At 36.9% G+C, this 72089-nt stretch overlaps 1 protein-coding gene across 1 annotated transcript; it reads right to left on the reverse strand.

Annotated features, from left to right (window-relative positions):
• Window positions 1–7288: 7288 nt before the first annotated feature.
• On the reverse strand, window positions 7289–54113 carry LOC126820469 (short transient receptor potential channel 7-like). Its single transcript, XM_056101449.1, has 9 exons — window positions 53991–54113; window positions 53392–53476; window positions 39954–40105; window positions 37920–38068; window positions 35007–35205; window positions 33881–34072; window positions 27485–27619; window positions 8524–8596; window positions 7289–8086 (listed from the first exon to the last, which is right to left on the reverse strand). The coding sequence occupies exons 1-9, from the start codon at window positions 54054–54056 to the stop codon at window positions 7842–7844; spliced, it is 1296 nt and encodes a 431-aa protein (XP_055957424.1). The 5' UTR covers window positions 54057–54113; the 3' UTR covers window positions 7289–7841.
• Window positions 54114–72089: the final 17976 nt, after the last annotated feature.

Genomic DNA, 72089 nt, shown 5'->3' on the forward strand with positions numbered 1-72089 from the left:
AATATCATTAATTATACTTAGAAACTTAAATTTATCACCCAATAATACATTCTACAGTAGATATCGCTTGTGTGATATATTTCATAATCCTTAGGAGATATCGCTTTACATGAATTTGATTGGTCAGTTGAAAAGGAACTACTTTTTTTATTTTCAAAGAACAGTTGATTTCTTATTAAAAGTAACTTTTTTTTTTATTAAAAATGAACTATTGTTATCTACGGAGCCCCTTACGTGCACGATTCCACTCTTATATAATTTTTTCGGGCATGATTCCACACTTATATAATTATTTCGTTTAAACGAAATACTAATTCGTTATAACGAAATACTAATTCGTTATAACGAAATACTAATTCGTTATAACGAAATACTAATTCGTTATAACGAAATACTAATTCGTTATAACGAAATACTAATTCGTTATAACGAAATATTCGTTTAAACGAAATAATTAATTCGTTATAACGAAATATATAATTCTTTTAAACGAAATATTATTCGTTAATACGAAATATTATTTCGTTAATACGAAATATTAATTCGTTAATACGAAATATTATTTCGTTTAAACGAATTATTTATTTCGTTTAAACGAATTAGTTATTTCGTTTAAACGAATTAATTGTTTCGTTTAAACGAATTAATTGTTTCGTTATAACGAATTAATTATTTCGTTACAACGAAATTAATTATTTCGTTTAAACGAATGCCCTTGTTTTGAAATGAGTCTCGCTTAACCAGTCTACCGACTATTCTCCGTCTGATTGACAGACCGGGAATGAAATTAAATGGGGTTTAACGTCCTACTGTTCTGCTCCTATACTGGGCTAATGAAGACGGGCATACGCCATACAGTGTGCTATGATGGAAATTTTGCCCGGTCAGCGGCACTATCGCCTACTCTTATATCGAATTGCAAGTGCCAAGGGATCTTTTACGTGCATTCCAATGTATACACGGGACCTCGGTTTTTCGTCTCATCCGAAGGACTAGACAGCTGTCCTTGTCAGGCCCTCCGTTCTGCACCACTGACAAGGGGAAACCACGTCGGAAAATCCAGATGAACTTTCTCGGCCAATGCAGGGATCGAACACCCGACCTCCAGGCTAGCGAGCCAGCGTCTTAACCAACCAGCCACCGTGGCTCCAAATAAAATAAGATACTGTTTATAAACCAATACAAACACAAAACCCCAAAAAACTCTGTTCAACTGGAGTGTTTTATATTACTTAAATATTATCAGAATAATTTACTTTTGTACGTAAAATATTTTATATATCTTTAGAGAAAAAAATAGCCTAATACTTCTCTCAAAAATATGGAGAACGAATATTGCAAAAAAGGAGTATTAGGGCAAATGCACGACAAAGTAGCCTATTTATTCATCTGAAACATATCTAGAATAATTTGCTTTTATACGTAAAATATTTTATTAGTTTTGATAAAAAAAATGTCATGTCTGAAGGATTATGAAAAGGTTGAGATTTTACATGTCCCCAATGAGCCACCATATAGTAAACAGCGTTGCAATTATGACTCCCTTTTAACCCGTTGTGATAAGTCATAATTCTAACTCTCATTATGGTAACAGGTGGCACTATTTACAATACGGTGGCCCATTGAGGACACGTGAAATTGTGCCTTTTATTATAACCCAAAAACACATTTTTTCTTTCAAACATAGCTACAAAAGTAAATCAATCTCGACAATTTTGAAAGAAATTTAGCCTATTCGAGATCTTTATCATATACACATAAATTTTAAAGTTTTAAAAGACATCGAATAAAAATTGTGATCTCTAGAGGATCCACAAGCTATGTGTGCGACTTTCGTACGATTAGGAGCTATAATCCAAAATGTTATCGTGAGATAAGTGCAAAAATCGAACCCATCCGAGATCTTTGGGATATCATCATATAGTTTAGGTTTCAGCAAAGTCGGATAAGAAATTGTGACCCGTAGACACACGTATTTATACCACCCAATGTTGACAAATCAGTTTTAAGGTTATGTACCTTTGCAGTCCTGTCAAGTATCATTGGTATAAATTTATTGGTTCAAAATTCATAGACATGGAAATATTAAAATATAAGAAGGGAGGGGTGATGACAATTACCCTGGAACCACTCAACGGGAGTATAATATTAAACTTTGAGAGGATGTAAAATACCAATTTAAGATTCGTTTAGTTATGACACCAAGCTATAGAATGAGATCAATAAGGGCGATGAATCGTTCGCCCAATCCCCAAAGAGTCCTCCTCCTTCCAAACACAAAACCGGTGATTTGGAACTGAACTAAAGTTTAACGTCCTGCTGTTATGCGCCGCCTATGCTAATGAAGTCGGGCACACGCCATGGAGTGTGAATGTCAGGGGATTTTGTACGGACAGGGGCGCTATGGACTACTCCGGGTGCACGCCATTGGGTTTTCGTCCCATTAAGACTGTTCCTAGTCAGGCACTGAGAGGTGGAAAGCACGCCTGAAAAACCCGAGGAACTGTCTCTTCCAAATGCCGGAGCGAACCCGAGACCTCCTGGTTACCGAGCCAGTGACTTACTCACCGAGACACCGCGGCTCCCGATGATTTGGAAGCCTGGCCCGATATAGATTACTTCAATGATATCGAAAATACCCTAATTGTGTGCATAAAATATTTCATAATTTTGAAGGGAAGAGATAAGCTAAACTAGGCATTACCGAATTATATTTATTTAGTCACTTTCATGCATGACGTAATGAGTTCTTGTTTTATATTATTCTTTTAGAAAACAAATACGCCAAAACAATCGATAGTGCATTATTTGTGAAAATGCACGATAAAATAGTCTATTTATTTATCAAATAAAATATCCAAAATAATTTGCTTTTGTACGTATAATATTTTATTATTTTTGACAGAAAAATATCGTCATGTCTGTCGGATTGTTGAAGGGCGTGATTTTACATGTTCCCAATAAGCCACCATACATTGTAAACAGCTTTAGAATTATAGCGCCTTTACCGCGAAACATTTGTAAAATGTCAAAATGTTAACGAAGCTAAACTGACTACAATAGATTAAGAGTATAATGGAAATAAAACAGAATACATAATTCTAAATGCAATATTTAAAAAATAAGTCATATAAATTAGTATTTTTAAATGTGTAAATAGCCAATTTAACATGTGTTAGTAAGAAGTTACATGCATAGAAGTAAGCTTATTAGTATACGCATTACTAGCTTAGGAATTAGAATTATGAGGGAAATGCCGCTCCATACACCCCCCCCCCCCAAGTATCATCTTGACTAATTTTATGATTGAAAAAAAAGTCTGAATCGTTTCTGTCTCTCACATGTATACATATAAAATCTATTAGTGTTTTTTCCCTGCAGAGTAATTTGGTTCCTCGTCGTTGCTGTTGGATTTGGTGGCCTGGGTTATACCTCCATAGATTTGATTGTAGCAATATATCAACGTAATGTTCAAACAGTTTTTAGACAGAACTACAAAAACAAGATCGAATTTCCAGCGATTACAATATGCAATCATTGTCCTTATGATCAATCCAAATTAAATTCATCAGATGACTTTAAAGATCTCACGTGGGCACATACCGAATGGAAGGTTCTAATAGGTCAACCAGTGGGTAATATTTCACAGAGCTTTAGAGATTTGGATACCATCATGGAAAAAGCCGGTATAGGTATGACTGAATTATTCAAACAAGTTCGATGGAACGGGGAAGAGCAAGATGTTTTATCGACTTTTGACACCGTTTCCACTACAGGTCACGGAAACTGTTTTATTTTTAACGGAGCAAAAGCACGAGAACGGAATAAAAGTTACATTACTACTGCCAGTGGAATCGGAGCAGGGTTGGAGATTATTGCTGATGTACGACAAGATTCTCGTACTAGTGGATTTCATCAGTCAGCTAGATTAAAGGTAAGCTTTCTAGTAGACAAGTAGTTAATCAAGAAACACCGAATCAATTGATTACACAATTCGATAATAACTACATGTTAACGCCCAATTCAGCTTCTTCATAACAAATTTTATTAGAAAAGGCGACGTGGATCTCTTGACCGTAGATCGACCATCGACAATTTGTCTTGCCCGTCACTGGTCGACGGCAGATTCGTCTTGTGTCACTGGCCATCTCTCGACCACCGACACTTTCCCCAGCATGTCTTATGCAGATTTCCTTTGTACATCACCGGGCGACGCCCGATATCTGTTGATGACAACACTGCATCGTAAATCGTTCCCGCGACGAAAGCGCAATCCCAGAACCGATACCACATTGACGAGATATCTGTTGACGACACTGTATTCTCCAAGAAAAAAAATGGTTTAAAAAGTTTGTAACGGACGTTATAAATTCCGTCCAAAAAACCTGATTTTTTATTGCATTGACAGAGTGGCTCACCACCTGTATCTATATGTATGTTTATGTTACAAATGAAGAGGCATACTTGAGTGATATGATGTAAGTATTTCTGTTGATCTAGAGACGTTTGAGAAGAAACTATTCGCATTTTCAATCGTCCAGTCGGGATTCCGTCAAAGAATCACGTCCGTTATTTGCGTTTATGATGATTGATATTTCCCTTCCAGTTTTAAATCCATGGCTCTTCCGCGGTTATTAGCTCCCTTGTTCTACACACTGTTCGTATACCCCACGATTTTGCGGGTAATTAAGAATGGCCGACGCGGGGACCCGATAAGGAAATTCCGTCCTCAAACTTTTGTTGTCGTCACCTCCATTATGTCAAAATCGCGTCCGTTATAATATTACAAGAATTTGACAAAAACTGAGGATATTAGAGATGCCAAAGCCGCCCGTTTTGTGCCCAAAATCAAGAGCCGTTCCACACATTCGGGTAATCGAAATACATGAAAGAATCACGCAAATTTGATTGATAACAGTTGACCTTCGGTTTTACGTGTAACGGATGTGATGGTGGACGAAATTGATAATGTCAAACATCACTACCGTTACACAAAGAAGCTAAGATAACCTAAAGAAAATTAAGAGTCTTTATTTAATTACATAAAATTACATAGATTGCCTTCTTTTTTAAATGTCCTTAAACTAAGAATGGAAAAGATCGTTAAACAACGACATTGTACTCAGATACACCTCGCACTTTTAATTGGGTCAATAGTAACGTCTGTTACAAAAGGTCACATCCGTTACATAGTAGGGAGTCACGTCCGTTACAAATATTTTGTATAATATTGACAAAACAGTACAGAGCAGTAAAATTTAATAATAAAATAATCATTGATCAAATATTGTAAAATATCGGCTAAGAATAACAATGAAATCATGCCCAATAAAGAGTGTAGAAGAGTTATCAGTTTGGAAATTTCACACTGTTTTAAAACCAGATGTCCAGGAAAGATCCTTGCCAATATCTTGGGGTAACAGGGCGCAAAATTATCTTTACATTCAAAATTGTAGCTTTTGATATTATCACACTGCAAATCAACTGGGCCGGTATTTATTAGCAAATTTGGGGCAAATATTAATTGGACATGTAACGTCTGTTACAAGCTCGCATGTACAGTTTGGGTGGGGTTTATTCTTTATTTTTAATGAATAACCTGTCTATACAATGTACCTATTCGTGCATCAGCAACTGAACCGGTAACCGTTTTGTATATAACCATAATCTAGATTTGAGATATATGTTGGTTGATTTTGTTATTAAATTCATTATTTACCCAATATCTAGACTCTGTTGTTTCTTTGGTAAAACCTAGTACTGGAACGAACCCGAATATAATCGGAGCACCCGCCAAGAAGGGAAGCCTGGGCGGAACGCAACAGAGCAATCAAACTAATTATCTATACTTAGTCCAAGCATAAAATGTTCACGATCAAACTCAATGAAGGTTTTGAAGTAGCTGGTAGTGAAACTATACACTAAGTTTTATCACTTTCCATCAGTTAGTATCAAAGTTATCTTGTCCCAAAGCATCGACCAATGAAATTGTTTAGCTCTACTTAGCGGTAATGGGAAATGCTCATCTTCGAACTCTATCAAGGCATTCATTCACTTACCCCAAGTTTGAACATTCTAGCTCTGTGTTATTGTGTCCCAAAAAGTGTGACGGACAGACGGACGGACGGACGGACCCATTTTAAAAATCCCCTGCATGTACAATCATGACATTAAGATGTGTTTTGTGGCCCATATTAATTCCCCTAATTAAATATTGACCTATACGTCAACAAAAATTGGAATGTCAATGAGAGAAATTTAACGAAGGACAGAAATTATTAATAAAGAAATGCGACTATATTTAATGACATATAATTCCTGGTTGTCTCGTTTTTTTTAAAATGTAGTGTTAACATTTTTCCCATTCATAGAAATATGTATTTAGATATTTTATTAGATTAACAATTTTTATTAGGACCCTTCAGCAATTCATCCTTGAAGGAATACATCTTGAATTGCATCTGTCTGGGACCTGATTGTTTTCACTTCAAACTTGTCCTCAGACATCAACAAAGAAATCATTGAACGGAAGATGTCACCAAAGGGTGTCCTATTTAATAACACGATCCACCACTGAGTTATTAGTTATTTACAGGAATTCTAATCCCTCATAAGTAATCATATGGCTTAAAGGGCTTTGGTTGTCCCATCACTTAATAGTTATTCTGCCGGATAAATTTATACTACATAAACATTTATAGAAGATGTCTGCTGAAAATGAACACATAATAAAAGTCGTTCTATAAATTTTATATCTCATTCCAAATGGAAATATCGCTGACAAGGTCTTCCAGTGTTAAATATATTGAGGAAATAGTATTGACTATTTTGAATATATACGAAACCAACAAAATGCTTACAATGTTATATAAAATGAAAATAAAAAAAATAGCACAGTGACAACAATATACACAAAATATACATCTATTGTTTGAGGATGCATTCAGAAAATTATATATATAATATGAAAAGTTGAAGATAACTACTTTTAGGTATTAGATACACAAAAATATAAAAGTTTTTGAAAAAAAAGAACTACATTATTTCTCGATTACTAGCACTTTCGCTTATTTTATTAGGCTCTTCAGATAATCAACATTTTTGTAATACAGTCACAGTGATTATGACGTCAAGGCGTCATCATAGTAACACAGTTGTACAAAGAGGGAACATAACTTTAATATCAAATCAGACAACAATAACTAGGCCTATATGCAATGGGGGGGGGGGGGTTGATGGCCGAATGGTTAGCACGCGCGCACTGTATCATACGGTCTGTCATTCTGTCATTGAGTCAACTGGCGGGGTTTCGATTCCCCGGTTATACGTGACAAGGAGTAGGTCGCCTGTCCAACCTCGTGGGTTTTCTCCGGGTCCTATGGTTTCCTCCCAATGCTAAAGACCCCTACGCGCAAGCGAATTATTGAAATAAAATTGAACCATATGTGTTAGTCCCGAAATGACCTAGTTTGTGTCGAATTGACGTTAAACCCCATTTCTCTCTCTCTATACATTGGAAAAACTATAAGTATGCTAAAGACAAGGATGAACCTCTATCGACATCATATACTCAATCCACATAAAAGGATGATCCCCTTTAGTGGACATATAGATGTTTGTGGTGGTTGCAAATTTAGTGTTTTTCCGATGTACAAGCTAAAAAGCAATAATAATGATTTATTAGAAGCCAAAGAGACATATTCTATTGACAAATATCGGCCAGCTTTAAATGCAAAATTGTAGTATTTTGTGTATAATGTTGTCAATATATATATAAAAAATGTATAAGAACTGACAATCCCATTGAAAAAGGGCTAAAAAAAACTTTCACTATCCTTTCTTCAATTTTCCTTTTTATCTTTGACCGAAGCCTCGATGGCCTCCGGTGCCGCGATCCGACACACGACAGAGGCTTTAGTTGGTTCTTTTTTGCGGCCTTCGCAAGATCCATTACGCCCACTTAATTCACTGTGTAAACTTTCAATTTGCTTCTTCATGGTAATCAGGTTGTTCGCCAGGTTGGAAATGTCTTGTTTTATTTCTTTAAAGTCAATGGAAATGTCTTCTTGTATTTCTTCAAAGTCATCTGAAGTACAATGGACACTGATGTAGACCAAAGAATGAACCGGGTACTAAAGGTAATAGTAATATACATGTTTCTGGACAAGGACCCCCAAATGCTACTCATTTTTTTTCTTTTTCTGGTTCTTCTAGGGTGTGATGTTCTTGGAAAAAAGCCCGATGTTTCGCCAATTCAATTGCGACCGATATGGGAAATGACGTCACAATTCCATGTTGGCGGCGATGACTTTATGCCCATTGTTTGGTCCATATAATAATTTCTATGCATATAGTACTATCGTACTTGTTATAACACAATGCAATCTTAAAATCAGCGAATCGTCAAATGCTACAGATATATAAGTAGGTATCCTGAACGATGATTTCAGGTATAACAGTATCTTGAACGATGATTTCAGGTATAACAGTCAGTGAGAATAGATTCTATATAATTAGATTTACCTTTAGTCACTTCCGCTTCTCTTTGACTTTGAATGTCGAATATATATCTTTGAACAATTCTTCGCATAACTTTCTGAAATCGTAATATAAACAATCATTTTAGATTAAAAACATCAGAAAAGTTAATAAATGGTTACCAGGCGAAGAACATTACTGAGTAATTACTGATTAATTTACTAAGTAATATAATGAACCTTATTTTTAAGTAAAGTAATGAATTATAATCCCTCATAGTAAACAGAACATAGTTAAGCCAGCTGGTCAATAAGTAAGCAGTATTAAATTCTGAGAGTTAATTCTATATATACTACATGCTTTTAAATAAATCTTCATCGAAAGGGTCATTCCACAAAACCACCCACAAACAATATCGATTTCCATCATAAATGATTATAAGTACTATTGTTTTTGTGATATGGGCGAAGCAAGCACAAACATAACAATTATTGTGGCACCCACCACAGCACCAATAATATTCACAAGAGATTACATAGTATAAATACTTGAGCTAAAATAATGTATTTGTCTCTAAGTGTTAATTGTTTGAACAAATCACTTGCCATTGATTTAACTGATTACAATCGTATCATTTACTTGGTACAGACAAACCGTAGCTATGTGACCTCTTCAAAGTAGTACTAGAAAGAGTAAGTCTTCGTGAAACCCTTCACAACTACTAGTACTAGTTATATAGTACTGGTAAATTGATAAAACGCATTCTTGTATTCACATTCAATTTTACGTTTGCATCTCTTCAATCAGCATTCCGTCCAATGACTAATGTATAATAAACATTGCAGAGGCCCAAGTACCCCCGACGGGCTCCAGGTGGTTTACTGCTGTTGGCCATTATCAAGGTGGTTCTTAGACGGCGTTAACAAACCTCCACGGCTTCCTGCAGCAGTCAACATGTCAGACTCTTTATCAAAAACTTTGCTAATGTAGCACGACCTTGACGTACTTTAAACTGTTGTTTACATTGAATTGACCCGGTCGGTGGGGGGTCAATACATTTTTATATAATATGTAGTCATTGGAGAGTCTCCTTTTAAAAATAGTCCAGACATTTGCGAATTTCTATAGTTATGACAGTTATGACACCTGTTTGTATCTAATGGCAGTCAAGTGTTCACACATGGGATTGGTAGTTTCATTTACGATATATTTTAGAATTTTAGAGCAAACTCTGGATGAATGACTGCATCTAGGCTACTTATGACGTTCCGTGCGTTCCCTGGCGGTGGAACAAACCAGTCTAAGCTATTAATGTTCATTTTTCGTAGCGAAAGAGATTTGTCAGTACCCTTGAAATAGTTCTATACAGTATTATTTATTTTGTATACTACGATTGCATTTGCTTGTGAGTCATGTACATTTAGTTGTCACAATTTTATGTATAAACTGGTTAATTTTTATAATCATGTAAAGTCGATGTTCAATTAGGATTGCAGATAAAGACTTGTCCGAATATTGCATGGAGTGCGTATACCCTATTGGGAAAACAACAGAGACTCGTCTTTCTTTAATTTATTGAATTATATAATCCAAATAAATAATCGTGATTGGAAATAGGGAGATTTCATACTTCTTTTAAACTAGATTAAGAAATGGATTTATATCTTTAAATACTGAACCGATTTAGTTAATTTAATTTGAAAGCAAGCATTAGCTATTTAACATAACTTCCCCCTCGACGCCCAGGTATGCAAAAAGAAACCAGAAAACGTTAATATGCCACTTTAATCCCATGAGATATGATAGAGAACAGCTATTTATTGTTACCCTACCCTCCGAAAATAATATTTGACATTTGATAGAGAAAACCTTTTTTCCATATACCCCCTAATACCCACTAGCACCGTCAAGGAAAGTAATAGCCACTTTGATCCCATGTTTTGAATAGCTATTACGATGTCGTGTCGAGTAATTTTTTACGCATATTTTTTTCATACATATTAATCTGAGTCTTAATAGCTTTACTAAGCTATATACCTTCTATTTGATATTATATCAAAGACAAAATAGGTTTAGTAAAGAGAAGAAAAACTACGCTTAATTTCTTCAATATTGGATTTAATCTAGAGACTATTCCGTCAACCATATTTTATATACACTGGTTTACGATTGAAATACCAGGAATAGTTACTAATTTTATTTAAATGGTAATTTAAAGCGGAAGGTGCTCCTTTGTGTTAGTTTATCAAACACAGAAAGATCACGGCAAATTGGCAAAATGGATTTACGTTTCCAGTAAGCAGATTTTGTATTCTGTATGGAATGCAGGTGATGCTTGGGATCATCATGGGGGTCCAACCCAAGATTTGCACGACTCTGACTTTGAATGTTACAGTCATTGTGGCATTGAATTCCAGGGTGGAAACATCAGTTTAATTGTTTTAGTGACCAGAAAACAAATTTTGATATGCGTCGGCTTACCCAAAATGAAAGGTTACGTGCCCTTGGCATGCTACAGATCGGCACAACACAGGCGGTTGTGGCGCGGACGATGAATGTTTCTCAGTCTGTCATAAGCAGGCTATGGTCCAGATACCGTGATACACAATCTGTACAGGACAGACCACGCTCAGGTCGACCAAGGGCGACAACTCAAGCCCAGGATCGATTTATCCGTACCTTGGCCTTGAGAAATCGTGTCATCACAGCAAATCAGATCAGCGCTCGTCTTCAAACAGACACTGGTGTGAGAGTGAGTGGCCAGACGATTCGGAATCGACTGCATAGGGGTCACCTTCGCGCCCGACGTCCTCGCGTGATCCCTTGTTTGAGAGATCATCACATTCAGGCAAGACGTCGTTGGTGTAGGGATCGTCAACACTGGGATAATCGACGCTGGAGCAATGTGATGTTTTCAGATGAGTCAAGGGTCACTGTTGATTTTTTGGACAGACGTAGGAGGGTGTGGCGTCGTCGAAACGAGCGCTTCCAAGACGTTAACGTCATCAGACATGATCGATTTGGGGGTGGTTCTGTTATGGTGTGGGGAGGCATCACTGTTGCTGGAAGAACGGCTTTACATGTTGTTGCAGGGCGTGTTACAGGCCAGTACTACCGGAACAACATCTTGGCAGTCCATGTTGTGCCGTTCGCACGACGTCATGGCCGCCGTTTCATCTTCCAGGATGACAACGCAAGATGTCACAGGGCCAGGATCGTTACAGGTTACCTCCAACAACAGAACATCACCACATTACCTTGGCCAGCACGGATTCCCGACCTCTCCCCCATCGAGCATGTCTGGGACATGCTTGGACAGAGGTTACGTCAACGTCAACAACGTCCTGCCAATGTCCAAGAACTTGCTGTTGCGTTGCAACAGGAATGGGACAATCTGGACCAAAATGACCTTAGACGTCTCATTAGGAGTATGCCACGTCGGATCAATGCTTGTTTGGCAAACAGAGCAGGATTTACCCGTTACTGATCTGGTTGTGATGCTGTGGTAACTTTGCTGTTTGACCCCGGGTATCATTTTACCCTTATAATGGTCAGTCTGTGCCTTACTTAGTCTAACGATCATTTGGAATAAATCGATGAATGTGAACTTCATTTCATTTTGTCATTTGTTTCTTCGTCAGTTTCATTAGGTGACTTTAATAACACTTAAAAATCAAATATCCCCTACTTTTTTTGAATAGTATATTATAGTCAATGACGGATAATTTCAAAAACACCCATATGATAATAATACTTAATACAATTGAAATGTTTATGGAAATTAATGGGATAAGAGTGTTGATGTGCAACCACGAAGACTTGAAGGGAATGTGTCCCTCTAAGAGTGCATCAATTAGAGCAGGAAATGTAAATCAGTAATTGACCACTATAACAGAATTGACAACCTGTCCCTTTACTCTAGGCTTCAGACGATGTCTTTAAGAAGAGGGCAGCGATTTTCATTACAATTTTAAAATAACTCAATATATGTAATAGTGCACGATATTATCAGCATTTCCTCGGGAAAATTAATCTCATCTTTCGACACTCGAAGTTCAGTAAATTTTCTTGGGCCACTGAAAATAGGTTTTCGCTCCCACTGGCATGTTATTTGACAAATCGTTTCTTATTTATGGATTTGGGTATTACATGCGACAACTTGACTTGGTCAAATCCTTAGAGAAGCCTTGACTGCCGAGCCAATGTGATATACGAGCGTATATACGGAAAATTAATCGGGTCTATGAGCCTAGGGGGAATCTGACACTAGATGCTTCTTACTACTACAGTGATGAAATGGGATGACGAAATATAGTTTAAAGGCCACACTTAATGGTCCAGATTCTGTCTATACGGCTCTCTAGTTCTGTATACTCCGCATACCTTAAAACTGAATGCATTCCAGAGAGAGAGAGGGGGGGGGCAGGCCGAACCACGCCCTTTCCATTGGACGCAATACGAATCCAACGTGCCCGTGTGACATTGGTCGCCCCGCCCCCCCCCCACACAACTAGCTAAGGGCCTGGAGAGAGATCAACGTCCACTCGACACTAACTAGGCCATTTCGAGGCGTGTTACATTTTTATTTCAATAAATCGCGTAAGGCTCTTTAGCAGTGGAAGGTAATTAGAGGACGGATTGGACTACTCAAAACGGGAACATATAACTTTCAATGAACGAAATAATATAATAGGTTAAATAATAGTGTTGGTAATCCATTAGACATAACAATCAGTGAGTCAAGGTCAATGGTAATGTATATCTGCCTCCCCCCTCGCTACACAATTTTGGAAAGAAAATAGCTTATACCTTTTTGTCTTCCATCTTTCGCGGACTAAAGAAAATTAATAAGCCTCTAAGTTCACATTTCCTTCAATAGAAATCCGAGAATTATCTATCTTAATTTTACCCCAAATAGTTAAGGTAATAAAGGGCATTCCATTTGTTGTTTTGACCCAAAATGGCCTTTAATATTAATACATTATCCTTAAATCTTAATGCGAAATATATCGGTCCTATTGACCTTTCCCTTGGATATTGTAGCGGTATAATAATTGTCGCCAAACTTTATACTTCGTTTTCTACTTTTCCAGACCAAACAAGATTGTCTTTTTTTGTTTTATCAAGTTGTTGGACAGACGACCCTACTCCTTGTCACGTACAAGCGGAAAATGAAAATAAGGCACTTGGCTCAATGTCGGACCCCATGGACTAAGGCACACGCGTTAACCCCGCTTCCCCGCCCTTCTGAGATATTAAACGAATCAAAAACGAAACAAGGTGTTTAAGAGTCCGCCTACAGAGTTATTAGCGTTTTCATTCAATAAGCCAATTTTTTATCGTTGTAGTACAAAAATTGTAGACGATAAGCAGATTTGAATTAAAGAACGAATTATAAAGACAGACATGATTCCGGATAATAAAACGGCACCAGTTCTGAGCGCCATGGAAAACGCATCACTTAGTTTTTCGTATAACAAAATGATCCTGTAAACATATCTTATTTATTTTGCTTCTTATTGTGAACAATATTCAAATGGGAACACATCAATAACAACACATTTGTACACTTATGGATGTTTAATCTGTAATCAACGGTACAAAGTCAGAGGGGTCAAAACCAAAAGTACGACACAGATGTGCAGCGACGTCGCATGGAATTTACCAGTGTTTGAAAGAAGGCCTGGGGTAAATTGTTCCATTCTTGGACAAGAGCAGCTTCTAAAGCAGCAATGGTGTGCATGTATGGTCTCTGATACAGACGGCGTCCAATCTCATCCCAGACATGTTCTATCGGTGCCATGTCCGGAGACATGGCTGGCCAGTCCAAGACATTGATGTTGTTAGCAGCCAGGTAGTCCATACTAAAACGGGCGATATGCGGACGTGCATTATCCTGTTGGAAGTGCTGAAGTTGTGGGTGCGCTCGAAACATCGGAACAACAATTGGTTGCAAGACATCATCACGGTAGGCTACAGCTTTAACGCGACCCCTGCAAATGTGTAGGGCGGTCCGGTGATGAAATGTGAAGCCTCTCCACACCATTAAACTTCCCCCACCCCATCGATTCGTTTCGAAGACGCAGCAGTCTGCAAGACGTTCCCCAAGACGTCTCCACACACGTTGACGGCCATCAGCGTGATAAAGATGAAACGACTCTCATCACTGAAGAGCACACTTTGCCAGTCTACTCCTCTCCATGTCTGGTGTCCTTGAGCCCATATCAAACGCCGCTGACGGTGATGATCCCAGAGGATAGCTCTAACATAAGGTCGTCGTGCACGGAGTCCTACTTCTCTTAGACGACGTCTTACGATGTTGGCACTTACTGGTCCTTGTCCTCCGACGACTGTTCGAGTCGCTGGGCGGAATCTGTTACGCAGATGAGCCTGGGTTGTAACGCGTTGTGGACCAGGACGTTGACGGTCACGTGTTGATCCAGTAACTCGAACTTGTTCCACCAACCTTACAATAGTGGACTGATGACAATTGAAGTGTCTGGCAATAGCACGTGTAGACATGCCAGCCCTGGACATTTCCATGGCTTCATTCCGTTGATTTTCAGTAAGTCTCGGCATCTCTAGCTCGATTCCTTCACACGTCCAACAACAAATTACAACAGATTGACGTTTCACAGTTCATGTACTGCACATTAAGTTGAAAACATGCTTTTAAAGGGCTCACACACAATGCTGCACGTGAATATTGGGCTTTTCATGTGCATCTCGTGCAATTGTTTTTTGTGCACACGGGCCGATATTTTTTGCGTTTGGGAGCATTGTGTGAAACAATAGTTCAGAGTATTGCGTTTTCCATGGCGCTCAGTATATAGCATGTCTATCAAATTAATAACACAGTCTCTAGTTGTCTATTGTTTTATTAATTAAGTTTATGGATTGGATTGGGAAATTCCACGAGACAAATTCACGAAGATCGGGTCCTACATATAGCTCGACTGTTGCTAAATGAATTATATTTCTTTAAACAATGTTTTTAACTCAAAATTTACTGAATCAAAATGGAACAAGAAAAAGAAAAGAGAATTAAGATGGACAAATCTAATCTCCATCTACCCAAGATGAATATAAAAAATGCTAGCGAAAATAGATAAAAATTTTAACTTTATGATGATGTTTTCCAAATAATGTACTTTTGTTACGACTATTTTTAAAAACACAGGACTCCGTCTGAGCTATATGAAGTCAGTTCATGCTCGTTTCCCTGGTGATATCGTCGATATCCCTAATATCTCCAGAAGATACACTTGCCTGGCCTTGCATCTGACAGGTGCGGGCTGGGCCTCTGACTGTCGGACGTGGTCTGGAGCCTTCGGCCATAATTGGAAAAAAATTGACATTTAATTCATATTTGATTTATGAGTGGGGTGCGGGAAAGGTAAAAAAACTTGGAGCACAGGATCGAGTGTTCATCATGTACTGTAAGGTATATTTTTGACGGTATTAAACTTCAACAAGTTATGCTACCCTTTCAGATCCAAAGATTTCGTACCATTCCCTCAATCTTTTTTGTCATTCATAAGTAAAGGACGGGTTGCATCCATGAATGTGGAAGGTGATAGGGCCCCGACAGATCCGAGGACCGACAGCCACCATCAGATTAATGTGGTCCTAAAATTAGTATACTCACTAACGGGTTAAAATTTCAATTGTCTCGTGAATTCCGCTATATATGTTAAGTTGTGGGGGAATCAATAACTTTAAGCTAATAATTATGTAAGTCAATTAATTACAACGAGTAGTATGCTTATAGATCAATTAAAGACTTACAAACTAACAGCAGTTATGGTGCGGCACGTCGAATTAACCAAAAACACCCAAAAAATTTAGTTGCAAGCAACAGAAATTGAAGAGTTCAAAAACGCTTCATAAAATATATAGACGTCTTTTTTTGCGGTGGTTGAGCTCTAACGTTTTACCCCTCAAAAAGTGTCTACATAGTGGTTTTCAAACGAGAATTTACTGCTCATCTGTTACTCATAGATCTTGTCACGTAGTCCTCACCGCGATGGAGTCCCAAGGAAACCAGATGGCCCTTGCCTCCGTTACCCACATTAACATACTATAGCCTAAGAATTTTGAACACTCTGGGGTGCTAACTAATCATGTATACGAAATAAACTGAAATGGAGTTTAACGCCCTACTGCTAGTTTAAACAATATTTTATTCAATAAATTGAATTGGATTGAACAACACGCAAATGCCTATATAAGTTCTCTCCAAACATATAAAATTATAGTTAAATGGTGGACATATGTATAGGCAGTGAGCTACAGACATCTATACATTTCTTGAAATGTAATTGTTAGATATAACTTACATTAATTATATTTAAGGTTATGGAAGTTGAAAAGTATTGCATAATGTAAATATAGTTTTAATAATTAAAGTTTTAAAAACGCTTGCTATAATTTATAAATCTTCGTACTATTTCAAATACGTTAGAATTGGTATCATTTGAAAGATCGGTGTTGCCATATACAATTAGATCCATTGTAACATTTAGTTTGAGCTGGTGTATATTATTTTGAAGAGATGTTCTTGGGGCAGAGTAGGCTGGACATATAACAAAAAATAATGGTAATTATCTTCGTCTGTAGAAGAAAATGGTGGAATAAGTGATTATTTAAGTAGCTTTATTTCTTAATTGGCAATGGATGATATTCTCTTTCCTATTTCCAGTGTTATAAAATAATGGTGGTCTAATTAAAGGATATACACGTGAAAGACTTCAGACAGATAGGTGGGGCTTAGGTTATATTTTATTTTATATAGATATATTAATTTGTGTTTTATTCTGCGATTAGACAGTGATTCCCATCAAACACTTTCTAGTAGGTCAGAATCTTTCATTGAGCAGTTATCTCATACAATATCAGCATATTCTAAAATCGGGCGAATAAAAGCAAGATATATACTGAGCGCCAAAGAAAACGCATCACTTTTTTTCCCAAATATTTTATTACTAGGTGGTTTTGTATGTATAATATTATGCAATACTGTGAACTATTGTTTCACACAATGCTCCCAAACAAAAAAATATCGGCCCGTGTGCAAAAAAAAAAAAAAAAAAAAATTGCACGAGATGCACATGAAAAACCCAATATTCACGTGCAGCATTGTGTGTGAGCCCTTTAAAAGCATGTTTTCAACTTAATGTGCAGTACATGAACTGTGAAACGTCAATCTGTCGTAATTTGTTGTTGGACTTGTGAAGGAATCGAGCTAGAGATGCCGAGAATTACTGAAAATCAACGGAATGAAGCCATGGGAATGTCCAGGGCTGGCATGTCTACACGTGCTATTGCCAGACACTTCAATTGTCATCAGTCCACTATTGTAAGGTTGGTGGAACGTGTTCGAGTTACTGGATCAACACGTGACCGTCAACGTCCTGGTCCACAACGCGTTACAACCCAGGCTCAAGACCGCTACATCCGGGTCACTCATCTGCGTAACAGATTCCCCCCAGCGAATCGAACAGGTGCAGCAGTCGTCGGAAGACAATTTAAGGACCAGTAAGTGTCAACACCGTAAGACGTCGTCTAAGAGAAGTAGGACTCAGTGCACGACGACCTTATGTTGGAGCTATCCTCAGGGATCATCACCGTCAGCGGCGTTGGATACGGGCTCAAGGACACCAGACATGGAGAAGAGTAGACTGGCAAAGTGTGCTCTTCAGTGATGAGAGTCGCTTTCATCTTTATCACGCTGATGGCCGTCAACGTGTGTGGAGACGTCTTGGGGAACGTCTTGAAGACTGCTGCGTCTTCGAAACGGATCGATGGGGTGGGGGAAGTGTAATGGTGTGGGGAGGCTTCACATTTCATCACCGGACCTCCCTACACATTTGCAGGGGTCGCGTTAATGCTGTAGCCTACCGTCATGATGGCCCGTGGAGGAAACACGCGCTACTGACATCTGTGTCGTACTTTTGGTTTTGATCCCTCTGACTTTGTACCCTCGATTACAGATTAAACATCCATAAGTGTACCAATGTGTTGTTATTGATGTGTTCCCATTTGAATATTGTTCACAATAAGAAGCAAAATAAATAAGATATGTTTACAGGATCATTTTGTTATACGAAAAACTAAGTGATGCGTTTTCAATGGCGCTATATTTTATTAAACATAAGTAGTAGTGTGGTGGGGGGAACTTTCTAGGTAGTGGGGCACTTATCCACTTATATGGATATACTACTTCTGAATTTATTAACATGCTACGTTTAGATACACATACAGATATCGTTATCAAGCAAATAATGATATATAACGAAAATGTGGTGCAATATATAGTTAACAATTGGAAACCATGTAACAGATTAATCATTAATTAAGAATAAACAAGATGAGAGAAGTAATAATATGGATAAACAATTACAAAAGGATTAACAGGATATAGTTAATCTCTTATAATTATTAGTTTGATCTGCTAATATTTCTAATTGTTATCAATACATTACAGTCTTTCATCTTGTTAATCCTTTTGTAATTGTTTATCCATATTATTACTTCTCTCATCTTGTTTATTCTTAATTAATGATTAATCTGTTACATGGTTTCCAATTATTAACTATATATTGCACCACATTTTTGTTACATATCATTATTTGCTTGATAACGATATCTGTATGTGTATCGAAACGTAGCATGTTAATAAATTCAGAAGTAGTATATCCATATAAGTGTTTTTAATTTGTGAAATCTATCTCTATATGTCTTATAAGGATTTAGCTGTATGCGGTTAACGCGCGGGAAAATGGTCTAAAAAAATTAGCATATTAATTGTTTATATTAATTGAGGTTAATTAAACTTGCATACTTATAAACTGTACGTCGTTAAGGTATTAGAAATGTTTTAAAATGATAATTGTAGTCATTATCGTATAAATCAAATATGTTAATTAACATATTAATTGTTTTATATTAATTTAGGTTAGTGAAACCCTAACGTACTTTAATGTTTTTATTTTAGCATTTGAAATATATTTAAGAAAAATAAAAGTAATTAGATCTTTAAAACTAGGTTAATATTACATTATGTGTTTAACAGATGTTTTTCGGGATAGTAGGTGAACTTTTGGCCCATATTCTCAAAAATGCTATGGACCTATTTAAATACGTCATTAACATCTGTATCGCTTCTATTCATTTAGAGTTTTCATTCATTATCTTTTGTTTTCAATAAGTGGTTTTTTTTTTGTTTTTAAATTATTTTGATTTATTTTAACTTGGTGAAATCATTTACCGATTATTTGTAGGCAGTTTTTTTAATTTGATGGAAAGTTTGCTTCTGTAGTCATCTGTTTGAATTTGGAACAATATTTTATCTGATGATAGTTTTATATTTAATGAAAGGTTTTAATAAAATGTGGTGGTATGATAAATCTGTTCCAATAATTGAATTATGAAAATAATATGACCAAGTTTCCATGACCGAAATATGTTCTTTATATAAATGGGTTTTATTTTCGTTACACAGTATTTTAGATATGTTTTTTTATATTATAGCGGTGGTCACTGTTATCTTGTATGGAGTTATGATATGTTTTAGCTATCAAATATCAGCACACATGTTTATAATCATACCATGTAATTTAATATCTTTGAGAACTAAAGAAAATGTCTTTTGCAAAGGAAATTTGGTGACTATTTTTAATTAACACCAGTTTTGTAGTTGTGACATATGTTTTAATCATCAAATTAAAAGTCAAGCCCCTTTGAAGTCAAATGATTTTCTTGAGAACCAAAGAATATGTCTTTGGCGTAGGAAAGTTTGGCATGTGTTTTATAACCAGTGTCTTAGCTGTGCCAGATGGCTAAGCTATCAAATTACAAGGAAACAACACTTCGGTGTCATTTGATATTCTTGAGAACCAAAGAATATGTCTTTGGCGTGGGAAAGTTTGGCATGTGTTTTATAACCAGTGTCGTAGCTGTGCCAGATGGTTTAGCCATCAAATTACAAGACAACGCCACTTTGGAGTCATCTCATATTCTGGAGAATTGAAGAATGTGTCTTTTGCGTGGGAAAGTTTGACAGGTTTTTCTTTATTACCAGTGGGTTAGCTGTGCCAGATGTAAATATTTTCAAAGTATTTTATTTATTTTTTTTGACAAAATATTTTGGACAAAGAAAATTTGATTTTCTAAAAGTAAATCCAACTTAATGAATACCCACACCCACACACTGCCATACCAACGCACAAATGATGGCACATCATTTTTACCGTCAAATATAGGGGTCGTAATTCTGATTGAGCAAAATTTACTAACTTTTGCTTTCTTTTCTATCGACGTTTTACAGGTCGAATATATTTCCTTAAATACATACATATAAATTTACGGGACGGAACAATGTATGCTGAACCCAACATGTAACACTCATCTAGAGTGTCGACCGGATGTATATTCATGTTATAAGGGAGCAGAAATCTTTACCAACGGACCCCCCCCCCCCCAAATACAACGCATGGTACGAATTATATCGTTTAAAATTACCCGTCACAAAATTTACACATTTGTCCTTGCTTTGAAAAATCTAACTAATCATAAACATGTACCCTACACGCACTATACAAATTATATGTTATCTTTACATGTATACATTTTCTGTAATTTTGAAATACGTAACCAATCGTACATTTTTCATTTTTCTCGTAAATATGAATAAAATCAATAAATCAATAAAATATACAAATTAGTTCAAGTCGACAATTAGTACAATGTAAAAAGTTAGGCGTATATTAGGACTTACATACGTAATTGATGATGACATGTTGATTATAGATTAGCTTAAACGTAACATAGTTCGTATCACCAAATCGACTAATGATGACATACACACACACACACACACACACCCCCACACACACACACGCACACCAATCAACCAAAATATACAGCCTCACAAACATTCACGCACATCGCAGTGCACACATTCACACATTATTTGTACATGTCAATACCTTTGGCTGTATTACATTTTAACATATTCAATACTACAACAACGTTAACATGCAGAATATTAACTAATATAAGCTGCGTTGGATTAACAAGTAAATTGTTACTTAATCTATTCTTACACACAAAATAGTCTGAATTTTAATGTATTGATATCTTTATAAGGTGCTCGCGTATACAATCGTTTACGTCCCCAGATACTATAGATTTGCATTGGTTCAAGCGAATTATTATTCGTTAACTCTTAACTGACTCATGGTACCATTACCGTTCTGTGCCAATGTTGACAACTCCTGACGAAATCCGGTTAGCCGTGCATAATGAAGGTTGCTTACCTTATAAACAGACGTCTTTCAATGGTTTGTTTCTTCTTGAATGATTATAGTAAAACGGAGATATGTCAATGTGAAAATGTCCTGCTAATGACGGATTACCGTCCATAATGAAGGACAGTGATGCAGATGCTATTGCGGGTATAGATTGTGATGCTTTTGTGTTAGAACGTCATAGAAATAGGCCTACGCATTATTTGGTTGTATTTTCGTAGTCTAGATAATTAAAAGGGATTCACAATGAATGATTTTTAGTTAAAAAATAAATGGAAACCACTATCACAGAAACTCCACTGGCTTCCAGTTCGAGCGAGGGATCAATTTAAAAACCTTGTAAATGTGTTAATTAGATTTATTCTGACACCGTACCCGAGTATTTAAAAGAACTCTTTGATTTCTATACTCCCCGGCGGTCCAACCTGTGTACTTCGAGTGATGACAGCTTATTGAGGATTTCGAAATATAATACGCTTTGTGGTGAATATGTTTTATCTGTCAGTGCAGCTAAAATATGGAATAATCTTCCCAAAACCTCTTCCAACAAGGGCTTTAAGATTCACTTAAAAGCATATTTATTTCAAAAATGTTTTTCAACGGCTTTGTTGCGAATGCTCTTAGAAACAGGCGTGTGTAATGAAGCTCTATAAACATCGAACGATAATTATTATACTTATGATATACACCAAACCTTACATGAAATATCTGAATTTGGAGTATTTCTCATAGTAATTTGTGATAGAAAATTCATATTTATGAAAATATCATTAAATCTAGATCATTTTATTCATTTACACGAAAGGTCTATCAACAATTGTCTTTTTTTTGTAAATGAGATGATTTTAAAATACGTTTCTATATTTTAACACTATTGACCATTATGACGTGGGTGTTTTTAATAAAGTCAAACCACTTAGACACTTATGAGACAACAGTGGTAATTATCAAAACCAATAATTCCGATATAGCTTAAATCTTTGGGGTTTTTTATGTGGTTATTTTGTTTTCATCGTTGACTTGTTGGCGAAGAATATGCATTTTAAGCTTGTGTTCGTTTACGATCGAGTCTATTTTTGCATTTAACAAGTTCAACCGCAGGTTCTGCCCAGGTGTTACTTCATGTACACTCTCTGGTTCTTGAAACAATGTAAATCTATAGTATCTCGGGACGTAAACGATTGCATACGCAAGCACCTTTTAAAGATATCAATACATTAAAATTCAGACTATTTTGTGTGTAAGAATAGATTAATTAACAATTTACTTGTTAATTCAACGCAGCTTATATTAGTTAATATTCTGCATGTTAACGTTAATATTCTGCATGTGTGAATATGTGCACTGCGAGGTGGGTGAATGTTGGTGAGGCTGTATTTTTTGGTTGATTGGTGTGTGTGTATGTGTTTGATGGTGGGTGTGCGTGTGGGGGTGTGTGTGTGTGTGTGTGTGTGTGTGTGTGTGTGGGTGGGTGGGTGTGAGTATTCATTAAGTTGGATTTACTTTTAGAAAATCAAATGTTCTTTGTCCAAAATATTTTGTCAAAAAAAAAAAAAAAAAAAAAAAATACTTTGAAAATATTTTAAAACATCTGGCACAGCTAACCCACTGGTAATAAAAACACCTGTCAAACTTTTCCACGCAAAAGACACATTCTTCAATTCTCCAGAATATGAGATGACTCCAAAGTGGTGTTGCCTTTTAATTTGATGGCTAAACCATCTGACGCAGCTAAGACGCTGGTTATAAAACCCATGCCAAACTTTCCTTTGCCAAAGACATATTCTTTGGTTCTCAAGAAAATCATTTGACTTCAAAGGGGCTTGACTTTTAATTTGATGATTAAAACATATGTCACAACTAAAAGACTGGTGTTAATTAAAAATAGTCACCAAATTTCCTTTGCAGAAGACATTTTCTTTAGTTCTCAAAGATATTAAATTACATGGTATGATTATAAACATGTGTGCTGATATTTGATAGCTAAAACATATCATAACTCCATGCAAGATAACAGTGACCACCGTTATAATATAAAAAACATATCTAAAAACTGTGTAACGAAAATAAAACCCATTTATATAAAGAACATATTTCGGTCATGGAAACTTGGTCATATTATTTTCATAATTCAAATATTGAAACAGACTTATCATACCACCACATTTTATTAAAACCTTTCACTCAAATTCAAACTTTCCATCAAATTAAAAACAATGCTTACAAATAATCGGTAAATGATTTCACCAAGTTAAAATAAAATCAAAATAATTTAAAAAAAAAAACACTTATTGAAAAAAAGAGATAATGAATGAAAAATCTAAATGGATAGAAGCAATACAGATGTTAATGACGTATTTAAATAGGTCCATAGCATTTTTTAGAATATCGGTCAAAAGTTCACCTACTATCCCGAAAAACATCTGTTAAACACATAATGTAATATTAACCTAGTTTTAAAGAAATAATCACATTAAAGTACGTTAGGGTTTCACTAACCTAAATTAATTTAAAACAATTAATATGTTAATTAACATATTAATTAATACGATAATGACTACAATTATCATTTTAAGACATTTCTAATACCTTAACGACGTACAGTTTATAGGTATGCGGGTTTAATTAACCTCAATTAATATACACAATTAGTATGCTAATTAACGTATTAATTAATACGTTAATGAAATTTAAAATTCAAAAAAAAAAAAATGAAAAAAGTATTGAAAAAAAAAATATGTGAAAAAAAAAAATTAATTAATGAAAAAAAAATTAATTAAAAAAGAAATATTGAAAAAAAAAATATTTGAAAAAAATATTTGAAAAAAAAATTAATTAATGAAAAAAAAATAATTAATGAAAAAAAAAAAAATTAATGAAAAAAAAAATTATTATTTGAAAAATATAAAATTATTTGAAAAAAAAAAATATTATTTGAAAAAAAATTAATGAAATTTTTTTTTATTTAATTACAAAATAATTGAATTATGAAGTCAAATCTGCCAATTTCAGGTCTTTCTTTAGGCCTGAAATGTAATCTAAATTATTACCTTATCCAGACCATAATCAACTCTCGATGACATCGCTAGCCTGCGATGTTTACTGGATTATGATCCTACTGCTCGGCTTCCATTCATATTTTAATCATGAAATGGATGATCGAGACTATGTTTTTATCGTACAGACTTTAGTAATGATGATCGAGGGTAGGCCGAAACTTCAATCACTTAATTCTCGGTTCATACTCATAGTGGATCAATTTATCTAGTTTTTAACTATATATTATAGAGAGAACTGTCAGCTCTTTATCTTATCTCCCATAATGTATCTTTAAGTGAATTTCTATTAATTTTATATTTCAGTATACGCAAATTATTTAGACGACCGCAAGGTTTTTGGTATATATACTATTCAAAAAAAGTAGGGGATATTTGATTTTGGGGGCATAATACTAAAATATGCAAATGACTACGAAAAAAGTCACTATAGAACCTAACAGAAGAAACATTTCCAGTTACATGTGACGCCCAAACGCACCAATAGCTACCGCATGGAATGCAGGTGATGCTTGGGATCATCATGGGGGTCCAACCCAAGATTTGCACGACTCTGACTTTGAATGTTACAGTCATTGTGGCATTGAATTCCAGGGTGGAAACATCAGTTTAATTGTTTTAGTGACCAGAAAACAAATTTTGATATGCGTCGGCTTACCCAAAATGAAAGGTTACGTGCCCTTGGCATGCTACAGATCGGCACAACACAGGCGGTTGTGGCGCGGACGATGAATGTTATCCAGTCTGTCATAAGCAGGCTATGGTCCAGATACCGTGATACACAATCTGTACAGGACAGACCACGCTCAGGTCGACCAAGGGCGACAACTCAAGCCCAAGATCGATTTATCCGTACCTTGGCCTTGAGAAATCGTGTCATCACAGCAAATCAGATCAGCGCTCGTCTTCAAACAGACACTGGTGTGAGAGTGAGTGGCCAGACGATTCGGAATCGACTGCATAGGGGTCACCTTCGCGCCCGACGTCCTCGCGTGATCCCTTGTTTGAGAGATCATCACATTCAGGGAAGACGTCGTTGGTGTAGGGATCATCAACACTGGGATAATCGACGCTGGAGCAATGTGATGTTTTCAGATGAGTCAAGGTTCACTGTTGATTTTTTGGACAGACGTAGGAGGGTGTGGCGTCGTCGAAACGAGCGCTTCCAAGACGTTAACGTCATCAGACATGATCGATTTGGGGGTGGTTCTGTTATGGTGTGGGGAGGCATCACTGTTGCTGGAAGAACGGCTTTACATGTTGTTGCAGGGCGTGTTACAGGCCAGTACTACCGGGTCAACATCTTGGCAGTCCATGTTGTGCCGTTCGCACGACGTCATGGCCGCCGTTTCATCTTCCAGGATGACAACGCAAGATGTCACAGGGCCAGGATCGTTACAGGTTACCTCCAACAACAGAACATCACCACATTACCTTGGCCAGCACTGAGTCCCGACCTCTCCCCCATCGAGCATGTCTGGGACATGCTTGGACAGAGGTTACGTCAACGTCAACAACGTCCTGCCAATGTCCAAGAACTTGCTGCTGCGTTGCAACAGGAATGGGACAATCTGGACCAAAATGACCTTAGACGTCTCATTAGGAGTATGCCACGTCGGATCAATGCTTGTTTGGCAAACAGAGGAGGATTTACCCGTTACTGACTTGGTTGTGATGCTGTGGTAACTTTGCTGTTTGACCCCGGGTATCATTTTACCCTTATAATGGTCAGTCTGTGCCTTACTTAGTCTAACGATCATTTGGAATAAATCGATGAATGTGAACTTCATTTCATTTTGTCATTTGTTTCTTCGTCAGTTTCATTAGGTGACTTTAATAACACTTAAAAATCAAATATCCCCTACTTTTTTTGAATAGTATATTTGAAATATGATTTGACTGAAATGTTAATCCCAAATGACAATGAGTATTTACGTTCTCAACTTTTGTATTTTCAAAGACAACGTCTGGATAAATTGTATTTTTTCTAGTAAAAAGAATATTTTTAGTTTTATTTGGGTTAAAAGTTACACACAACTGTTTAACCCACGATGAGATAATATTCAGATCTTTAGTTATGTTCGCGCTACTTCGAGGATCATTATGAATAATGGTAAAAAGTGAAGTATCATCGGCGAATAGCCTTATTTTGTGCCACCTCAAATACTCAAGGTAGAAAACAAATATTTGCTACCAATTATAAGCTATCAAGAAAGTAGAGTATATAAATATTGGTAACGGGTGCGTTTTGTGTTAAAAGTTTACAGGTCAAACCGCGTTGTAAACATACACAATGATGGTCATGGTACAGTGGCCTATCAGTGTCATTCGTTAATTTATACCCTTTCGCGGAGGAAAGGTTTCCACTGGGGAGAAATTGTTTACACCGGGGAGGAAAGGTTAACGCCACGGAGAAAAGGTTGGGTAAATTGCTAGAAAAGGTATAAATTAACGAGTGGAACAAGAGATTGCTCGTCGACGAGAAAATCCATGAATCTGTCTGGCCAAGGATGCCACTCACATCCGCAACATATCTGGGTTTATGGAGCTGGCTACGGTCAAAATGTGCATATTCTATAATAATTTGAGATATCCCAGATGTTGTCAGTACGAGGATTTAATACATGGTTATATACTTACCGTATAAGTTATTTGTTCATCGAGCTCTGGCTCCTCGTTTATTGAAGATGTGGTCGGAAAATTTCGTTCGGTCGATGTTGATTCATTTGTTTCTGTCATCTCAATGGCGAAGCTGCCGTCAGCTAGATTTGCTGTCTGCAAGAAGAAAAATAACGAAATTATTAATTAATTCATTGGATACAACCATCTTCATAAACTACTTGCTATTCAATACACGTAGCCCTAGAATATCTCCCACATTTTCTGTTGAACGTCTGGATGTATTAGTCTTCGATTAGACATACACCGATAGTATTTATTGCGCAAGCTCAACAGATAAGAATATAGCGTCACCATTTGACATGACTTGTAGCGTCACCGTTTGAGTCCCTTGTTACAAATGGCATTGAAACGCATTATGGTACACGATTCGTGTATCAATGGTAAAATGTTTATTTTGTCTTAAATATTGGATATTTCCCGGTAAGATAACAACATCAATGTTGATTTAAATTGACAAATAATTCGTATTTTCAATGTTGAAGATGATATTGTGTTACAGACTAAGCTATTTAATGATACTTCATTTTATAATTTTGAAAGCTGCATTCATTACTGTTATGGTTAGTTCATTTAATGTTTCAGAATTTATTTTATGGAAAACTATAGACCTGGTGACCTTTTGTGTCATGTATACTGCGACCTCTGATCACTGCGACTTTCCGCGCGAATCATCGTTCGTACTAAAAGCGGCAATACGTGCAGAAATTCGCAGATAAAAACGATGAATTTACAATTTGATAATTGGCTACTAAAAATCGTTCTACAATATTCGGCCGCGTCCATAGTCAATACAAACGACTTCATTCAAATAGTTAGATAATCAATGAAATGGGACGACCGCGTACAGCGGCCCTGATGTCTGACTTTCACGAATCGCATAGTGGCGAATCGAAATCAATCGAAATTCGTGGCAATTCGGCAAAGAAAAAAATTCGTGGAGAATAGTGAGCATTGCAGCGATTCAGTTAAGAACAAGCCAGCAGTGAGGCTGATGTCCCCCGCCAAAATCCCAAAATAAATAGATAACACACATTAATTAAAGATACATTATGGGAGATTAGATAACGAGTTGGCAGTTCCCCCTATAATAGTTAAAAACTACATAATGTAAAGGCAACTTGTTGAAAATTTCAGTCAAATTGATCCACTATGAACCGAGAACCAAGCGGATGAAAGTTCCGCTTTATATAGCCTCGATCATCATTACTGAAGTCGATAAGACAAAAATAATAGTCTTGATTATCCATTTAATCGTTAATCACGAAGGGAAGTTTTGCAGCAAATCGGACTGTAATCCAACAAATATCGCAGGCAAGCCTTGACATCGAGAGCTGATTATGGTCTAGATAAGTTAATTAATGTCTAATTAATAGTTTTTATAACATTTCAGGCCTACAGAAAGACCTACAATAGGCCGATTTTGCTCTTGCATAATGTATGTTCAATCGCACATTTATTTATTTTTTTTAAAAGTAGCAAGCAATCAAACTATACACTAAGTTTCATCACTCTCTATCAGATAGAATCCAGATTATCATGTCCCAAAGTATTGACCAATGAAATTGATTAGCTCTGCTTAAAGGGCCAAAAACCGATAGTATTTTGGAGAATAAAACTGCTTAATTTTGTGTTAAAACCCCTTAAAATCCCGTACCTAACGTCCGAGCAACTAATTCAATATTTGTGATATGTTTTCAAACAACTTACACCCGTCAGTCTTCATCTGGAAATTGAGACCGGTGTCCCAAGCTGTATTATGCGGTGTCTGGATAAAACCAGAATTTTATTTTATAAAAACAATGTGTAGGTGAAATTTACGTTTCGTTATCCAGTACGGCACATGGGTCATTCACTGTATAGACCTCTAAAGGAACGGCGATAGATTATCAGGTCACCTAACGAATAAATTGACTAGAAATCTTAAAAGGGTTGCGTGTCCGGATAAGCATTTTTGACGTTCACGTCCAAACAACTCAATGTTTTGAGCTGAAATTTTGAGACAAGGCCAATACACCATTCCTCTATATTTAGGGGCTTAAATTTCATACAAACTCGGGCTTTTATTTTTGAGGCTCTGTTCAAATCGGGATAGTCCCTTTAAGCTTCAGCTCGAAATGTTAATCATTGAACTCAGTCAAGACATTCACCTAATGAACATCTACATCAAGTCTAAACATTCTACCTCAATTAAAAGCAGAGTTGTTATGTTCCAAAGTCTTGACCAATCAAATTGCTTATCGCTCATTAGCTTAAGCAGAAAATTCTCACCATCGAAATTAGTCAAGGTAATGATATAATGAATCTATATTCGGAGTTACATCGTTCTAACTTCATTATAACCAAAGTTATCGTGCCTCAAAGCATCAACCAATCAGATTGCTTATTTCTGCTTACCATAAGCAGACAATGTTCATCATAGAACTCCATCAAGGCATTCACCTAATGAACGCCTATGTCAGGTGTGAACATTCTAACTCAATTAGAATGATAGTTATTGTGTTCCAAAGTCTCGACCAATCAAATTGCTTATCGCTCTGCTTACCCTGAGCAGAAAATGTTAATTATCAAACGTAGTCAAGGTACTGATGTAATGAAACTATACACCAAGTTTCATCACTCTCACTTAATTAGAACTAAAGCTATCATGTCCAAAAGCATTAACCAATCAAATTGCTTATCTCTGCTTACCCTAAGCAGGAAATGCTCATCTTCGAATTCCACCAAGGCATTGACCTAATAAACACCTACACCAAGTTTGAAGATTCTAGTTCAATTAGAAGGAAGAGTTACTGTGTTCCAAGGTCTCGACCAATCAAATTGCTTATCGCTCTGCTTACCCTGAGCAGAAAATGCTCATTATCGAACTCCATCAAGGCATCGACCTAATAAACACCTACACCAAGTTTTAAAGATTCTAGTTCAATTAGAAAGAGAGTTATTGTGTCCTAAAAAGTGTGACGGACAGACAGACGGAAAGACAGACAGACAGACAGACGGACGGACGAACCCATTTTAATAGTCCCCTAGGAGCGAGGCATTATGATGGGAAAAAAGACGAATCTATTCCCTAGCCACTTCACTATTTAAGCCATGTAAGTTGTACTGTGTACTGTCCACACATGAAACAATGCTACATCAAGTTGCACTCATGTGCGTCGGTGATGGGCATGAGTGTATACGCCGCCGATTCCACAAGATGCAATAATTGATGTCACTCTATAGGATTAGGGCACCGTCAGCTAAACACCAAGAATTCGTTTGAAAGTGGAAGCATTAATTAGACCAGACTGGTGTGTTTGAGTCGATGGTTTGAGTCATTTGGGATCCCTGCAACGGATTGGGACCGGACATATTTGGGCCTGAGAAAAGGAACTTTCAGCAGTAAAAACGGGCACTGTCGGAAATTAGGGGGGGGGGGGCTCGCGCCCCCCTTGGATCCGCCTCTGACAAGACCGTAGTATACTTCATTAGCCTCCATTCTTATTATATAAACATTTCAAATTGTCATTTTACTTAAAGTTGAGAGAAAAAAAAAACACATCTGTCGAATTTGGTGGAAAAGTTTCGTAATAGTTATTTCGACTTTAAAGTGTGACTACTTAGCTCAAATAGAACTGATTGAAGAAATTGCAATTTGCAATTATAAGCTAGACCTACAACATTTCAAACTGTCATTTTACGTAAATTTAAGAAATTTAACACTTGACGAAACTTTTGGATAATTTTCGAAATTTTTATTTCGACTTTAAATACTAGGGAATTTACTTAGCTAAATAGAACAGTTTCAAGGGAATTTCAATTCAATCAAGTTGTCATTTTACGTAAAGTTAAGAAAAAACTTCTGGCGCAACTCTTTGATACTATTTTTAATATTTATTACATCTTAAATTCTGTCTTAGAATACTAGGGATTTACTTAGCTAAAATAGAACAGATCCAGGGAATTTCAATTCCAAGCTACAACTGGGAGTATAGCGTACAACTAGCTAGCCGAATTGGAATCAAATCTTTCGATAAAAATTCCTTGAAAAATAGATGTGTACCTTAAAGTCGTAATTCGTCTAGTCCGAATTTGAAACGTCCCACTTTTCTGCAACAGGTCGTGTACGAATTTGAAAAAAAGAATTATCCTAGGTTTCGTAAATTTGATACGTATTTAAATATCATATGCGTAAATGTTAAACATCTCCTTCCTTTACTGAAGTCTCGGTTAAACAGTTATTCATTATTTATTAACTTTTCAATTTATTCCTATACATGGCGTATAGACTAGGTCAGTGAACAATATGTAACTGGTTTCCCCTTGTAAGTGCTGTCGGGCGGTGGGCTTTACAAGGAACAGTATCTACTCGTTCGGGAGGTAAGAAAAACTGAGGTCCCTTTTTAAATATAGGCGAACACATAAAATAAATCAGAGTAGGCCGTAGTGCCGATTTGTGACGTATGCACCCGGTCGGTACAGAAGAAGAAAGACATTAAAACCCTTTTCATTCATTTCAGAGGGGGTGGATGGCCGAATGGTTAGCACGTGCGCGCTGTATCATAAGGTCTGTCATCGAGTCAACTCGCGGAGTTGCGATTCCCCAGTTGTACGTGACAGGTCGCCTGTCAAACCTCGTGGGTTTTCTCCTTGTCCTCCGGTTTCCCCGCACTGCTAAAGACCCCTACGCACAAGCAAAGTATTGAAATAAAATTAAACCATGTGTTAGTCCCGAAATGACCTGTTACATACTTAAATTTTATAATTAATCTATCTGACATTTCGCATATCATGTATTTACTTATATCCGTTTATATCCATCAACACGTCATACTAAAATTTAACATTTAATGTAAACTAATATTACATTATAGAATTGATATGTTTTAAAATCTCTTTTCCGTATTCTTATAGAATTATGCTGAATTGGCAATACATTATCACATGTACATCTGTATCTAATTTTGTGTTGCTTTACATTATGTATTGTTTAATGGTCGAGAGCGAGACATTAAGTAATATATTGTAACAATATATTACGCAATGTCGTAAGCTCGAGACAATTAAACATCTTAAAATACTGACACTCCGCACGAGTTTTTACGTCACACTAGTCCAATATCTCACTGGTATGAATAAAGTACTATTGGCAAGTTGCCCGTACGATTATTTGAAATAATGGTACGCCAACATCAAAGGGTGACGTCACATCTGTATTTTAAGTATGTTTAGTGCTGAAGAGGAATTCAATTATATAATGGGAGCCACGATGGTTCAGCCAGTAAGAAGCTAGCTCCCTAGTCTGGTGGTCGAGGGTTCGCTCCCGGTGTTGACCGAAAACGTTCATCGTCCCCATGTCAGTGTTGCAGGGCGGAAAGCCTGACAAGGACAGCTGTCTAGTCGTTCGGATGGAACGAAAGACAGTTCCCGTGTACACATTGACGTGGACGTAAAAAAAAACCTTGATAGTTGGAATTCGATAAAAGCGTAGGCCGTAGCGCCGCTGTCCTGGGAAAACAGTCTATGCCCGTCTTTATAAGCCCAGTGGGACCAGAACAGTAGGAAGTTTAACCCCTATTCATAACATTTCAATTATGAAATGTACGTTCGCTAGTACAGAGTCAAGAGTGAAGTACGAGCGTACATGTACATATGTTGGTGTAAACGATACCAAAAGAGTAATCATCCTCATTTGATTTTGGTGTCAATGAAATCGTGCCCGGCTCTGCATAGCAAGGTGTCGAAGATGTAAGATGTCGCTGATGTAGCCTTGCTTGCCCCAGGAAATTAAACATAAGCCAAATAAGATCACCAATACGAATATTTGGTGCATCCATCATGGATATGAATGACCTTCACTGCGCATTCAGTGTGGCGCTTTTCATTCTGAATTCAATCCGAATAAACTGTAATATGACGCACCGCTTTTAAACCGGGAAAAACCAATGCGCATGCAGTGTGAACGCATATTTATTGTCTTGGATTACGGCCCGTGTACTGGGATATGATTACCAAAAGCTGCGTGGACCTTGTGGACCTTTTACAACAATGGTGCACTAGATCTTGTTTCTTGTGCATTTGGTATTTTGATTCTATTAGTTCAAATTTTAATAAATTCTATAGCATTCTGGATGCGGCTATGCACTAAAGTAGTAATATGCCTATTAAATCTCCGATATCAACTAAAGCTGTTGTAGTCTCGGGGAATATAGTCATTTTCATATCCTAGACACATCTTGGTTATAGCACACATCGTGATGCCAATAAGCCACCATCAGATTATCCGCTTCACAGTTCTACAGAAATCTCGGTCCAAACATCGACTTTCAATATAAACACCTATCTATCACTATATTCCCAAAATATAAGACTTACCCCGGTTCCCACTGACTCTTCGACCGTGGCTACATCTTCATCTGAACTGTGGCAACATAAATAATATAAAGATTTAAAAATCATTGTAGGGGCGAACATGATGTTAAAAGGCGCTGGTAACACATCCGTACTATCGATATATTCCATAAATAACACACTCCTAGCAAACATCCATTCTACATCAGAGTCTTCCTGAAATTGATTTAAATTTGTTTAAGATTTTAATCTAAAAATGAGAGAGAGAGAGAGAGAGAGAGAGAGAGAGAGAGAGAGAGAGAGAGAGGGGGGGGGGTAGCGCCTACTCGAAACAAACTGGTTCATTTCGGACTAACATGGTTCAGTTTCGTAGGGTATTTAGCCGTGGGAGCAAACCGGAGGACCCGGAGAATACCACCAAGATTTGACAGGCGACCCTAGCCCTAGTTACGTACCAGTGAGGTATCGAAACCTCGCTACTTGACTCAATGATAGACCCTATGATCTATGTAGCACACGGCTTAAACCCTAGGTTTTAATCTATACAGTAGACATAAGATCGTTTGCAAATATACATCCAACCCCCCAATTAAACTGAGACATCAAAAATGCACGTGTCGCGGTGAGTAAGGCGCTGTAGCTCAATAACTATGGGTGTCCGGAGTTGAGTCAGGTGTTGTCCGAAAAAGTTCATCGTGATTTCCCAGCTTGGATTTCCGATGTCAGTGGTATAGAGAGGAGGACAAGACAATTAAACGTGCCTTTTCGTTCGGATTGGTGTGTCCGTAAAAGTACCTTGGACAGTATGAAATCGATAAAAGATTTTATTATGCACCTTCAGATCATTAGCCCCGTTGGAGCAGAAAGATAGCTCAAAAGCTACGAGACTTTACTATTAACCAGGTCACCCGATCGTCAGCGGGATGACAGGAGATGTACACGGGATCTCGGGTTCCCATCCCATCCACACAACTAGACGCTGTTCATGCCAGCCCCCCCCCCCCCACCCCGTTCTGCACAATTGACAAGGGGAAGCACGAGCTCGAAAATTCCAAGGAACATTCTCAGCCAATACCGGTTGGTTAGCGACCCAGCGTTTTACTCACTTAGTCACTGCAGCTCCAAAATATATTAAAAGTATCTCACTTACTGCTATTTTTTGACATGATCTGGTCATTATGGCGATCAACATATTCAGTAAAACTATCACAAATGTTGTGTTATAAACCCAATATATAATAAAACCAAATTCTTCTGTTACATTATTATTATATTCATTTAATAGAACAACATCTGGTTCACCTCGTCCAAATAAGGATCCAAATACTGTTGTAAATCCCGCTTTTAAACTGTAAAAAAAATACACTATTTATATATATATATATATATGGAAATGCGTATAGATGAATTAGGTAAGGTTTCGTTAAATAGTTGCTCGTTCTGGATAGATAATGGAAATTAAATATATTGAAAATTTCACTCACATTACTTTATTCTGCGCGATGTTGTGCGTGTTTGAGGTTTTTGATAAGTTAGTCTCGATCGTTCGATACAAAAATCCCTAAAGTCTCCAACATCGTAAATTATTAAATGGAGAAAGTGTTCTAATTCAATCAATATCTAAGCCATCCACCTGGTGGCTTTTAGAGTTGATTATGAGCTTGCCTTGTAAATAAATGTATAAACAATAATTTGTGTAACATTTGAAACTATAAAGTCCCGTAATAGGGAGTTTTAGCTCTACACAATGCACGTTTCATAGGCGTACTGGCTCGATGACAGTTAGGGGTGCAAAACCATGAAATGCCCGAAAATATTTCGGTGCCGGTCTTCCTCGAGAGGCGAGAAGCGGAGCTTACCTTGTACGGCCCTCCCCCCCCACCAAGAAAATTTTGGAATATTTGACGGCTGCATACACGTTTTCCTGCTATTTCAGCCCGTGAACAAGCAACTTCAATGTGGTCTAATATAGCCTAATTACAATGGCTGACTCGAATTCCAATCAAAAGATCAACCGTTGGGAAAAATTTTTGAAAATTTAACTGCCGCAAACGCGTTTTCCTGTTATTCCAGCCTGTGAATACAGCAACTTCAATTCGGTCCAATATAGCCTACCTGGCTGACCCGAATTCCAAACAACCAATCAATCGTCGCGGGGTATGGGGGCCTCACCCTCCCAGAGAAAATTTTGAAAATTTAACCACCGCAAATGCGTTTTCTGCTATTCTAGCCCGTGAAAGTACAATGGTTTTGTAACCAAAATCTCATTCTGAATTCCAACCATCCAATCAGACTGTTGCAGTTGCATTCACAAATAATAATCGTTGCCAGAAAAATGTCGCACAAAGAAGAGTGGCTCTAGACAAAATGTTTTAATCCATAGTCAACTCAGTTCAAATTCGTTGTATTCAATTTAAAGAAAAGTAAAATTAGTGTTATATTAGGGATCGATGACAGTTAGGGAAGCAAAACTAGAAATGCCCGGAAAAATTTCAGGATTACAGACAGCTGCGCCGGTTTTCTTCGAGAGGCGAAGAAGCGGAGCTGACCTTATATGGACCCCCCAAAAAATTTTGGAATATTTGACGATCGCAAGTGCGTTTTAGTGCTATTCCAGCCCGTAAAATTAGTGTTTTATTAGATTTCGGGAACTTTATTTTTGCCAAATAGATGAAATAAAATTTTTTTTTTCACTTTACCCGTCTGCCCGAAAATTCAGCTTGCCCGAAAGTCAGGGGGGCAGCTGCCCCCCCCCTGCCCCCCTGGCTCGTACGCCTATGGCCCGTTTTAAACTATTTCCTTTCACATTATTTCGGAAATGTTTTTATTTTTACTTTTGATAATTTAAGATGAGATATCAACGTTTTGTCGAAATCGATGAATATATAGGTCTTAGCTGCACCAACATGAAACCAAAAATTAAATGAGGTTTAATGTCTTACTTTGTTGAGTGATATCGTAACCGGATATCGCCGCTACTACGGCTTATTCTTATTTAGATAAAGAGAAAGAGAGAGAGAGAGAGAGAGAGAGAGAGAGAGAGAGTAGGTCTTTTCGGGACTACCATATGGTCCAATTTTATTTCAATAATTATCTTGCGCGTAATTGTCATTATATAGCAGTTTGTAGAAACCAGGGGACCCAGTGAGTTGGACAAACGACCCTACTCCCTGTCACGTATCAACAGGGAATCGATACCACGCCACATGTCTCCATGACAGATCTAAAGCGTTAAATCATTAGGCCATTAGTTCGAATGGTTAGTACGTGCGCCGCGTTGGATCATAAAGCCGGTCATTGAGTCAACTGGCGTGGTTTCGAATCCCCGGTTGTACGTGACAAGGAGTAGGGTCGCCTGTCCAACCTCGTGGATTTTCTCCGGCTCCTCCGGTTTCCTCCCACTGCTAAAGACCCCTACGAGCAAGCGAATTATTGAAATAAAATTAAAAACCATGTTAGTCACGAAATGACCTAGTTTGTGTCGTGTGGACGTTAAACCCCATCTCTCTCTCTCGCGCGCGCGGTAAGCGGTAATTATAAAGTACGATATTACTCCCGGTACAAAAAGAGGGACGTTGTCACGCCGCTTTTTGACGAGTATAACAAGATATAAGGTGATTACTGGCCAATAGGTAACCCCACCTGACAACTGGAAATTGGTATTTCATTTGAAACTACCACCAAGCTTTATCTATTTGCTTTGAGCCCGACTGAGTGAGCCTACAAGACTTACATACATGGACAGTGTTAACCCGATGATGCTGAAAGTAACAAAACCTTTATCATTAACGAAAAGTACATGGGATTCTGTGTGATGAATTTGCCTGTCCTAAACATGTACTTCATATCATTAATTAGATATCTAGTAGTGTTTTATATAATTAGTTAGATATATAGTAGTGTTTTATATAATTGTATATAATCCATAAACAACACTTCGATGTTGAACAAGCCATCTTTTGGCGTGCGATTTGACTGGCCTTCAGTACTTCGACAAAGGGAACTAACCACCCTCGTACTTAAGGGGCATAGCGCAGCAATGATGATTTATCAAACTACTTACGTTCCAAAACTTTGTTTGGCATTAATTGTCATGTTCCTATTTTCAATCTCCAGATTTTCGGGATGATCGTAGTACTGAAATAGGTTGTGTAGACCAAGGATAAAGGCCCACATTACGAAAAAGAAAAGACTCGTGAATCTAACAATGTCCTAAAATTTAAAAAAAAATTTAAAAAATTGTTAACAATTTGTATTTTCCACAGTGAAACAACATAATATGCATTTAACATGTGTATAAACGAAAGGTCACATTGTTATTTTTCTTTCATTGGACAGCGATAGTTTTATGAACAGGCCCAGCAGTACTGGGATCTAAATGAACTGTAAAGAACAACTACATAAAATCATCCAATCAGGTGAAAGTAATTAGCAACCACCACAAAACAATCAACCAATGAAAAATGTCGTTTACATCTTAATGGTAGCCATAGTGCCGATCTGATTTATTAGAAGGGCTGAGGCAAAACAATGCAACAATTAACAAATGTAGACCCATTTATTTCTTTATGGAGGTTTGTGCATTTCTTAAACGTATTGCTTTTATTTGGCATTCAAGCCATCATTTATGTTTGATGACACTCAAGATAAAACACAGGGTTCTCTGGTTTATTATTTTGTAAAAACAACTATTATTACAATGTATGTGGTGATGTAATATCCGGTAAGGGCGAATGTTTTGGGTATGTATTTGGTTAGATCTACTTCTTAAGGCGACTTCCAGATTTAATCAAAGGTCATGAGATGTAAACAGGGCTAGCGTTAACCACAACCCTAACCCTGGACCTAGCCCTAAACCCTAACCAACAATTTCGTCAACAACACTATCTTAGTGATAACAGAGATCGGTTTCGTACATATAGGGCTTATTTACATTGGAACAGAATATAACACAGCTACATAATACAACCACAGGGGCATATATTAAACAGAAACTAGACTACGCCTGGAACACATCAGGACGGTACATAACTATATTAAATCCACCATTCCGCCCCTCTGCCAAGGCAGTGGGTGACCTCGGGTGAGTCCATGTACTCGTCCAAGCCCCTTTTATTCCCCATCGTCTCTGTCAACATACTCCTGTTTATATAGAGAAAATAGATAAGACTCATGATCATATGAAATTGTCTTCTTATCACGCCATGGTATGATTACCGACCAGTGCGTATTCCCTTGAAGTCATGCGGAGCTTGTACACAGATCATATGTAGTTTGTAAATGACATAATGGATTAATTACATATTTAATAAGAAGGTGACTAAACAGAAGTATATAGAGTTGAAAAGTCAATATTATCAAAAACTAGCTGAGTCAATAAGTTCTAGAGTACTTTGTCACAAACCATAAAGAAGGCAACACTAAGAATTTAATTTGAAGGGAGAGAGAGAGAGAGAGAGAGAGGGGGAGAGAAATGGGGTTTAACGTCCACTCGACACAAACTAGGTCATTTCCGGACTAACATATGGTTTAATTTTATTTCAATAATTCGCTTGCGCGTAGGGGTCTTTAGCAGTGGGAGAATACCGGAGGACCCGGAGAAAACACATGAGGTTGGAAATTTAAAGGGAATGTGAATATGGATGGTTTTATTCAATTGATTCTGGCATTTAATATAAGAATAATAACCTTTATTTTTAAAAATAAATAAAATAGAAAGTTTAGGAACTAAATCTTTGTTGCCTTAAAGTAACGATGCGTGATCTGCATTTATCGGAAAATATAAAATTCCCCGCGGCTGAATCCACGCTAATATTTACGCCGGATCAGCTCCCTTACTGGATTCAATCACATGTAAAACATGGTCATCAATTTCCGTCACGGAAATGGTTGTGGTCTCGTTGCATGCATAGGGAACAGCATAGCTCGATGGAATGTTCAATACGTCGTATCGTTGTATACACTGAACATAATTTAACTATTTTTGGACTGATACTCCTATTACGAGATTCAACTTTCGCAATATTGTAGTTTGCAAGGGATTGTGATATCACTAAGACCACGCATAGCCTCTTTAAACGAATGTATCAAATCTTACCATTAACATTCTTTGAAGTGATATCTGTAAAATTCCAAGACTTTTAAACACTGTAAAAATTTTACTAATTCTGACAAAGCTTAAGATGCTAGCAATAGCCAACAGACCCTCTGATATGTTGGTTGGATCCGATGTATCCCAGTAAAATCGATCTGGAAAACAAAATCAATATGTAATTTCAATTAGGTGTTATAAATCAACAGCCATTCTAAGATTTATTTACTATCCCTTCACTCGGACTCATTAGTTTGAGATCAAACTACTAAATTAGTTGCTTTGGATTAAAACACGGATGCTATTTCGTTTTGTAATGTGACCGTTCAAATTTCATTCAATACAGAAAAGGATATCGTAAATAAAGGAAAAACAAATCCAGATTTAAATCTGTATTTCCGCTTTTAAGTGTTTGTTTTCGTTCAAATAATGGAGGCGTATTGGTGCATGCTAGAAAATCGCATGAAAATCTAATGGCTGTTAGCGGCCATTCAAATGTCATCTAAATCGTCGCCTTATGAAAAAGGCGACAAAATAACCCGACGATCGTCGCCTTCATTTCGTTGACTTGTCGGGTCAATTCTGTCGACTTGTCGACAAAGTCGACAAAATACAATTATTTCGACTTGTCGTGCGGCGACTTGTCGCCTCGGAAGTTAATCTGTGCGCATGCAAGTTATCCAAACAGCAAATGCGCAAGCTCGAGTTTGACTTCCGAGGCGACAAGTTGCCGCAGGACAAGTCGAAATAATTGTATTTTGTCGACTTGTCGACTTGTCGGGTTGTGAATAAGTCGAAGGCGACAAGTAGACAGAATTGACCCGACAAGTCGACAGAATTGACCCGACATGTCGACGAAATGAAGGCGACGATCGTCGGGTTATTTTGTCGTGTTGGCGGGTTGATTTCGTCGACTTGTCGACTTGTTGCCTTGTCGGATTGTGAATAAGTCGAAGGCGACAAGTCGACAGAATTGACCCGACAAGTCGTGTCGGCGGGTTGATTTTGTCGACTTGTCGCCTTCGACTTATTCACAACCCGACAAGTCGACAAAATACAATTATTTCGACTTGTCGTGCGGTGACTTGTCGGCTCGGAAGTTAATCTGTGCGCATACAAGTTATCCAATCAGCACATGCGCAAGCTCGAGTTTGACTTCCGAGGTGACAAGTCGCCGCACGACAAGTCCAAATAATTGTATTTTGTTATTTTGTCGTGTTGGCGGGTTGATTTTGTCGACTACTCGACTTGTCGCCTTCTTCCCAAGGCGACGATTTAGATTCATTTGAATGGCCGCTAACAGCCAACTATGGAAGCGTATTTGGGTCACTACTTATTGAGATAATATCGCAACATATCGAACTAAAATATGTCAACTTCATGAGTTATATTACAACATATCGACTTAATAAAGTCGACTTGGCGCATTAAATTCACCACTCTTGTCGACAAAAGCTATATTGATATGTTTACATAATGTCAATAGCCGATTTGACTCTAAATCGACATGTCATGTTTTATAGAAATAATGTCGCTTTTTTACTTAATATCATCTCAATATTATTTATTTGAGCGCAAATAACCACAGCTGCCATTCTATCTGTGATTGTCGTTTGATTAACAACAAAATGTTTCTTACAGGCTACACTCTTTTACAGGTGAGTTTCGGGTTCATTATTTCTTAGTTTCAGCCATATTTACAGACTCCTGTAATTTAACTATGAGGGCTGAAAATATCCGAAATACATTTGAATCCCACCACCAACAGTTAAACTCGATCACAAACTTTTGATGAATGAATGAATGAAATAGGGTTTAACGTCCTACTTTTCTGAACCTAACGTGCTAATGAATTAAAAGATGGACAAATGCCATGCAGTGTGCTATGAGGAAAATTTTGCTCGGACAGCGGTGCTACGGCCTACTCTTTTATCGAATTCCAACTGTCAAGGGTTCTTTTCCGCACATGTCAACGTATACACAGGACCTCGTTTTTTCGTCCCATCTGAACGAATAGACACTGTTCTTGCCAGACCCTCTGTCCTGCACCACTGGCAAGGGGAACCACGGTGAAAAAAAACCCCAGAGGAACTTTCTCGGCCAACACGGGCATTCAAGCTTAGCGAGCCAGCGCCTTACCCGCTGAGCTACCACGGCTCCCGGGTTTTATGCATTTAAAGTAATTAAATATTGAACAATAGCTTAACATTTTAATTTTATTTCAGATATCAGTTTGTACTGGTGATGACGCCTCTCTAGAATCTTTAATCGGCATTACTTCAGACTAGGGTACACTTATTACGAAATACTCGGGTTTTTACATATATGCGACCATATACTAATAAGTCATGCAAAGTTGAAACGGACATTAAGACGGATGCGGCTGCATAGATGGAGAAACCAGGAAAATGTTATGGGAATTTTGGAACAAATTTGTGAATTACTAAATAATGGTTATTCAAATAGTGGATACAGAACGATTTGGAGATTACTAAATGCTCATTATGGCATCCGTGTCACACAAGAGACTGTACGTCTGTGTCTACGCGTCATTGATCCCGAAGGTGTTATGTTACGAACACACAGGAAATAACGCAGGAGGGTGTACCTAATTACCTTATCCATATCGACGGATATGATAAATTAAAACCTTTCGACATCGCCATTCAAGGAAATTATTATGGCTTAAAGCTGGGCCATCAAATAATAACCCAAAATATATTGCAAGGTTCTTTTTGGATTACATAAAGGAGATTCGAAAATTTCCATCCTGCGTTCGTATGGATGCCGGGACAGAAAACGTCATTGTTCGTGATATTCAAACTGCATTTTTGACTGTGATAGGACGAAATAGAGGATTATAATCGTGTATAGTTTCTCGTTCTACTGCTAATCAAAGAATAAAGCGTTTTGGGGGAACTTTAAGAGCGCTTATCATACAATTTTGGAGAAATTATTTTAACAATATGTGTATTGATATTGAATTTGATCGCACAGATGTTCTTCACGTCCAGTGCATCCGATTTTGTCTTCTAGGTGTTTTACAACAACAATTAGACACATTTACAGTTGTTTGGAATAGCCATAGAATAAGACGTCAAGGTAATGTTGAGCCAACCGGAGTCCCTGATATCTTGTACCATATGCCAGAGATATATAATACAGTCGATCATGCATTTCCTCTACCTTGTAGTTTGCAGACGCTGGAAGAAATATCCAATGAATACAGCACGAATTTTCCACTGTTTGGATGTGATACACATTTTCTTGAAATAATCGAGTTGCTGACAGGAATATCAAGACATGATATAGTATTGCCGTCAACAATTGAAGACTCTCGTGTATTTTTTTGTAACTTGATGCATTTACTTCGACATTTTTAACTATTATATGTAAAAAACTGCATTGCAAATTTCAATCTATACTAGGATATGGAAGAGTTGTTATATTACCGACGTTTTGGTTGAAGTGGGGTATAAGCCAATGAAACGGTCTGTTACGGCGAGTTCTTGACCTGTTGATGCACGGAACTGTGTATAAACCACTAGAAACGTCAACGCTGGTTGATTAATCAATGTCTGTCGTCATAGGGTCAAAACCCGCTCGTACGACCCCTGATACGACCTCCGAGTACAACTTGTCACATCTTCATGTAGTGTTGGCCATCGAAAGTATAAAAAAACCAACGAAATATAGATCTGTATTTTAATCAGATTGTGCAAATTTAAAAGAAAACATGTGACATTCCTGCTATTATAATTTGTTCTTTAATGTTGATTTAAGGGATTTTAGAAGACATTTTCTGTTTGTTACAGTTAAATTATTACGCTTTGGACAAAGAATGCAGTGATATTTAATCGCTTATTATATTTCACTTTAATAACCTGTTAAAGAAATACAATAGCATGCCTAACTTGGATATAAATGAAAAGATTTATTTACAATTCACAAAGTCTTTTTCCATCTTTTTTTGAGTTATAATTATGAGTTAACTTTGTAACAAAAACCAATTAGTTTATTAAAGTTCACGAACATTTTTAAAGATATATTTCAGTTTGTTATGAAAGTTATGACTTTTATATCGTACTTCATAAATGTGATATACATGTAAATCATATGATAAAGTCATATCATATTTCATAAATGTACAAAACTCAAATTCAAGTTAGCTTCAGTTTTCGGAAGTAACCGACAAGATAGATTGTTTGTCAAGGGGAAATGTGTTTTAAATATGGACATTCTACAAATCATCCAAAATGTTTTCGATTTCATATATTATATTATTTTGGATATGGTAGGTAGATAATGGCGGCAGGCCCGTAGCCAGCCCAAAATTGTTGGCGGGGGGGGGGGGGGGCGATGAGGCTTCTGGAGGCGCTGATATACCTACACTTGGTGCTCTCCCCCAGAAAGTATTGGAAAATGGGATTTGCACCTGAAAATGACGGAAAATTTCATTTTGAGGATGAATTTGCGATATTGGCGTATTATGATATTTTGATATGAACATAATACAAATTTGAAGGAAGGAATACGACTTTAATCGTGTGAGATATTATGAGGCGCCTAACCATTTGAGGGGCGCCTCATATATAACGACATGATTGTCGAGGCGCCCATAAAACCAAGTGACATTGGTTAGGCGCCCCACCAATTTCGTCGTGGGCGGGCAACCAGTGTCACTCGCCTTTATGTGGCGCCCATACTGATATGGGAACATTTGTCGTTGTCTTCGTATTGCGTCCAGTCCGATAGAAAGGGCGCCGAATTTTTCCATGAGGGGGTGGGGGGGGGGGGGGCGCCCCATAAATTTTCAAATTCACGGAGGGAGATTTTTCATTGAACCAACAGAAGAATTCGCAAAACTATGGTGGCTGATTGGTATCATGTCGTAATGTCGTGGTGTCGCATTTCATAACGCGACAACCCGACAACCCGACATCACGACATTTCTACCCGACATCACGACAACCCGACACCACGACATTTTCACCCGACATCACGACATTTTTACCCATTTTTACCCGACATCACGACATTTTTACCCGACATCACGACATTAAAGTCGGTGTATATTGTCTTGTCGGCTTTATCAGATTAGTTTTGTGTGAAGTGCGGTCCTCCTGTAGTTTTCAAGTATTACCATAGATTTATCTGGTACACAATTGAAGAAATGAAATGAAACGAAATGGGGTTTAGCGTCCTACTGTTCTGCTCCTAAACTGGGTAAATGAAGACGGGCATACGCCATACAGTGTGCTATGGGGGAAATTTTGCCGGGCCTACTCTTATATCGAATTCCAACTGCCAAGGGATCTTTTACGTGCACGCCAATCTGTACATGGGACCTCGATTTTTCCTTGTCAGGCCCTACGTCCAGTCAGAATGGAGTAATTTGAATGAATTTTCAATATTTTTAGTTTACATGATCTATTTTTGAACTATTATAGTAAGAATGGTCATCTCTTTATCTAAATATTATATAATGTATCTTTAATATTAGTTTTATTATTGTTGTGATTAATCTACAACTGATATAACATCGCGTGAATTATGAACGCAGTCAATGTCTCACACTGTATAAATTAAGCCCCCCCCCCCCAAAAAAAAAACAAAAAAACAACAAACAAACAAAAAAACAAAAACAAACGAGCCTAACTAATGTGGTTTGAATCTATCATCTCGGCCGTCTGTAACGAATACATTTTATAGTCAGCCATTTTATTAAGAGTCATTTTCCTAAATATTTTGTACTTGTACGTCGGGGGGGGGGGGGCGTAGATCAGTAGTATAATTAACATGTCTACAATTCGTTTGGAAAAGAGAGAGAGAGAGAGAGAATGATTCAATTTTATTTCAATATTTCGCTTGCGCGTAGGGCCTGTAGCAGGTGGGGGGGGGGCAGAGAAAAGCCACGAGGTTGGATAGGCGGCTCCACTCCTTGTCACAACTGGGGAATCGAAACCACGCCAGTTGACTCAATGACAGGCCATATGATACAACGCGTACGCCCAAACCATTCGTCCACCTCCCCCACCCTCCAAGACGAAAGAACCATCGTCGAAACATAGTATGTTGATCAAACAGGAAATGTTGTTCGATAATTACGTTTAGTTGTGCGAAATGTTGTGGATTGTTAAATATTTATATATAGCATTAGAAATTTTAACAGAGAGAAAAAGTCACAAATTAGGTGGGGGGGGGGGGCGGGGGCATACGTCGGTGGGAACTAACATATACTACAATTTTATTTCCATAATTCACACTCCACACGTAATCACTCCATAGAAGATGCCGCCAATAGGGAAGGGAGTGAGGTCTGTCAAGGAAAGGCAACTAGTCGTTTGTATGGTAAGACGGGGCCTCTTGTACCCGTTAGTGTGCACATAAAGATCCATTGACAATTGGAATTCAATGACGAAATGAAAGGAAATGACGAAATGAAAGGATATGGGGTTTAACGTCCTACTGTTCTGCTTCGACTGGGGTAATGAAGACCGACATACGCCATACAGTGTGCTTTGGGGGAATTTTGTTAATATCTGTCCAATTTCTAGAACTGGAAATGGAGACTGGTGCCCCAAGATGTATTATACTGTACCAAGTAGATACTTTGGCATTTCTCTATTCTATTAAAATGTATAGTCCTCCTTAACTTGTATTTCGATAAAACAGGAAATGTTTTTCGATAATAACTGTTAGTGTAATTTGGTGTGAGAAAGGATGTGGATGGGTGCTAAGTGTATAATGGAGGTTGGATGACCGAATGGTCAGCACGTTCGCGTTGTTTTTTAAGGTGTTCATTGAGTCAACTGGTGTGGTTTCCATTCCTCGGTTGTACGTGACAAGGAGTATGACGTTAAACCCCATTTTATGTTATTTCCTAACAGAAAAATAAGAATGAATTTGTATGCGGAGAGAAAATTTAAATTTGTTTGTATTTTTGTTCTCTCACAAATTTAGAGATCAATACAATTACATGTATATCATTTTAAATTTTACGGATTATTTATTGTACTAGATATAAATGCCAATTTTGTGCAAGATGGGTAAGATGCTGACTCGCTAGCCTGGAGGTCGGGTGTTCGATCCCTGCATTGGCCGAGAAAGTTCATCCATCGGCTATTGACATTATGTAAACATATCGATATAGCTTTTGTCGACAAGAGTGGTGAATTTAATGCGCCAAGTCGACTTTATTAAGTCGATATGTTGTAATATAACTCATGAAGTTGACATGTTTTAGTTCGATATGTTGCGATATTATTTCAATAAGTAATGACCCAAATACGCTTCCATAGGCCGCTAACAGCCAACATATGAAAACGCTCAAGTACTTGAGGAGTTTATTTAGGGAGATACAATTAGTTGGTTATATAGTGATTTACAGAAATTAAATGTATGCTGCGTGACTTTTTATGTAACTGTCGTGATGTCATGTCAAATTAGGCATATAATAGTTTATTTAAAATCCCCGAAAATGGGATACACAAGCTCAAGTAGGAAAAATTCTAGGGAATTTTTAACAACCAGAGTTGACTGGCCTCCACTCTATGTAAATAGCCACTATTTCATTATACTTGACTCAGTTATCAAGAGTTCTAGAAAGTTCGCTAGGATGTTTCATCTTGGTTCCCCTTATCAGTTTTCTATTCGTTCGGGTGGGAAGTACAAACGAGGTTACGTGTACACGGTGGCGTGCACGTGTCGTAATCCTTGAAAGTTGAAATCCGTTTATATTTTGCCTAGCGAAGGACAGTGATATGGCGTATACACCTCTCTTCATTTTCCCGGTTGGAGACAAAAAGTAGAACATTAAACTCCATTTCATTTTATCCCATCATACTTTACTAATTGGATCGGATTTTCTCTATCCTTCATAGAAAGTCTTTTCTTCCTCAGCAGCGACTTCCTCATCTTCTGTCAGTGCACCAAAACCAACCAAGGTCACAATCTGACCAGATCTGGATGGTAAATATTGATAATGTACGTACAGGCTGTATACCAAGGCTAAATCTATTTGTTAAGGCCAGCTCAATTTTTGTCAAGGTCGCTGAGATGTAAATAAGACTAGGACACGTAATTGTTGGCGAGATTGTAGGTTAGTAATAGGGTAAGCATTCGTGCTTGGTCCAGGTACAGGGTTAGGGTTGGGATTAGCGCTATCCCTGTTTATATCTCGTGACCTATGACGAAAAATTGATCCGACATTATCATTTAGCACTAACCGTATACCAAGAAGTTATAAAGTCATATATCACAATAGGGATCAGTCTATGTAAAATTTAATCATTTTATTTTGATTTATATATTTTGTGGCTCGGTCTCCACAACATGAAGATCTAATTACTTCTTAATGGGTTCCCTGTTGTGTTTCTAGTCTTATTCAATCACTTGGATTTTTTAGAACCTTTATTATCCAAGGAAAACGGTTTATTCATCACCAGGATAACTTAAATTTACCTTGTCTTGTCTGCGATATCACAGTAAGTGAACGTAAGCTATATCTCACAATCAGAAGGAAATTTAGATGGGAGGCTATGTCAAGCCAATGGCGTGGGTCGCAGAGCCAGGGCGAAATGTATGTTGACAAACAAACCAATAAAGGTCGTATAGATAGCCTACAGTTCAATTTTACCTGCACTGAACCTTGTTGAATTTTGTCTTTATATTTTGGAGTCAGCTCAACGAATAATTTACCCAGCATTTGAAATCCACATTTCCTCCATATAGCCTTGACTAAAATCCCCAAAATATATCTATGAACCCATTCTCCGAAACTATATAGTATATAACCATTCCTCTGGGATTGAGACCGCTGTGGAATTATACGTCAATATAATAAGCTACATGGTTTGCATCCCTATCAATAATTATGGCGAGTAATCCTACTAAAAGGACGCCCGGTTTCCTATTGCAATAAAGGTTCTTGATACAATACCATTGATCGACTTACATCAAATTTTATATCATTGGGTGATCACAAAGACAATATGATCAGTTAAATCATAGTAATAAATAATGTCTTTTGATCGGTCAGGGCGTTATCAATAGAGAGATGCGTAAGGAGGCGCTACTAGATATTAAACGTTTTGTTAGGAATAACTGGATTAATATCCGCTTCTAGTGTCTTTCCTAGTTAATTGAGTTTAGTTATGACACGTCAGGTAGCGCCAAATAAATGACACCCAGTAATGTCATTTCATAAAGGCGTAGTATGGTAATTATATTTGTTAATGAAACTACGGTATTATATTTATATAGGTCGTTGTTATAAGACGAGAACAAGACGTCATTATTTCACTCTCACAATCATTATGGTTAAACTTGATCTGGAATAATTTCACCACATAGGTAATATTAGTTTATAATTAAAATAACACTTTGCACCGTCCTATTCGGCTAGAAATTTTTAGACGGGGAGGGCGAAGCGATTTTGCCAAGATTTTTTTTATGAGTATAATTAGAACGCCACGCTAGGCGAAGCTATAACTTTCGGCATTATTTTGTGTTGAGTAAAGAAAATGGCTACCAAGCAGAAACAACCATTGCATAACGATGTGTACTGAGTCAAGTTTGATACATTGTTAACGAAGACATGCCTGTTCTTTTTTCGAATTCCAACTGCCAAGGGTTCTTTTACGTGCAAGTCAATGTGTACACGCGAAATTTATTTGTGTCCCATCCTAACGACTAGACACTGTTCCGCGCTATATCCACTACCAAGCGGAAACCACACCGTTCTTAATGGAAATGAAATGAAATGGGGTTTAATGTTCTAATGTTCAGCTCCGGACTGGGCTAATGAAGACGGGCACACGCCATACAGTATGCTACGGCCTACTCTTATATCGAATTCCAACTGTCAAGGGATCTTTTACGTACACGCCAATGTATACACGGGACCTCGGTTTTTCGTCCCTTCCGAACAACTAGACAGCTGTAACAGTTCTTGTCAGGCCTTTCATCCTGCATTACCGACAAGGGGGAACCACGCCGGAAAATCTGGATGAACTTTCTCGGCTAATGCTGGTATCGAACACCCGACCTCCAGGCTAGCGAGCCAGCGTCTTACCCACTTAGCCACCGTGACCCCCGTTGATAATGGAGACCCTCAGTAAATAGTAGAGCATAAATTACAAGCGAAACTATACTTCCGTCTAGCATTTCAGAGCTAAAAGTTAATCGCACAGCTATCATTAATCACATCAAGCCAGCCCGATTCTGTGCATTAATTTCTAGGGGCTCATCTTCTTTAAATATCACAGTGACCTGGTAGTTTGTTGTATTCGTGATTTTGCCACCAGATATACTCATTTTATTCGACACGCTAAAAACAATATTATAATAAATATTATTTGAAGTAGCATGCCATGAGACTGAGGGATATACTTTTCTGATGAATGCAAAAATGTACGCACGCGTTTTGTACAGCCAGCTAATTTCTAAACATGGATATTATCATGAGATTTCACTTCACAATTCCCCAGCTTTTTATTTTCAATTTAAAACTTTTTTCAGGACCAAACTGCAGATTAACTCAATAGAAATATCTTCCGCCCCCCCCCCCCCGATCGTTTAGTGAAACGTGTGTGGGCGGGACAATTCATACCTTGCAGGAAGAGAATTATTTAATAATAATATTCCATGCTAAAATAGTTTGAACTTAAATCAATCTTCGTCTTAAACACAATGGAAGTCGCATATTTTTATACCAGTAAGCAGCGATTCAAATTCTAACAAAGCTCAAATTGTGTAAACGTGTTCTTTCTATTACAGGCCTATGAATGCGAAATACAAAACGTGAAATATACATCACCAAATTTTTTTTAATTTTTTATATAAGTGCGTAATAAAGGCAAATAAAGAATGGGACTGTCTCAATTTGCTGACTAACTAGACAAGAACAACTTTTTTTTTTCTTTTTTAAAAAAACTTTTCGATTTCCATATCAGTACGTAAAAAGTCAACCAAAGAAAAGGACTGGCTCAATTTTATGACGACCAGACACGTTGCACAATTTGTTTTTTGTTAAAATCCCCTCTAGGTTTTTAAACACTATAGAGATGGTGCCAAATTAAACTATATATTCCAAATCAGGGCCATTGTTTCCTTTAAATTCCCCGAGAATACATGCGTACATGGTCTTTTCATTTTAATAAAAAAATAAATCCAACTCAGTGGGAAGAAATTTGCAAAGATTTTTAAAATAAGCTGTAATTATTGTCTCTTCTTTCCATCTCAAGAGTATTAAATACTTTTTAATATCCCTTGGTTTCAGGCTAGTTATTTGTTTTGTGTCCAAACAAGGTGCTAATCAAGATAACTTATCACCAACTTTCCAGTAGAAGAATACCAGAAATGACTCTAAAGAATATCGCGATCAATTAAATATTATCCCAGCTCCGGGGGGAAATAAATGAAACACAATATAAGTTCATGGTTATAAAGTCTGAGGGAGGAATCCTAGTTTAAAAAAGAAGAAAATTAATGTAAAAAAAAAAAAATCTTTGTACAAGGGTAATGACACCCAGGGGACTGAAAGAAACGAAATGGGGTTTAACGTCCTAGCTTTGTGCATAATTCGTGCTAATGAAGACGGACTGAAAGAAGTTTAATATTCATACTGAAAGACTTTTAATAAGCCTAATATAGAAAGTATGTATAATGGAATTGTTTTATGAGAAATGGGTGTAGATCTTATCCTGTGACATTTGTCAAAATGGCCCAAACTATCCTCTGCCACAGTAATCGAGTGATCATGGAAATAAAATTTAGAGTAGAATGTCCCGGGGTATGCAAAAAAGAACCACTCGGTTTCTCCGGGTTATCGCACACAAGTAATTATGCGGTTAGATACGAGACATGATTTTAACATAGAAGTGAGACGTAGGCTTTCAGAAGAAAACCCTGCAATGCTCTATGCTGATCCCTGGGTTGAGAGATCTCCAGTTGCGAGAGTCACGATTAGTTAACTGAACATTATTTCAATCCCACTCCCATTTGTATCTATGACACTTGACAGATTAGGTAATCCTATCATCAAATAATTCACTGCTATCAGCTGAAAGCGGTTGCCATGCAAGATAGCCCGCATTTTTCAAGAAATGTATGGGGTAATGTAGATCGCATCCTCTCATTCAAGATCTTATGATCCTTAACATATTTGTTATTTTTCCTCAGAATGGGGCAACAATTGTAACCCCTCTGGAGGACCTACGATTCCCCGGTTGTACGTGACAAGGAGTAAGGTAGCCTGTCCGACCTCGTGAGTTTTTTCGGGTCATCCGGTTTCCTCCCACTGCTAAAAATTGAACCATATGTTAGTCCGGAAATGACCTAGTTTGTGTCGAGTGGACGTTACCCCCCCCCTCTCTCTCTCTCTCTACGAACTTTTGATCCTTAACACATAGTTTAAAGGAGCTAAATCGCTAATATTTGGGACCTAGAAATTGACACAAATGCCTCGCAACGGATATAATAATGTAACATGAATATAATATATAAAGTGATTTTACATTAAATCGTTTCCGTTTTTACTCTAATTTCAAATCAGTTATGTTCGGCGAAATACGCCGAAGTCTCAATCGAATGGCAATCTCTAGTGTCTGGTTATTCCAGTCTACACCGTTAGTATTTATTGCGCATGTTCTCAAGATAAGAATATGATTCGCCGTTTGGCGGGTCCACAAGCTAAAAGCATGATATTTCGTATATTCAGGGGTCATAACCCAGACAGTTACGGTCCAACACGGTCCAATTCGAACCTCTGGGTGATCCACAACCTGGGTATTAAATACTTTTAAGGGTAGCGGAAATTTTTTCGGGCAGTTTCGGTTCGATTTTCACGAAATTTGCACTCAACCGTAATCATGGTGTAACGGCGATATATTTGAACGTTGTTTTTATAATAAAATAAAAACCGTGAGCTGTAAAGGGTTCACAAGATAAAAATAGAAGGTGGCGATCCTATATGCGCCAATATCTAAACAAACCGAGATCTTTCGTTTATAAACATACATTGTCAGTTTTATCAAAATCGTATAAGTTCGGTATCGCAGCAAACCACCATCGACTGTGTTTGCATGGTCAGGGATTTAGAAAAGGAATAAAGTTTCACCTCATTTACTTAGTAATTTTATTAGCCAGAAATAGCCCAGAAAGTGTCTCTAACGATCTAGACCCCGGGAGATTCCCCCCAATCAAGAATTGTTTGCGCCGGACCTGGAGAAGATATACGCGGGACAGACAAGAAACGTGTGCCTAGTGGGAGGTTAACCTGTGTGTATATAGGAGTTATTGTAATAAAGGCCTTGACAGTTAAAATTCAAAGATAAGTAAGCGGAAACGTATTTGATACAAATACGTCCTGATAACCGGGTGAAGTCAATGTTTTAATCATTGAAGTCAAATATATAACAAATAATAATATAAAGAATCTTACCGGCATTTAACCAATAAATTGTGTAAAAAGCTTTGTCAGGATCAAGTGAGGTTGATTGTTCTATTTCACGTCGAGCGCTCCAAAACTATAAATACACAATAAATACAAAAATAAAAGAGAAAAAAAAATCCCAATGGTACTTCAGTGGTTGGGACATTCAACTAACTAGAATATCTATTGTTCTACTTTGGATTTTATCGAGGTTGGGGCGTGCCTGCGGAGATCAACTGTATGAATTGGTAGTGCATATAAAATATCCTAGTTTCAATTCTAAAAAAAGTGCAGTGGGCGGAAGCTCGGTGTTTTGGATTAACATACCTCTCTCCCCCAGCACGTTCAAGGACTATATAAGGGGAGGTAATCGCTATTTCAGCTGTTAAAGCACGAATCCCGTCTTCAGTATAGCCTTGTTGGTGCAGACAAGTTGGACATTTAAGCCCCATTCCAATCCCAGTAATGGTGTCTATTTCGTCTGTACAGTTTTCCAGGTGTAGCTGTCGACAACTGGGATTAGAAGAAAACGTCAGTTCATATTTAAAGGTCCATTTTTCTAAGTCCACGCGATCTGGTTATGTCGGAAGAATTTGTTATTAACGTACCTTATACATACACAAGAATCGAAGTGTAAAAGATGCTGTATAAATTGAGATAAGAAGAAAATCCATTTTATTATGAAACAATGTTATATAGTCCCTAAAACCCTTCTGAACAATCTGACTACATTCTTGAAACATAAATCCTGAAAAATAGAAACCCTTTATTGAAAATTAGTTAATTAATCCCCCCTCGACGCAGCCTCATGGGGGAATTTTGAAACGAGTGTCTGGTCTATGGATTCGTGTACAAGGCGAAAGAAGATGTGATGCCATGCCATACCATACCTTCAGCGGATACATGTCTTGTGTACGAACATGGGACTTTGCTGGTTGCATATCCGACAAAATAATAGATTTGAGTAGATATGGCAATTCATCGACCTATAGATACAACTAGCTTTGACAAAACAGATGGCAATGGTACTTTGCGCTAGCTTAAATGGCTCTATTTTTTTGGTACCATGAAATAGACAAAAATGATTCTAACAGGACATTATTGATGTAATATGAATGTATGTAAAGTGTTTTATAATTCTTAAATAAAATGTTGTACAATGTAATTTCTAATAAATTATGTCCGGTGAAATCTGTGAACAGTTCTAATTGAACGACAGTCGTTTACGGCTGCTTAGAGCATTCTACACATTTTTTAAATTATTATATTATCGTTTGTGAATCAGCCTTTACTAATTACTTTGACATTGTGTTGTAGGATATGATTTTATCTATTCATTACAAAATGGCACCCGAAACCATAGGGTGCACGACTCGTATACTGATTATAAAATGTTAATTGTGTCTTAAATATTGGAACGTATGATTCTATAGTTTCACGGCAAGATAACAACATCAATGTTGATTGAAAGTGGTCAATATCGAATTCTCATTCGTGTTTTTAATTATGGAACATATTGAGTTAGAGACTTAGCTCCTTTAACATGGAAATAAAACATACATTATGCAAAAGCTAAATCTGCCTACCGCAGGTCTTTCTTGGACATTAATTAACTTATCCAGACCATAATCAACTCTTGATACCATCGTTACCCTGCGATATTTTATGACGACCGAGACTAGCCTAAAATTCAATGGCTAATATCTCTGTTCAGCGTGAAGCAATTTGACAGAAATTTTCATCATATTTTGTTTTCATTATCTATGTTATAACTGTCAGCACTTTATCTAATGTTACCTAATGCCCCTTTAACTAGATGAAATCAACACAATAATAATTACTATTCGCTTGTTTCGGATTAAATGTTCCAAACATACTGGAATGAAAGCATGTATACAGGATTGACACACAGTGTCAGTGCACACCAACACCCATAACATATTATTATTACTAACCTAGAAGCCACAAACTCATGAGTATTATTAATACTGAAGGCGATTCTGTTCTCAAAGGAAAATCATCTCCAAAAGGCCTGAAACCGGTAGAGTTGATAACCATTTCATATTTAACATGATCCGATGGAAATGTTGACTTGTAAGTTCTATCTTTAGATACACCTAAATCGACCAGAGTCGTAAACCCTACAAATGAGTAAAACGACAACATATCGGCACCAAATTTGACCATTGGGCACTTAAAACCATTAACATCCTGAAATAAATGTAAGTTATTAAACATACATGTCTTTCTTTAGATCTGAAATTGTATCTAAATTATTAATTAGACATTAATTAACTGATCGAGATCAAAATTAACTCTCGATGCCATCTCTAGCCTGTGATGTTTACTGGATTAGGATCCAATTTGCTAGTCAACTTTCATTCATGATTTAATCATGAAATGGATAATCGAGACTATATTTTTTATCGTACAGACTTTAGTAATGATGATCCAGGCTGGGTCGAAAATTACATCGCTAAATTCTCGGTTCAGAGTGGATCAATTTGACTGAAATTTTCAGCAAATTGCCTTTACATTATCTTGTTGTTAACTATTATGGTGAAAACTGCCAGCTCTTTAATCTTCCATAATGTATCTTTAAATCAAATAATATAGAACAATAAAAGTATAACACTTTCATTTATGAGCGACATTTGAAGGATTGTTAATCCCTTGTAAACCACAATATTGTGATTGGTGCATCTCTAAACGAAATATCAATCCAAATATGATTCAATTCCATTCATAAATGACAAAGATATCATGAATTGAAACTTTCGAATCCACCGTAGACGATACGTCCTAAGATATATAGAAAATATAGTCAGTTTCGCGGAATCATATATGGGACTCTACCCCTACGCGCAAGAGAATTATTGAAGTAAAATTGAACCATATGTTAGTCCCGATATGACCTAGTTTGTTTCGAGTGGACGTTCATACAAAATGTCCGATGTCCAAAATAAGGCCTATTGTATATTAACATAACAGCTGAGCAACTTGTCAACAAGGACAAAGAAATGGACATTCGGTTCCAGAGTCTGAAATCGTCTGAAAAGCCGGAGTATCAAGTTACTGACTGGTTTTAATGAAACTTGTTATAGAGTTTTAGGTTAGTTATATAATAAGACAAATGTTTTGAACCAAAGAAAAATATTTTAGACGTTATAATTTTTCTTACCTTGTAAATCGGTTTCAAATTATGATTGGTTAAATGTTTCAACAATCTCCGTTGACAACAAAATATAGGGTGGGATACAAACTAGAAATAACAGTTAAAATATAGTATAGAACTCTAAAAATAATTAGAACCGCTTAAAAGCAGTACTGATGTGTTTCGGTACGTGAGGTCACGTCAGGTCACGCCTTGTCACGTCAACGATACAGTTACATCATTAACTATTGGTATAGTAACATCCAATACCAATTAAAGTGGAAAAAACCTGTCATTTTGAACTTTTAATAAAACCGGAAGTTGTCAGTATATGCAAAGGTTAAGGGTCATTGATCGGCTAGGTCACCAGATAGTAGGTCAAAAGTAAAACCAAAGTCAAAGTGAAACCGAAAGTAAACAAAATCGAAATTGAAAATCGACTCCCTAAGAATTATTACCATTGTTATAGAGTCTTAGGTTAGTTATATAATTAGACAAATGTTTTGAACCAAAGAAATACATTTTAGACGTTATAATTTTTCTTACCTTGCAATTCGGTTCAAATTCATAAGCTATGGTAAAAACCGGGTTAATCCATAGTTCAAACAATCTCTGTTGACAACTAGGGTGGCATACAAACTAGAAATAACAGTTAAAATATAGTATACAACTCTAAAAATAATTAGAACCGCTTAAAAGTAGTACTGATGTGTTTCGGTACGCGAGGTCACGTCAGGTCACGCCTTGTCACGTCAACGATAAGGTTACATCATTAACTATTCGTATAGTAACATCCAATACCAATTAAAGTGGAAAAAACCTGTCATTTTGAACTTTTAATAAAACCGGAAGTTGTCAGTATATGCAAAGGTTAGGGTTCATTGAAAGGCTAGGTCACCAGATAGTAGGTCAAAAGTAAAACCAAATTCAAACTGAAACCGATGGTAAACAAAATCGAAATTAAAAATTGACTCCCTAAGAATAATTGCCATTTGGAGTAAGTTCAATACAAAAAAAAAGTTTTCGAAAATCAGAATCAAAATGGCGGCTTAATATCGATTTGAAGGTTTTTTGTAAAATCCAATACGGCGGCCAAAAGATTGAACATGTTATCGAACAAGTTCTCTGAAAATGAACTATTCATGTTCGGGAAAAATCCGGAAGCCGTCACAAAAAAATTTAACCTGCCATTTTCAAGGCATCATTGTGTTCCTTATCCTAACTAAGTTTCAACTCGATGCCTCAAATACTAAAGGAGATACGCCATCTCGAATGTCTTAAACATTGATGCTAAATCTAATGGACGAACTTCCAAATTTCGGAAAAACGTCAGTCAGAGCTCCTTTCGGGGATTCGTCCAAAGAATCCAAAAATGAAAACCCGACGAAGATCCATTGACACATAACCGAGATATGGGTAATCAGAGATTATTTATTTTCTTTCCCAGCCGTAAAACACTTCTTGTTTGTCAAAAAAGATCGATTTATATTTTATAACTAGTTGCACGGAGGCCCATAATATCTACATCGACATAATGTTTGAACCATGCACAGTGTTATCTGCAACTTCTGACTAAAATCCCCCGCCTCCTCTCTCCCCAAAGAAAATATATAAACAAAAACTCTTACGAAAACATTACGTGTTTCGTACCGAAACATTACTTAATTAGCTATATGGGCGACGCGGTGACTCGGCTCGCTAACCTGGAGGCCCAGTGTTCGATACTGGTGTGGCACCCTCTTATCAGTGATGCAGGACAGAGGGTTTGGCAAGCGAAACGTATAGTGGCTCGGATATGGGGACCAAAAACCGTGCACACATTGGCGTGCACGTAAAATAACACTTGACAGTTGGGATTCGATATGAGTGCACAGGAATCTGACCTTCTATCCGTATATATATGCATACACCATGTCGTACCAGACAATATATAATAAAAAACAACAGGAATGCAATGCCTGTTGAAAACTCGATCTTACCTGCTCTCGCTTCGGCTCGTTTTTTTTCAACAATTCGTAATGTCAGGCAACCAAACTTCTGTCAATTCACTCAGATATGTTTTTTCTTCAATCTAGTCGTTTTGATTTGCATAAATACTTCCACAAAACGATATCATTTCCACTTGTTTCCAATATTTACATCGTTTTCGTCCATTTTCATTTTGTCACGACCGCCATGCACCGACGTCACACAAATAGACGCATTCGACAGACCTCTTTTTTTTGTTGCTGGGGTTGAGGGATTCTACCGATATTCGCCGAATATATATAGACGTTTCACTGACGCATGAGACGACCCTACTCCTTATTATGTGTTAACCATTCGGCCATTTTAGTAGCTTTTCATGTAAGCAATTTTAAAATGGGAGCTAAAGAATAAAATTTGCCAATTTGTTTTAGTTTTTAGTACCGTAGCTTTTCATGTAAGCAATTTTAAAATGGGAGCCATAGGATAAAATTTGCCTAATTTTTGTGATTTAAACAATGTTTTTTTTTTAAATCAACTTTATAAATACGATATTATGTGATATCAATATAATTTTTAGTTCATCTGATTTAACATTTCGTATTTTAGAAACAATTAAAACTAATTTAAAAATTTCAATTCTGCATAGGCTAAGTAGGCCTACTATTTAAGAAAAAAACAAAACAATTATAATAAATAAATCGTCCATTCAATTTTGAAGGGCCTCAACAGAACCATTTGTAGTTTGTTGGATTTACCAAACAGCATTTTAAAAGAAAAAAAAACTTTATATATAGGCCTTTATAAAAAAAATCCTGCACATATTCGAGTATTGGCGCTTCATAAATTTAAAAAATAAATTCCAAAAATAAATTCATCTGATTTTCCACATGATGTTTTAGAAAATATGATAAATTTAATAGTCGGTTTAGGCTTGTCAAAATGCCGAAGAACAGTTATGAATTCCAGGAATATTAATTTTAAGGTATTTACCAAAGAACGGTATCAAATATTTTTTCCATAATTGTTTCTAAAATACGAAATGTTAAATCAGATGAACTGAAAATTGTATTGATATCACATAATATTGTATTTATAAAAATTTTTTCAATTACAAGACCTGTCACAGCTTGTGTCTCTGCCAAAGCCCTATGAAGTTGATTTTTTTTATAAAAAAAAACATTGTTTAAATCACAAAAATTAGGCAAATTTTATCCTATAGCTCCCATTTTAAAATTGCTTACATGAAAAGCTACGGTACTAAAAATATTAGGCAAATTTTATTCTTTAGCTCCCATTTTAAAATTGCTTACATGAAAAGCTACTAAAATGGCCGTATGGTTAACACATAATAAGGAGTAGGGTCGTCTCGTGCGTCAGTGAAACGTCTATACATATTCGGCGAATATCGGTAGATTCCCTCAACCCCAGCAACAAAAAAAAACGAGGTCTGTCGAATGCGTCTATTTGTGTGACGTCAGCGCATGGCGGCCGTGACAAAATGAAAATGGACGAAAACGATGTAAATATTGGAAACAAGTGGCGATGATATCGTTTTGTGGGAGTATTTATGCAAATCAAAACGACTAGATTGAAGAAAAAACATATCTGAGTGAATTGACAGAAGTTTGGTTGCCTGACATTACGAATTGTTGAAAAAAAAACGAGCCGAAGCGAGAGCAGGTAAGATCGTGTTTTCAACAGGCATTGCATTCCTGTTGTTTTTTTTATTATATCTTGTCTGGTACGACATGGTGTATGCATATATATACGGATAGAAGGTCAGTTTCCTGTGATGAGTGTAAGCCATAGAGCTGCTGTTCGGGCAAAATTTCTACACTGTATGGCATGTATCGATCTTTATTATTCTAGTTGGAGCAGGGCAACAGGACGTTAATCCTCACTTCATTTCATTTTAGTTAGTTACATAAGGATCGATAATTATCTGATCAATGATCAGTCGTAGGATATTTTGTTAGGGTAGGCCCGGGTGTCCTTTCCGGGATATTTTGATAATCAGAATATGATTTGGTCATGGAATTCAACCTAACAAAACAATAATTATAGCCGAGTAGCATTCAATGGTATTTGTGTAATTTGAGCTGGATCCCTAACCAAAAGGCCCCGAGTTCGACCCTAGTGTATGTTGGGAACGTTCCTCGTGCTTTTCAAGTGTGGTTCGATAAGAAACAGTAGTTGTTCGAATGGTATAAAAACCCGAGATCCCTCATAAACTCAGTCATGCACGTCAAATGGTATTTTGATGAACAGTTGTCGGGGGAAACCACTTTAGTTTAAAATTTCGATTCATCTTCATGGATTTGATTTTCTATACAGATTAAAATCTGATATATATTTAGAGCGGACCTCGTTAGGGCGGCTGCTTCTTTATCTTAACGAGATTACTCTCTACTTCCAAATATATATATATATATATATCCAAAATTATTAGCAATATATATATATATATATATATATATATATGTAAAAGTTAAATGTTCATGGTTTATGTCTTCAATATATATATATATATATATATATATATCCAAAATTATTAGCAATATATATATATATATATATAGATGTAAAAGTTAAATGTTCATGGTTTATGTCTTCAATATTCCTTAAAAATAAATTTATAGGAAGACCAATCTTCAGTTTGTTATTTTTAAAGAATATATATATATATTTATTTTATGATCAGTAGTGGAATACCGCGTTTATCAGTGAAATAAAAGTGTTATTCCACTGGCTAGCAGTAGTCCATGTTGTTTTTACCTAAAATGATTGTAAAATCATAAAATAAATAGAACATTTGTCGTGAATAACATATTTTATTTCATCTCTAAGCAAGAAAACGTTTATATTTTCACTCATGCTACGCATTCGTGAAAATATAAGTTTTCTTGCTTCTCGATGAAATAAAATATGTTATTCACGACAAATATCCTCTATATATACTGTTTACATTACAGGGTCTAAAACAGGCCACATTGATAAATATTGTCAGAGGGAAAGTGAAATTGAGTCCCATGTATTATAAGATAGGGAATATAAAACGAAACGCATTGAAAAACATGTACATGTAATTTTAATCAAGTTGTTCCTTATCCAGAAATAACAGAAATGTACTTACTCCCTTTTCGTTATAGTGTAATGCTAGTTTCAATCTGGCTAAGCTCTCATATTTCTCCTGATTACTTCCACCAGTTTTATTTAATACCATTTCCAGTTCTTCTTGGGTTCTAATTCTGTCTAATAACTTCACAACATACTCACTTAACTGCTCGGCTAGCCCCTTGTATTCTTTCTAAAAGATCGTAACAGTCAGGGTTCTAATTCACGATATTTTTAATGTTGCAGCCATTTCATAGGTTGAGATTTAACATCTTAGCTCTTGGCAAATGAAAATGCTGATTTCGTAAGATATTTTAGTTTAGGTTTTTGTGAATTACACACCACTATATTTGTAATTAATTTCTTTAAAGGAGAAATGAAATGAAATGAAAAAGAAATGGGGTTTAACGTCCTACATTTCTGCTCCGACTGGGCTAATGAAGATGAATCATACCCCATAGAGTGTGCTATGAGGGAAATTGCGCCCGGACAGCGAATTAAAGACCTATTCTTATCATGAATTCCAACTGCCAAGAGATCTTTTACGTGTACGCCAATATGTACATGGGATCTGTTTTTCGACCTATCCGAACGACTATACCTTGTCCCTTAGTGCTAACCGCCAATTGTTATACCATTCGACAACTTCAAAACACTAATATAACGTGACGGTCATACAAAAAAAAAACAGGTACAGAAGGTATGTCGTTTTTCTAGATAAATACGTTCGGGGCATATTGTGTATTGGTGTAGATTTTATTTTGTAGAATTTAAAGATCAATTCATGGAACGTAACTTGTAAATCATTAACAGAATCTTAGTATGAGATTAAGAAATAGATTTATAGGGGTCAATAGCGCGATGGATACCGCGATATTAATAAGGTAATATGTCAACATATGGACTGTCTTGTCGCGTGGATTAAATCAACGCATTGAGTTGTATTTTGTCATTTCGTTTGAAATATTAGAGACTTTTGGCAAGCGTAAATTCCTGGTCCGTATCGCGTGTTCGTATCGATTTTGCATGTGACGTCATCAATGTGTGTGTATTTCTCATACGTGATACGACACCGTGCACATATCGAACAGCTTTCATCCGGAAAAGGTCCGTATTCGTCGTCTTTTTTGTTACTTTTAGACACTGAAATGTTGCGCCATGGCGTTTTTATGAATCTATGTGTATCCCAGAACACGAAGGTGTATATTTGATGTGATCTTAACCATGATAAAGATTGGAATTTAATCATTGTTTTTTAGGAGTTTTTCTCTGAATTTACATATTTTCCCCCGTCTGTCTCTCCACATGTTGGTTAATCTAAGTGCTAAATTTAGGGAGGTGGGACCTTGCAAATCTGTAAATGATGTGATAATATGGTAAAGAGGTATAAACCTTTTTAGATGATACATTAGTGAAACCAAAAGTGCTGTCGAGTCCAATTCGAAGATTTTTTAAAATAAGATTCGTCATTAAGTTTAATTTAATAGCTCAGCGACTGCCGAGTGACTTTTCTCCCTCCAGGTATTCGTAGGCTTATACTTGACTAGTACTGATGGTGATCTGGGTAGATAACTGTCATCATGCTGTAATAGAACTAAGCTCAGCTCATGTACTTATACGTATGCGGCGCGAAACTCTACCAAAACTCTAAAACTACATTGACGCATTACGGATACGTGATACGGATGGGAAAAATTCCGCCTGCCAAAAGTCTCTATTGCTATCATGAAGCCTTGTCGATATATTCCAATTATGTCGACATAGCGCATGGCGTTATTTTACGAAATATAATACGGCTAAATGAAATATGTCGACATAGCTTCTGAATGGCAATACCTTAACGCAAACGTGACCATTTTTAAAGAAAAAACGACATACTACATGGCGCATTGATTCAATTAACTCGGTTTATGTCATCTTTTCAGTATGGAAGTATATAGGGATCAATATCAGGACAGAAATCGCGATATTAATAATGTAATGTGTCAACATATTGCGGTCGTTAAGTTAATTTTACCCTTGAAATAACGATATTTTCTGCGATATAAATAAGGTAATATGTCAACATATTGTGGTCGTTGAGATAATTTTACCCCTGAAATAACACTTTTTACTGTGTTAATTAAATCAACTGTTCATTTTGTATGTCTTCAATCGTTTTAAATGCTTACATTTGCGTTAAGATGTTGCTATTCTGAAGTATTACCAACAAATTTCATTTCGCCGTAGCGCATGGCGATAAATGGAATAAGTTGCCAAACTTCAGAATAGCGATATCTTGTCTTTTGAGGGTAAAAATCATCGCAACATTCACAATAAGTAGACATAATATTACCTTATTAATATCGTGATATCTTTCGTGCTATTGACCCCTATACGCCTCCATAGTCTGCATTTGATTCATCTTTTACTATATTTTTTTTATAGTAAACTAAATCAATCTGATGTTTTCTTCAAAATTAAGAAACATCTCTCAAACGATAGCATTCCGAAAATCTTACATAGTTGCATTACAAATCGAAATGAAATATAAAGAAATTCACATTCCCTGTGGTTGCAATCTGACGTTAAGCTGAATAAAACAAAGCCAAAACGTCGTAGCCCTCTTGGTTCCTCAATTTGTGCAATAGTGAACATAGATTATAAAAATAAATACAAAATAAAGTCTAATACCTTGAAATATTCCTCTTTTCTGGATAATGTTCGTAATTCTTCAGCAAGTTCAAATGCTGACAGAATAGGGTCTTTACAGGTCAGGGAGAGATATGCCGCACTGGCCAGCCCACTATATGCGTTCAGTCTATATTTGGCAAACCTCAAATGATCAACCTCCCTTGTATTTTGACATTCTTGACGCCAAGATGCAAACGTGTGCGGTTTCTGAATCGTTTCCCCACGTAAATGTAGTAGCTGAACAATTTCGTACTGATTTTTCTGTGCAGCTAGGATAAGAGGGGTAATATCCGGTGAAAACTGTGACTCTGCTAAGTTGATGAAGCCATCCGTATCCCTAATTTTTCGTCTTCCTCTCCACATTTTAAGATAACGTCGGTGTTTAAGTATTGTCTCAGCAATCTGGACATGTCCAGCGCTGATGGCCTGAAGTGCCGCTTCATATATATGATGCTGGCCGGATCGATCCAAAAGATATTCAACCACCTGAATCGAGATCAGATATCAAAATTTATTTATTTTGCATTTTTAAAATCTTGACATTATGAATATTGCATCACGGCTGTCTCCAGATATAGTTAACTTACTTCCATGCAATATGCAACTAAATCAATAGTCTGATAATTATATTATATTATTTAAAGGAGTGTACAATATAAATTTGAGTAGATTTATTTTCTGTTCATTAGCATTATCGTTTCATACAATAAGTTGTGTAGGTCTCATAAAGGACGTAATTATGCTCGCGTGAACATATCTACGATTGTGTGTCGTTGTGGTGTATTAGAAAATATAAGCTAATCGAGCGTGTCAAATACCATTCCTGTAAATACTATTGCTGTACGACGGTCTCTTTCGGTATCATTTGCTTAATATTGTTAGAAGGCGGAATAAAAGTTTAAATAGCACATAACTTTGATTGCCGTTACGAAACAAACAAATATTATCTTTACAACTTAGTGTGCCAACTATTAAAGACATGACATAAACGCAAAATGGGTTCCCAATATTTCACCAGACCAGATCGCTGTTTATTTCCTTTACCCCTCTCGAAATTTCATGTCCAGTGCAGAGTCGACATTTACACCAAGATCGCATACATTGGCTTGTCCAGGATCTTACATGCGCAATGCAGGCCTCCAGCTTTTTTTATGTTTTCGGTCTCGTTATTATTCAGTGTATCGTAGGCGTAAAGTTGGTAGTCAGTTTTGTGTTTTCTTATGATGTCTCCTAAAGGAGATGTGTATATGCTGTGAACAAAAGTTGTTTCAGGGCCGAACCTTGCGGCACACCGTATTTCAGCCTGTTATGGATATTTACTAGTCGTTCCCGACAATCCATATAGGTGGTGAACCATGGTAGTACAATCTCTTCGATCTCAAAACGATGTTTAATCGGAATAACGATATGATTGTTCTGTGCAATATGATCCTTGAATCTGAAAGCTACAACCTCATAGTAGGAGAAATCGACGATGAGCATGACTTTATTAACCAAGTGGATCAAGTTCACAAGATTTATTTACAGATTTTCCAATAATTTGGAATATCTCAGTATCTGACACCGGGACGCGTCCCCATCAATATTTTTAGTAGTGGGGACATGATATAATGTGTCCCCACCACTTATTTCCGATGTTTTGCTTACTATTTATTTTTTGAAATTGAAATCATTCCAGAGCTTTTATTGACATTTCAGAAAGTGTAGAGTTGGTCCCAAGCACTTGAGGTCGGGGTTCTTGAAGTTGTACAGCTGCACCGGTGACCGATTTTTATTTAACAGGGGATAAGTGATCATTCATATTATAACAGTAAATAATTAAAATATTCCATAGGGATTATAATAATATGTATATCATGTAGGTGTACATTATCTGATACGCTGGGTATTAACAGGTTAAGGAATAACTGGGATTTTGTTTTTATCTGGTATACTGGATGATAAATCTCGCAAATTATAAAATTCCAAACACGTAATTTCTAACATAACATCACCATGCACTGTCACATTCAAAATAGATAATATAATACAACTGGAAAATGTGAATCATTAAAATAGCTATGGGAACAATATAAACAGCTAGATTTAACTTTAAAAAAAGCGAAAAGTTATTATTTCAATGTGGTCGCCATTTTTGAATTTTAAACTGGGAAAATTCGCCTTTGCCATCGGATTTTTAATCACCAATGAATAATACAGTAAAATGTTACATTTATTTCAATTGGGATTGAATATTGATATGTTTACCTGTGTGTGTGGCTTGTTTTAGTTTATATAAATTAAAAGATTTGTAGGCCTGTACATTTGTGTATCCAATTGAATACACATCGCTACGACATTTTACACGTGTCTGAAGCACACAAAACTTGTGAAGTTAACACTTTTCAAGGTCATGCATGATCAGTTATGTATTCCCATAATTCAACAGTTTTATTTCTTACCGAACCGACATTTAATGAAATGAAATGGGTTTGACTTCCTTCTGTTCTGCTCCGCAAGACCGAGTGGTTAACAGGGGAGATTTGTAATAAATTATCCTGGTTTGATCCGTGTGGGATGATTGCTTTATCATTCGTATGTCTTTGTGATAATTGCACATTTATTCGTTGACTGTAATTATCATTATTATTAATCACATTTGAGTTCCTTTTCCTTCTTAATGGTTTGTGTCTCACAATTGATTTTGGGATTGAGTTTAGAAACTGTTCACTTGAATGAACCAGTGGCTGCCAGGCAAGATATTGCCCAAAGCTGGCAAGAGATGGACAGAGAACAAGCTAAAAACAAACGCGATTTTTGTACAATCAGGGGCAATAATCCAGAATGTTATGGTCTGAAAGGCGCAAATATCAAAAGGGGCTGGGATCTTTAGGATATGAAAATATGTTTTAAGTTTCATGAAAATCGAATAAAAATTGTGACCTCTACAGGGTCCACAACCTTCGTATACATACTTTTACAACATTTGCGTAGAAAGAGTGGCCATTTTCTGGGGCATTTTCGTTTCGATTTTCATTATGGTGAAATGGTGATATATTTAAACGGTTTTTGAAAATCTGAAAAAATTGTGACCTCCAGAGAATCCGCAAGCTAAAAATGCGATTTTTCGAACAATCAGGGGCCATAATCCATGAGGTTACGTTCGGATATGCGCGATTATCAAAAGGAACCAAGATTTTCGTGTGTAACGTGATATATTCACACGTTCTATTTTAAATAGGAAACAAATTGTGACCTCTACAGGGACCACAGACTAAAAATATGATTTTATTGTGTAATCAAGGGCCATAATTCAGGAAGTTACGGTCCGGTCAAAAAGAACCAAGATCTGTGGGTTATCAACATAACATGTATTTCAAGTTTCATTAAAATCGGTTCAAAATTGTGATCTCTAGAGGGTCCACAACCTTGATATACCAGATGTTTACACTATTTGCGTACGAAGGATGGCAATTTTGTCCGGCAGTTTTTGCCCGATTTTCATGAAATTCGAATTCAACCGACATTACGGTGTAACAGTGACATATTCGAACGTTTTTTTTTAAATCGGATAATAATTGTGACAGCTAGATTGACCACAGGCTAAAAACGTGATTTTTCGTACAATCTGGGGCCATAATTTAGGAAGTTACGATCCGATATGTGCGAATATCGAAAGGAGCCAAGTTTCATCAAAATCTGATCAAAGTTGTGAGCTCTAGAGGGTCCACAACCTTGATATACCAGATGTTTACACTATTTGTGTACAAGGGACGGCCATTTTGTCCAAAAGTTTTGCTCCGATTTTCACGAAATTCGAACTCAACCAAAATTACGGTGTACCGGTGATATATTCAAAAGGGTTTTTTTTAAAATCAGATCATAATTGTGAACTCTAGAGGGACCACAGAGCTATAAACACGATTTTTCGTACAATCAGGAGCTATAATTCAGAAAGTTACGATCCGATATGCGTTAATATCGACAGGAAACGAGATATTTAGGTTATAAACATGCATTTCAGTTTCATGAAAAAAAAAATCGTTAATTAGCGTTCGCCCTGTTAACATCTAACTGTGATTTATTGGATTACTCTCATACTGTAAGTTATACTTATTCTCTTCTTCGCTTTTATTTGACATTTGTTTTAAACTATCTAACTAAACTCGTCATCTGAACAACTCAAGTTAGCAGGCGGGCTAATCTTAGTTGTTCAACAAAGTTAGGATTCAGACTTTCGTCCCTTTTCGACTCCTTCCCCAAATCTCCCGCCTATTATTTTGCAATTGACTTGTCTTTTCTTTTTTCTTCACTCCGTTTTATTCTCCATTTTACTTTATTCTTTATTTCATTCTTTTTTTATACCTATTTGCATCATCATGGCAATGAACTTCGCCAATGCCTTGGTTAACTCACCAAGAAAACACCAACCAGCTCTCGCATCAAGATCGGTGCCGGAGTATAAATTTATTGTATTGTGTACTCCCTAAAATGGGAAATCTTTTAAGGGCACAAAGGTGTCCAAAATAGGAGATGAAATCCGTATGAAATGGGGGACAGCAGCTCTCCCAGACATACGGATCCTTGCTAATGGAAATGTCAGGATTGCTTTCCAAAATATGGAAGATGCCCAATTGGCCACCAATATCAAAATCTTAGGGAACCTTAACGTCGAGATCTCCATGTCGGAGCATAATCAGACGGATAGGGTAATTGTGTACAACATTCCGAAGGACTTTTCCGACGAGGAAATAAAAGAAAATTTAAAACTAGGAGGCTATAACCTCCTAGCCCTTTACCAATACCCCGTAAGACAGGGAAAAAATATAAAAACTATCCAGATCACCTTTAACAAAAAGGAAACACCGCAGGGAATAATATACATGTTGTGCGAGAGACGTCCCGTACACCCATACATCCCTAAAGTTAAACGGTGTACAAAGTGCCAGGGGATAGGGCATGTAGAGAAATTTTGTAGGAGTGAGGCCATATGCGGGAACTCCCACAACACCAAAGACTGCAGGGCCTCACAATAAAAATGTGTCAATTGTAGGGGCAACCACGGTGCCGACTCACCGAAATGTCCAAAATATCTAAGCACCAAAACAGTATTAAACATGCAATATACGCATGGCATCAGCCACAAAGAAGCAACGACACATGTTGCAAATAAAACAATTCCTAACAAACCAACAGCATCAGCTACTAATATTAGGGAAGAACCCCAAAAACTAAATAATACCGACTCAAATAAATCGTTCACGCCCCAATTTAAAGGAATAAAAGAGTTCGTCAGCTTCTGCAGAGAGTTGGCAAAACTAGGTTCAATAAGAAATGAGGAGAAAGAAACATTGAAATAGGAAAAGTCATACTAAATAATGTAATAAATACACCCAAGGCAATAACAATCACCCAAACCCCCAAAAATAAGGGAAAATCTCCTCAAGCAGAGAAGACCCCACTAAAAACTCCAGTAAACACAATCACCCAAACCCCCAAAAATAAGGGAAAATCTTCTCAAGCAGAGAAGACCCCAGTAAACACTGTCATGCCCCCACCCTCCGAAACTAAACCTAAGGATCGCAGTAGAAGCCGAAGCCACTCAAGGCTATCGGCAAAAAGAAACATAAACATAGTTGTTACAGAAGATGAAGACAATTCACTCAGACATGGGGATAATCCCATGATCACTGAGACCAAAATACCTAATCAAAACAAACGTACTTGCAGTGTAAACAAATCATTATCATTTACAATGGAGAAGCCAATCACAATTTTTCAACTCAATGTAAATGGGCAGCGGTCTCGTTTGATCTAACTCAAACAATATGTCTATCAAAACAATCCAGACATACTATGCCCACAAGAGACATGTGGCGTTTTTGTGAGTCGATTAGATTAGGTTTTGATTTGCTAGTGCGATTTGGTATGATTTCGATTTGATTAGCTATGGTCCACAAATGTGAAATTTGATAATTACGATTTGGTAAGATGGCTGCCATCACGGACACCGATCAGAAAAAAAATTGTCTCTGCTAATTATTGATGACTTGTTAAAGACAAATGAAGGTTATCTACGCAAAAAAGGAAAAATGGTTGCCGTTAGAAACAATCTCCTATGTCCAACAAGTTCAAGTATTTTTTTGAAAACTGAAGTGACAAAACATGTAAAAAATTTACTGAGAAAACCTAGGATCGAGGAATATATTGAAAAAACTGTAAATGAATAAAATTGCTTAGACGTGATCTAACATTCTTGTGGACTATAAAGTTAACATTAAACACGTCAAATGCGTTTTAAAAAAAAACATTTTTTATGGAGAAAAACAACAATAAGCATTAAAAATTACTTACGACGTCGAACATTCCGCCATTTTGAAAAAGTCAAATCTAATCGCCTAAACACCTCCTGGGTCGATTTGCCTAATCAGTTGAGTTAAATCGTCTCACAAATGTAACGATTAGCATAATCAACTTGGTTCACAAATGCGTATAATAGCTAATCGGTCTAATCTAATCGGTTCACAAAAACGCCTATGGTTAACTCCCAAAAACAATGATATCAATCTAGACAGTTACACAATGGTAAGGCGCGATCGACCGGGCCAATCAAACGGAGGCGGACTGGCGATTTATGTCAAAAATAATATCCCATTCAGTAGATTATCAGTAAACCAAACAAATAAATTAGAGTTAATGGCGATTAATATTGCTATAGGAAATAACCAATCTCTAAGCATAACAAACGTTTACACCCCCCAGTCAATAAATTAAAAAGTACAGATTACGATAGGATTTTTAAACAAATTCCGGGAGACAATCTAATTATAATTATATGTGGGGACTTCAACTGCCACAACACGGCATGGGGCTCACCAACAAGCGACAAAGACGGGAAAGAACTGTACGAGTATATAGAAGACAGCAGTTTTCTATTACTCAATGACAATAATAGCGAACCAACTTTCGTCGGGAAAACTAGTAAACAAGGAACCCACATAGATCTGGCATTAGTATCAACAAAACTATACCCCCATTGCAACTGGGAAATAGGTAACGAAACCTTAGGAAGTGACCACGTAGCAATCCATATCTCCGTATCTTGCAATACTAAAACAGAAAACACCAAATGTCAGGCTAAATGGAAAATGGATAAGGCAAACTGGGAACTATATAAAAACTTGAGCAATCTATCCCCCGAACAAAAGAAACTAACAGGAAATCCCCCCAAACCTTGGTCGTCAGATAATCTACAAACTCTAGTCAACATCCGAAAATCAGCGCTACGAAAATACAAACGTAGGCCGAATGAGGAAACTAGAACTGACTACCTTGAAGCTAAACTTCCCGCAGAGACAGAAATCAAAAAGGCCAAGGAAGAAAACTGGCCAAACTTCTGTAACTCCCTCAATGATCGAACAAATATAAAAACAGTATGAAACAAAATATCAGGAATCACCGGTAAAAAAGTAAGACAAAATATACCTCTATTAACCTATAAAACCGAAACAGCCTTAAATAATACGCACAAAGCAAACTTGTTAGGACAGACCTATGCAGATGGCTCTAGTAACAACCAACACAATGAAACATTCAAGGCCATTAGAAGTAAATTCTTAAAAAAAAACCTCCAATAATACACAAAGATGCAGATAATGAATCAGATCTAAATAGTCCCATTAATATAGATGAGTTGAAAAAAGCATTACGGGCTAAATCCGACAGTGCAGAAGGGCTAGACTGTGGGAAATACACAATGCTGAAAAATCTACCCGAGAAAGCACTGGCGTTAGTCCGTGATATCTTTAATCTCTCATGG

This window comes from Patella vulgata, chromosome 5 (genome assembly GCF_932274485.2).
Source record: "Patella vulgata chromosome 5, xgPatVulg1.2, whole genome shotgun sequence".
Classification (NCBI taxonomy): domain Eukaryota; kingdom Metazoa; phylum Mollusca; class Gastropoda; family Patellidae; genus Patella; species Patella vulgata.

Coding starts and splice junctions, on each gene's coding strand:
- LOC126820469 (XM_056101449.1), bottom strand. CDS start 54,056: ATGGATTTTCTTCTTATCTCAATTTATACAGCATCTTTTACACTTCGA. Junction 35,206..37,919: donor GCCAAACAAAGTTTTGGAAC/GTAAGTAGTTTG, acceptor TTTTTTTTACAG/TTTAAAAGCGGGATTTACAA. Junction 8,597..27,484: donor ATGAACAAATAACTTATACG/GTAAGTATATAA, acceptor TTACGATTTCAG/AAAGTTATGCGAAGAATTGT.